The 63257-nt window shown below is 39.4% G+C and overlaps 2 protein-coding genes across 2 annotated transcripts in view; both read right to left on the bottom strand.

Moving 5' to 3' along the window:
* Window positions 1-7134: 7134 nt before the first annotated feature.
* CLCA4 (chloride channel accessory 4) lies at window positions 7135-34032 on the bottom strand. Its single transcript, XM_016220623.2, has 14 exons — window positions 33874-34032; window positions 28203-28343; window positions 27914-28061; window positions 24780-24888; window positions 23080-23257; window positions 22531-22749; window positions 20366-20593; window positions 16504-16681; window positions 15102-15208; window positions 12331-12546; window positions 11459-11726; window positions 9182-9352; window positions 7913-8146; window positions 7135-7547 (listed from the first exon to the last, which is right to left on the bottom strand). The coding sequence occupies exons 1-14, from the start codon at window positions 34030-34032 to the stop codon at window positions 7135-7137; spliced, it is 2769 nt and encodes a 922-aa protein (XP_016076109.2).
* Window positions 34033-54005: 19973 nt separating this feature from the next.
* The window catches only part of CLCA1 (chloride channel accessory 1), a 29540-nt gene continuing 20288 nt past the window's right edge, over window positions 54006-63257 (bottom strand). The window contains exons 9-14 of the mRNA XM_087820014.1: window positions 62914-63020; window positions 60815-61030; window positions 59981-60245; window positions 58774-58944; window positions 55315-55554; window positions 54006-54394 (exon numbers count right to left, since the gene is read on the bottom strand). Of these exons, the coding sequence (XP_087676140.1) occupies window positions 54006-54394; window positions 55315-55554; window positions 58774-58944; window positions 59981-60245; window positions 60815-61030; window positions 62914-63020 (1388 nt within the window). The remainder of the gene's footprint in view (window positions 54395-55314; window positions 55555-58773; window positions 58945-59980; window positions 60246-60814; window positions 61031-62913; window positions 63021-63257) is intronic.

Here is a 63257-nt window from a genome sequence, read left to right as displayed (position 1 = left end):
ATAGCAGGCACTAAATACTTATTTTGAACAAATAAATGAGTGAGAAGGTATGTGGAAGCATTTAGTACATGCCTGATATAAACAATACTTAAGTTGATTTTGCTTTTTATTTTAAACATTTACATAAGATACTGCTCTTTCATTTAATGGAATATTAGTTTTTTAAAAATGTATTTTAAATCTTTTGAATTGCTACAGTCATTCCACTAGATGTCAGGCTAACCTAAAAAATTAATTGCTATGAAATTAAAGTACTCTATGATTCCAGTGTTCAGTTAAGCTGCTAGGTGATTTCCTTATTTTTAATTTAATGGAGAAAGATAATGTTTTTAGATACCTTTGAAATTAAGATTGTGGGCGCTCCATGATTGTATATTGAGTACTGAAGATATAATTCTCTTGTGCTGTAGGAGATAATAGAGATTTTGGGTTCTTGGTCAAAGAACTGGACTCTATCAGTAATAAAATATTTATGAAATATAATAAGATAATAGCTGCTAATAATTTATTTAGCACTAACTACATGCTAGACATTTTGTTAAATGCTTAAAGGTTTTATTTGATTTAATCTCAATTGATTAATATGTTAGGGCAGTAACTAAAAGTATCTCAATTAATAAAATAATCCTGTGAGATCAACAGTGTTATTAACCTCATTTCAAAAAGTGGAGTTTAAAGAGGTTAAATAGCTTGTATTAAAAACTCTAAAAGAAATAGCATAATGTATCATAATTATTTATACAAATATATAAAAAATATTTTATTAATGAGGGACTTGTCAACATTCACTGCCACTTGGAACTCAGGATTTTGTTTATGTGTCAGCTAAGTCAGTGATGTTTAGTAGAAGAGATTAGGATGATGGTGGAAAGAGCATAGATTTGGAATTAGGCAGACCTTAGTTTGCATCTCAGTATCACCATTTACTAGCTTTAGTCTGATTAGGGGCAAGTGAGCCTCAGTTCCCTTATTAAGTAGAGATGTAATAAAATTCCTGCCTTACAGTGCTGAAGTAAAGGTTAAATGGGAAAACATATGGAAAGTGCCTACTACAGTGACATGTATGTAATAAGTTATAGTTCAATAAATCATAGTTTTTATTATTTTTGATATAAATGTCTCAATCTAAGAAAAACATATTAACTTTGTGGATACTATGGATAAAAAAAACAAATATGCTTTTCTCTAAGGGATCTACCTATAAGTACATGCATATTTTTTTATTTTACTAAATACAACCAAATTGCTTTCAGCAGAAAGTCACTTTTTTTTCTTCCATTTTCATCAAAATTTGATATTATTGGGTGGAAATAGTATCTTTTAAATATATATATATATATATATATATATATATATATATATATATATATTTTATTTTAGAGGGAGAGGAAAGGAGAGGGGGAGAGAGAGAGAGAGAGAGAGAGAAACATCAGTGTGAGAAACACCAATCAGCTGCCTCCTGCAGGCCCCCTCCTGGGGACTGAGCCTGCAACCTTGGTACATGCCCTGGCCTGGAATCGAACAGGCGACCTTTTGGTGCATGGGGTGATGCTCAACCAACTGCGCCACACCTGCCAGGACTAGTATCTTCTTTTTTAAAAATCTGCTTTTCTCAGGCTACTTTCAAGATTAAAAATCTTCTGTTAATGTGATTAGCTTTTTAATATTTCTTTTCTGTACATTGGCTGTTCGTGTTCTTTGCCCATTTTTTTGTTGAGTCGTTGATGTTCCCCCCCCTCACTTTTATTGAGTCTGAAAATATCTGCTTCCTATTTGTCATAAGTTTATAATGTCCTTAATTTCCCCCCCATTAAGCTATCTTGAATTCATATGTAATCAAAATTCAAAGAATTGAAATCATAATATTGAGTATTTAAATGCATGAATGTGATGACTTTCTTCATTTAGTTCAATCTTTTAAAATGTTCTTTAGTAATATTTATAGTTTTCTGCATTTTTGGTTAGATTTTTTTCTTAAGTATTTTATAGTTTTATTCCTGTTGTGAATGAGTATTTTCAAAATTACTATTTCTAATTTATGTGCTTATAAATAGGTACATTATTGAATTGCGTACATTGAATTTCATGTTGATGTTGTTTTGCTTACATCTCTCAGGATTTTCTATGAAGATGATGATTGTGTTCAAGTAATGACAGTTTTATCACTTTATATCACTCATATTTATTCATTGTTGAGTCTTTTTCTATTGGTTAGGGCCTCCTGCGTAGTATTGGCTAGTATCAGTGCTAGCAGGTGTCTTGGTGCATTCCTGACTTTAATGGAAAGACTTCTAATTTTTCCTATATATTATGACACTTGGTATAGAATTGTCTAGGTACTCCTTAAAGTCCTGTTTAAATCCCAGTTCTCCACGTGTTTCTTTAAAAAAAACAACAACCATGACTAAGTACTTGAATACATCAAATGACTTTCCTGCATCTGCTGAGATACTCATTTTTCTCCTTTAATACGGTGAATTGCATTAATAGAGTTTCTTTTTTGTTATTATTATTATTAGTTCTAGGTTTTTATTATTATTAATTTGTTTATTTCATTTGAAACTCAGGTGTAGAATTCAATTAATAATTCTCCTTAGTTGATGGTACACTATCATCACTGGTCCAGGGCTTCTCTGTTGTACCATTTTACTTATTTTTAATTTCACTATCCACAACCTGTTTCCATTTCTCATACCCTCAAAGGCTTTTACTTTAATGTATTTGTTATGTATCTTGGTAAAATAAAATGTTATTTTTTGTATGTATCTATGTTTTAATTTATATAAATGATGTCTTACATATCTTACTTTGTTTCAATCTTTTTTACTCAGCACTACATGTTTAAGGTCTGTTTTAAAGTTCGAGAAGACTGAAATCATATCAAACATTTTTTTCAGACATTCACACCACGGAATACTATGCGGCTGTGAAAAAGAAGGATCCCTTACCCTATGAGACAGCATGGTGGGATGTGTAGAGTATTATGCTGAGTGAAATAAGTCAGTCAGAGAAAGACAAGTATCACATGATCTTACTTATATGTGGAATCTAATGAACAAAATAGATTCAAGGACATAGAAGCATGGAACAGACTGACGAATCTCCAAGGGAAGGCAGGGATGGGTGGGTGGGTGGGTGGGTGGGGAGAGATTAACCTAAGAACTTATATGCATATACGCATAACCCATGGGCACAGACAATAGTGTGGGGAAGGCCTGGGGGGAGGAGTGCAAGGTGGAGGGGATCAATCGGGGGGGAGAGGGGGACATTTTTAATACTTTCAACAATAAAGACAAATTTTTTAAAGAGATATTAGGTAGTTTTAAAAGCTATAAGAGAATTTTGTAAAGAAACATATTACGGTGACTGAGTTGCAGCTTAAGACTCTGTTGACAGAGATAGGTGAAGCAATATTGAAACAGATCTGAAAATGAATCAGCCATGAAAAATCAGGTAGAGGAAACAGAAATTTCAAAGGAAAAATGACTTCTGGCCTTGAATGCAGGCAGGCTGGGCGGATCAGTATTCCTCTCTATGTAGGAATGCAGGAAGAGTGGCAGGCTGCTACAGCAGGGTAGGGAGGGACTGCACTTCTCAAGCATGAAATAAGTTTTTACCTGCATTTGAATGACTCTGGCCTTGATTATCCTGGAAACTAATTTGAAGGACAAAAGTAAATCCTGGGCAGGTGTAAACACATCATCGAAGGAGATGGGATTGGAGGAATACATTAGGCGGGAGTAAATTCATATAAAATTTGAATTGACCTAAATAGAGGCTGAAGGCTAGCTGGGAGTTTAATAAAGAGGAAATGCTAATTCAAAGTTTGTTATTGCAGTAGCAGTGAGAATATAGTTCAAAATACTTTTTTTTCTCATTAGATGGGATGACTCAGCATTCCTGTCTAGAGGCATGTATTATCTTCCTATGGCTTAAACCTATGAAGTAAGGTTGTTACTGGTGCTTTTTTGTGGTCCTTTTGTCAGCTCTAAGATTGATTCATTACAGCTGATACTCTGGAGAAGACAGATTTCATGCTTTCATTTAACAAATATTTATTGGGCAATGTGATAGGCATTGGTGATACGATGATAGGAGATTGTCTCCTGCCCTCAAGAGGGAGGTAAATAGAAGTAAATGGTCAATGAAAATACGGAGAGTTGTGTTACCCCAGTGGTAAGAATGAGGTGATGTTGCTAGTGTAGGTTAGATATTAATAAAGGAAGGGAACAAAGGTAATCAGATTATTAAGCATAATAAACTTGGAGGGGAATCAGATAATACGCTTGGTTCACTAGGAAATTACAGCTTCACACACTCCCCAGGACATCCTCCCCATTTAGGACCTAATTCCCCAAAGTGGGCAGGAAAGATCATTACTGGGGGAGGAATAAAAACAGCAGGGGGAATGCCTCTGCTGGGCCCATGCCCAGTAGAAGCCAAGATGGCACAGGGGGAGGTGCTTTCGCTTTGAGGCATGCACAGTAGGAATTAAGATGGCAACATAGAGGCCTGCCAGTCTAGCCTGGGAAAAGGATCGGATAGGATATGGGACACAGAACCCCAGAAGATCTAGATTGGTTAGGGGTGGACCCATCAGAGGCTGGGAAAGGTTGGGAAGTTGATTGGTTAGTTTGAAAGGGCACCTGGTCCTTCCAAGCCCCAGATAATATAACCCAAGCTTAACAAAGTGTTTTCTCTCTCTCTCTCTCTGTCAGTAACACTGTGCTCGCCCTGTTCCCTCAGGCATTTTTTTCTCCATAGCAGTCATATCACCCTAGCAGCTACCTGGGGCCCACGGCAGACCACCACACAGCCAGCCAGGCTGCAGCCAGGAACACATACTAAGCTAGCCAGTTGAGGACAGAGAAATGGACTGAATCCATGGCACAAAATGTCTGGACACTGGCCCTATTTCTGGGCCTGATGAAGACAAAGCTGAACTTTTTCCATGGTGAGACAGATGGAGATGGGACACTGGGAACCCAGGGGAAGTCCTTTTATTTTGCTTCTACAATGAATCTTACCATAAAACCTCAACTTCCCATGCATGAGTCCCCCAAAATACTTTTCTAATGACCCCATGAAAGGACTCCATTTCCACTGGCAACTTTGTGGAAGGAGTTTAACCCTGTCAGAGGGGGACTGGAGGAGTTAAGGACTGTTTCCCAGAGAAGTTCTGTTCTAAGAACTGAAGGATGACCATGAATCATCCACGTGACTATAGGACTTGGAAGTGGAGGGGCAAGGGGCTCTCCAGGAAATGAAATGCACCTCACAGCCTAGGAATGAGGGATCCTGTGATATAGTGAGAGAGGGTGGCTTAGTGGGCATGATCTGTGCATTTGTACAAAATCCTGTGCTTAGAAGTTCCCTGTACTTCATGTAATACTTTGCTGTTGCTATCTTGAAAATCTTATTAATTTTTGAATATGGAGTCTCAGTTGAACAGGGGATACACAATTATAATCATTCTTTTATTTTTCTGAATCTTACTAATTCACAATTAGCTACTGGATGCAGTTCTGGAAGTAGATCTAAACCAACGCTAGACCTGGAAGGGGAGAGCTCACTGCTGAGATCCACCTGAGCATAACTATTGCACTAGGGCATCTGGGAGGGTCATCATAACCAGGCTGGTAGGCTTTGCTAGAGCTGTGGGGTGGGTGGGTGGGAAGGACACAGGGAAAGTCCAGCTGTTGTGTATTATTTCTGTTGCCAACAGAGAATTTCATGCTTTGATTCCCCTTTCAGTAAAAGTCCAGGTGTCCTACACTGACCCCTTTCCTATGTTTTCTTCGCACTCACCTGTACATTCATAGCCATTAGCACTGGCTGAGTAGGTGCCAAACCACTTAAAGGCACTAAAGTGCTCACAGACCTTCTGCTTCAACAGCACTATGTCCAAATGCCCTTCTTTCCCAAAGAGCAATCAGAGTGACTCAGACCCACCCAGTAACTAGGGGCCTCTGCTTATTTACTCTTTCCTTGCTTCTGTACTGCTTCCAATTTAAACCAAAGACCTTTTTTGTCAAACCTGCTAATTATACCAAGTTCATTTTGGCAGGTCAAACAGTCTGTTCTATTTTTAAAGACTGTTAAAATTGACCCCAGGTCTTGGTTGATATGGCTTTGGTTTTGGTTTACTTCCAGACCTGGAAATAATTCCCAACAAGGCTACAATGGAAGGATGCCCCTGGTGGATGCTGGTCTTCATGCCTTCCGGTCCCTCAAGGAACTCAACCATGGTGGTAAAACTCTGTGCAAAGTGGGAAAACCACCAGTTGGAAAAACAAGGTAACCATATGCTTGTAAACTTGGACTCATAAGTCCACCTACTCCATGAATGAAAATTCTTTCGGCACCATAGTAGGCCCATGGTTACATGCTCTGTGTTTCATTTTGTTTGCATCTTTAGGGTCTCTGGCAGGCCTGGCCATGGCCCACTGTGTGAACCTGCTCTTCCCAATCTACTTTCTCTCTTTAATTGATTTCATTTATTACTATGGTTGTGACTCTCAGACTATGACTCAGTGATAATTAAAAATTTTTTAAATTTTAGTTTCCTTTATTTGAAATATATATGATTATATTGAACTGAAATAAGGGAAACTATGGTTTGACAGATGGTAACTGATTTTTTTGCTAGTATCCTCTGTGTTGGTGTATTGGGGTAAACATGACCATATTTATATTGTATATAGTAGTATATAATTGGAAACTTTGGGTGAATGCAATAACATCAATCTACACTTAAAACATCCAAGACCAAATTCATTTTTACTCTAATGTAGTTTATTTGCTCTCTTATACTGGTATTTGACTATTCACGTAGACAATTTTAACTCTTTCATGAAATTTGAAGTATTTTTCTAGACAGTTTTTGTATCAAATAATAAACAACCTGGTATCAATATAAAAAAAGGGTTTTATTCATCACTTTTTCTGATAAACAAAACAATGAGTAAATAAACTTATTAAACTTTAGCTTGATTTACAAATTTTCAAATATCACTGGGTGTTTATACTTAAATTATCCATTCTAGAACTCCTAAAATGATTTTTATGAATTCATGATCACATAGATTGGTTTTCAAATTCAGAAATATCTTTCACTCTTGTTGTGGATGTGTTTTAGAACCCTGTACTGGGTCTGCTTGAATGTTTTTTCTTGTTTAAGATACAAATGGTGGCACTTAAAATAATACTAACAATGACCACAGATCCAACTACTATCAACACCAAAGAAGAAATGCTAATTCCAGAATTAGGATTTGGATGACTTTCATCAGGATCTTGAGGAACAAACAAAGCTACTTGTGCAATGTTGGATACTTTTGATGTCAAACTGCTGTTATCCACACTTTGAATGGCAATGAATATGTGGGTTGCGTTTCCTTCTGAGATATTTCCTGGTTTAAATGCAAAGGTTTCCCTGGAGTTGGCCTCATTTGGTAACAGATGAGTAGTGTTTACTTGCAGAGCATCATCAAACTTGTCTCTTAGATCCAGTATATTTTCACTTATTCTTATGATATACTGTTTAACTAAGAAAAAAAAAAAGTTACATGTAGTTTAGAAACTAGAGCATGACATGTTAAATTTCTTTTTATTCATTCTCCTCACAATATTTAGTTGTACCAAGCTTATACTCATATCCAAGGCCTTACTAATATTTCAATATAAGCTGAATTTTTATTTTTAAACTTTGCTGTTGCTACTACCATTTTTGATTGAAAGTAGGACCAGTTAAAATGTGTTATATTTGATTGATTAAAAAATATCAGATTATAAAATTAATACTTTACTGAGTTATCAATTAAAAGTTGTTCTCCTCCCACCCACCCTTTTACCCTTGCTTTTACATGAGCATCTTTCACCTCATCAAAGCCGCATGACCCTTCATCCTCACCTTTTCCAACATCAAAATTGTCTCCTGGTGCTGTCCATGTTAGATGGATCAGATCCCCGTCTGGTGTGGCCTCAAGATCTGTGATTTGACTTGGTGGGTACAGGTCAAGCAAGGGTAAATTTGAAACATTTGAAACCACAAATGCACCTCCAGATGCTGTCCTGGTGAAACTCTCCAAGGATGTCCCAATATCTTCATTAATTTCAGGTCTTGGTGGGTTCCCTTCAATTTTCCCTGCATTAAAATTTTTCTTGTTTACAACGAGCGCAACACTACTAGTATTTTCAATTGGATCCCCATCCTACTTGTCCTCTCCTTATATAAAAGAGCAGGGCAAAAGTAGGGTTACAGTTGTGAGTATATGAAACAGAGTTTATTCTTGTATTATTTATTAATTATCGTATTATTTTTCCACATGAACAACTGTAAACCTACTTTTGCCCAACACACACACACACACACACACACAGAGTGACATTTTACTAAGTTTGAGTCAAAAACATCCAATTGGTGGGAAAACTTGTTTTCTTTAGCATTCTGACCAGGATATTGTAGGATATAATTGGATAATGAACTGTTAAGGCATTAAGGCTGCCCTGAATGGGAATAATGTTACATAATTCAACATATGGAATTTCTTTGTTTCTCAAATTATCTTCAAGCTGGGAATAAACCTGGGGACATTGCTTCTGGTTTCCTTCTAACCACTGTGCCAGGTTCTTCCCTTCCTCCCTTTTGCAAGTGCTAAGGAATAATAAATACTTCAGTTTATATTCCAATTGTCAACAGAAAACCCCTGAAAGAGGTAAGAGACAAGACAAAGGGAAATTAATAAGGAATGAATTCTTAATCTTTATCATCATTTTGCTCAATATATTTTTTTGACTTAATAAAAATATTCAAAATAAATGTTTACTCATTTATGTATCTTTTACAATATATGTAATCTGAAGGTTAAATTCTGCTTATGCTTAGGTACATAACATATCAGCCTGTTTCCTTCAACCTTCATTGAAAATCTGGCATATTATTGTTGCCATAGGTAAGGTTCTCCAAAGTCATTTCATGGCTGATGTTAAATGCTTACTGGATGGCAGGCATTGTACCAAAGCACAGGCTAATTTGAAGGCAAACCCAAGTATGACTGAGAACTTCATTCTGGAAATGGGGACAAGCTATACTCTGAGTTGTAAAATGTTTGAAGCCTTAATCCTATCAACTAACAGTTATTCCAGCCAGCACGGGTTTCAGATATCACGGGCTACTCACCGCCCACCACCCAGCCTGGAATGTATGCAGCTCTATTCGGTGGGTGCCTCAAGTTTCTTGTGGCAACGTTCGCTCCTCCATGAGCCCGCACTTTTAAGCTGTATCTGCCATTTTCTGAATAAGCTGTAAAATATCTGGAGTAGACACCATCATCCTTGAAAGTATCAGCACCTTGTTATAGAAATTAAGGAATAAATTATTATTGCAAAGAAAAAGGAATATATGCATTTTCTAAATCAAGCATATGGCCCTTAGAAGAGTATCCCTTAGATTGGGCTCCCTATTTTGTGATTGACCCCTTGGGTAGTATTTCTGTTATGCTCTATCGACCAGTATCTTGTTAAACTGATATCCTTGAGTTATGGTCTATATATTTATATATACAATACATGTATAATATTATGTAATTTTATTCTATATTTATTATTACACACATATACACACACTGATACCTATGTGTATAATAAATACCTTCACCTTATCAACTTACATGCAGATTATTATAATACTCTTCTTACCATTTTTTTTTAAATATATTTTTTTAAAATATGTCTTTATTGATTTCAGAGAGAGGACAGGAGAGGGAGAGAGAGATAGGAACATCAATGATGAGAGAGTCACTGATTAAGCCTGCAACCCAGGCATGTGCCCTGACCGGGAATTGAACCCCAATTGCCTGGATCCCAGGTCGATGCTCAACCGCTGAGCTACGCCCGGCCGGGCTCTTCTTACCATTTCTCAGCCAAATGGTTTGTTTGAAGCTCTTACTTTATCTAAACACATAATTAAGACATCTCTCTGTTCAAATCAAAAGTATCTCCACTAAAGAAAAAGTACATTAGCATAGGATTTAATTGTCACCATAGTCACCTACAAGTTATTTCAATGTAACCTTCAACCACTTTTTTTTTAATTTTCACCTCTTGCTCTATGATCCATTAACTTCCTGGTCTGATAGTGGAAACACCCATCTGTTATTAGGATAAACACCTGGGGGAGCTCAGGAATACCGTATCATAAGTATATTTCTTGATAACATGGGTTCTGAAGCTAAACTGCACACGCATCTCCCAGGGTGTTTAACATTCTAAGACAGAGGTTCTTAAAATGAGGTCCTTGGACCAGCAGCATCTGCATCTCTCTGGGTTATATTAGGAGTGCAAATTTCTTAGTCTCTTAAAGAAAGGCTCAGCATTCTGTGTCACAACAAGCCTTCCAGGCGATTCCTTCGCTGGCTAGAGTTTAAGAACTCTTTCTCCAAGTCATTGATAATCAGCAATTTATTCTTAGGAAAAGGCATTCCAAATTAGCTAAGTAGCCACCTGGTAAAACCTTGAGAAATGACAAGATGCAGGTAAGTTTTAATGTAGCATGGAAGGGGTTGGGGGAACGGAAGTTAGACGATAGCTGAGGAAAATACTGTCGTATCAGGTGAAGTCGCTGAAGTGCACCGAAGAATAATTTTACCTACTAAATTTTTCCCAGGGCTAACCCTTGTTGATGATAGGATTATTAATGGACTGAATTAATTACATTGCATAAGATACTGATAGAAATCTGGGGTGAGTCAGATGTCCATCGGATTGTTTTTTTCCCTTGCTCACTGACCTCTCAAAAGAAGATTCCGTTCTCAGAATAACCCAAAAGACCTGTGGAAAAGGTCCTTAAGCACCACTCACCCATGCAGGCCAGGGAGTCAGCACGGCCAACACTGTGTCTTATTTCCTGCCAGTCAGGCCTGGTATCTGATGCCTTTGTGATGCCCCCTCCTCTCTTGTGGCAGTTCTGCTTGCCCTTGGGCCTCAGTTCCCAGGACTATATTTGCAGTTTGGGAATTACTCTTGCCTGTCGCCCCTTCCCTGCTGGGAGCCCCGGTTCTACCACTCAACCCCTTATGGCTGCTGTGCTCCACTCTCTCTGGCCAGACTTTCTTGATGATGTGCCCCTAAGAAACCCTTGTTTGGAATTCCTGATGCTGTCCTCAGTCTCCTGAATGAGACCTTTTGATCTGGTGACAGACATCGGTTGTCTAAATGACAAACAGTAATGACAGCAAATAACATTTATTGAGTATTACTATGTGTGCAAAACTCTTAAAATCACTTTGTAGGCTTTACCTGGATAGAATTTTCTGCTGGCCCTGCTCTTCATTCATAATCTGCATGGATTCTCTTGGTGTCTCTCACTCCCCCACACTGCCACAGGACCCATTACATATCCTGACTTTTGAAATTATAGGCTTATTCTTTTTTTTAAAAAAAACACCCTGTAAATTACCTGCACCATTATCCAAAAGTTCCAAAACTTCTGTTTTTCCACTATTTGATTCAATGAACGCAGTCACGTTGGCTCCAAGAATGGGTATAAACCCTTGTAGAATTTCTGCGTAAACAATCATTGGGCTGGGGAAGCTGTTGGTTTCTTTGTTCATTTTAGCATTCACTGTGATCGGAGGCACAGAAGAATTTGCTGCCCGAGAATTAACCGTTACAGTTAAGATTTCTGCGTCTGCTTTGGCTTGAAGACTGTAAGTCCAATCACCCACCTAAGAATTCAAAGGTAACAGAGTAAGTATCCAAGATAAAGCTATTTTCTATGTTTCCATTATCCAGCTCTAAAACAAATCTTAGAAATGTGTTGCAGAATCAACATGGTTTTGAAATTTTTGAGGGTTTTTTTTTTTAAGGATGAGAGTCGAGGCAATTTGGACAGAGCATCCTGGCTATTGTCATGCACAGGGTCCAAACTTTGTGAAATCTCAATGGGGAAAAATAAGTTTTGGAAAGTTTACCTCGGTCTTGTCTTTACTCTGACCTCAGAGTTCATAGATTTTTTTTTTTTTTATTCTTTACTCTATGATCTGGAAATACTAATAAGGAATGACTATCTACACACCAAGTTGCACAGACTCCCTACATTGCCTCCTCAAATTTATTCTTAGCCTAATTTTTTCCCTTCTCTTCCTTCCTCCTAATGCCTAAGTTCTTTTCTCTTTTTCTTGCCACCATAATTTTCAGGACCATCTAGGCATAGAATGTACTTTGCATTTTATCTTAATTTTGAAGATGATACAAGTATTGGTACTCATATTTATGGTATTAAACAATGTTGCACAGCTTTGTGTGGAAATCAGAAAGCTGATTGCTTACCTTTGCAGTTCCTGGAATGCTGACATAGGCCATTTTGGAAACAGAGTCCTGTACCAAATTTTGTACTGATGCTCCACTGGGATCCCAGAGAAAAATCACGGGGTTCTGTTTTTCCCACGTGATGAGGAAGAATGTGTCCTTTCCCACAGTGCTATCGATTGTTACAGTTCCATTCATCCAGAGACTATTACTGAGCTGTGATCCCTTACTTTCAAGCTGTATAAATATATTTTTTAAAATTAGTGACTGGAGAAAAGAATAATTTTATTCTTTATTCTTTTTTATTTTATTTTAACATAGTCCTTAGTTTTTGGCCTGAGAACAAGCTTACATAGGGCATACCCCCTTAGGCTTGTGATCTCTCTGAAAGTTGATTGGGATGTGAGAGTCGTTAGTCAGAAAGTGTGGAAATGTAGAGTCTGAGGAAAGGACAGAGTATAATAAAAGCATTAGAGCAAGAGAATGGGTTTTTATGGTTGGAGACATGGCTGTGTTATTTATTCCAAGTTGTTTTTGTAAACATCCAACTGAAACTTTAGCATTAAAGGGTGCTATGTCAAAGAGGAATTAGCTGTACAGTGTGTGTGTGTATGTTGTGTGTGTGTGTGTCTGTGTGTGTGTGAGTTACCCTCAGTTTACCCATCTTCATGATGACCTAAAAGAAAATACTTATTGGTGGTGGCTACAGTATTTGAGTGGAGACACAGTAAGGTCAGGACTAGCAAGTAATGAGAAAATCATTCATGGATATTTTTCTGATGTGAAATCTTCAAGTAATTTTTCAAACATCCTAGAGTTAGTAGCCCTGGACAATAAACACGTCCAACAAGGGTGTAAATAGGGCAAAAGGATGTTGATGAAGGTGGGAATCTTGAGAAGTGAAGGTCTTTCTTTGAGAGGAGCCTCAAGGGAAGTTTTTCAAGCCTTTGCAGATGGCTCTTAGTCGAGTACAGTGCACTTTACTGACGGAGAGAGTGCTTTCTACAGATGTGTAATTTCAGGAAACGATGGGAAATTCCACTTCTACTCTAACCCAGCCCGAAACCAAAAATACCTCCAGGTCAGCACTGAGAGAAGAGAGTGAATTCTACCATCGAAACACCATTGCAATGACAAAAATCTCAATCCTATGTTAAGTGGACATGTCTTTGAGTGGACAAAGTATTATTATCAAGTTAATCTGAATGTGAGTGACTTTTTTAGACTCCCCATCAGGAATGTGTAAGAACGTTAGAAAGCTCTGGCTCCACAGTAGCACCAGGGTACAATGAATGGGAAGCAACCTTTCCCCTGCATTCTGGCTGCCGTTTTAAGTGAGCAGAACAAAACCTTTTTGCCCCTTCAGGTGGGGAGAGATAAACCAAAGAATTTATATGCATAAGTGCATAACCCACAGACACAGACAATAGCTTGGGGAAGGCCTGGGGGTGGTGGATTCGGGGTGAAGGGGAGTAATGGGGAGAAAGAGGGCCATCTGTAATGCTTAAAACAATAAAGATAAATTAAAATAAATAAATGAATAAATAAATACATATAAAAACTTTGAGCATTTCCTGTAGGCAAATATCTCTTTTCTGGCTGATTTTCCACATCCTGCTCTTATATTTAGAATTGTTTTGGACTATTCCATTTTAATGTCCCACCATCCACGAAACATTACTAAGGTTTAAACAGAACATAAAATCATATCTTCAAAATCAGCTCCCCCCCTTGTCAATTTCAGATGGCAGTAGCATCATTTTCTAGGTCAACCCGATTGACACCCTCAGAAGGTCTATGCTCCTTCTGTTTACTCTCCACACACTGCCAAGCTGACCCCGGGCCAATCCTGAATCCGTCTGCAAGGTGAAGTTACAAGCCAGATCTGTGCGTCAGTGTGCACATACAGTCCTAATCCTGCGTCCTGTAACCTGTGTGCTCTTCACTGCTGGAGAGCAGAGCACAGCAGGCTTGTCGGGGGGACCACGCTGGGTTTCCACGTAGGCAGAGGCCTAACGAGCTGGAAGACGGCAGGTAAGTCTTCACACAAGGTGACACGCGATAGGCTTGGTGGCAATGCCCAAGGATCAAAACAGAGTTTTGTAAACAGTGCTTTCAGGGAAATAGTTTATGTTAACATTTTACATTGGACATGAATGAAGAACCAAGTTTAGTCAAAGTTGTTGAATCTAAGTAACAGAAAATGAGAGTGTTATTTAGGCACGAATGAAAAAAAGAGTTGAATTCAGCAGAGAGGTGAGTAACATCGAAAGCCAGCAAAAAGAGCGGTTGCAGACATAAAGGAAAGCCCGAAGCCTTCGATCTGTAATGATTATTCATTTTCTTTGTAAATTTCTTCCCAAGACGCTTAACTTCCCTTTATAAGCCAGGTTCTTGGGTTCATTCACCTAATCTAAATTTATTGCACAGCAGTGCAGGTGAGAGGAATCTTGGAAGCGGGAGATACTTTTTATGCAGTTATAGACAAATAGATGCTGCATGATGGGACAGAGTCTATTTTTTATGGAAAATTTAGCATTTTGCTGTTACCTGTTAACCAAACTCTAGGTGAAATGAAAAAGAATATGTCTGCTATTTCACGACTCACTTCACTGCTTGAGTGCTTAAGTTGGCCATAGGTAAAGAATAATTCCTATTTCATACTTAAGTTTGGATTTTAGTTAACAGTTCACTTTGAGAAAAATATAGAACTAAAAACTTATAACAACAAATTATTTTTCTTGGTTATGGCTAAAGGCAAACACAAAAACCCGAGGAAGGGGAGCTCAGACCTGAAGAGACTGCTGGGAGATATCGGCATTTCCTGATGCAAGGGCCCCAAACGCGTCAATGAGGCCGTTGTTCTGGGCTTTATCCGAGGCAAAAAAATGTTTTCCTCCTAAAATGTAATTACATTTACTAGATTACTTTCTAGAAAAGAAGTATTTATGACAATTTAGTGGTTTTAAGATTAAACCAGGGTAAACAAAATAATAGTTTCAGTATATATTATTAAAATAGACCCAAACCAGATAGGTGTAAACATTAACTCTGAAATGTTAACTTAAAAATGTGATAACCGGAAAGTGTAAGCTCCCTTTATGCTTCACTTGTAGAAAGCTCAGCTGGTTGAAATGCATCAAATAATCATAGAATAAAATTTTTAAAAAGATGTTAAAATTCCATGTATTAAAGCTCACAGACTTCACACAACCCTTTAGGGGAATTATTTGTTTTTATTTATGATACAGTTCTTAACAATGTTTTCCCAGCCACAGTGGATCAGAATCAGAAAGTGCTTCTATATTGAGGTATCCTGACAATAGCTGGCAATGAGGAGATCGAAAAATAGTAAGCAATGGAGACAAGTCCAAAATAGCACTACTTTTGGGGGCCACTTGGGACAGAAATAAATTTTACAATGGCCACGAAAGCACTTAGAAAGGATGTGAGTTTGTGCAACTACGCATTTGAAAGGCAACAATATATTTGGTAACATCAGAAGCCGGCTCAATATATATAATAATTGATATTCATAAAGTTTTGAATTTCGTACTCTCTACTATATATTTAAGAAGGCACTTAAAACATGTAGTCCATTTTCATCACACGTCTCTGTATCTAAGATAACAGCTACTGGCATAAATGTTTATCTAGATAGACACTTTCTTGTTATTTGCTTCTATTCAGCCTGAGCCTCTGCGAATCCCCCCCCCCCCCCCCCCCCCCACACACACACACACAGCCTGAGCAAGCTCTGTCTCCTGGATTTCTTCCTCTCCCTCTGTGGGCCCTGCATCATCATCCCAGCATGATTTTTTTCCTCATAGCCCGATCATCTTTCCTACCCCTTGTCCTCTAGAGAAATTCAACTTTGTTCAAGGCCCAGCTCAGAAGTTGCCTTGTCTCTCATGCCTTCTTTCCCTGGCTCGCGACAACCCCGGGAGAATGAACGGCTTCCTCTGCCTGCGTCGTGCTTGACCCCTGTTAGGGAGGGATGTTATCCGACTGTGCTCTCTGATGACGACTTTTACTTGTTTCTCCGGCCAGCTGGACTCTGAGCAGCTTGAAAACAGAGCTCAGGTCTGGTTTACCTCTGGGCACAGGGCCCTCAGAGCTCAAAGAAGTCGAGCTGTCAGTCTCTGGACCTACTCATTGCTGTTAAAGGACTGGAATATACAGGTCATATTTTACCTGTTATATTGCTCATCTGTATGACTGCTTGATCAGCCGATGGTCCCAAAGCAATAAAATGAACGATGGCCCCACTTTCTTTCACTTTATCAACACATACTTTTGCAGTACCATCCTCCCCATCGGTCAGCAGCACTATTTCAGATCCACTTATCTGGCCATTTGCATCTTTCATTACCTGTAAACATCATCAGAGCACGATTACCAAAGGTTCCTAGGTCAAGTAGGTTTATAGGAGATTAGAAAAAGTGGACAGAGAAAATAAACAAAAGTTTGCGTCGAAGAAGAGAGAGCTTCTGTTTTAAGGTTATAGACTCTGCAATCAGCAACCCCTAAGGGAACTTAAACATGTCTGTATTTTCTGTCCATCTGCTCTAAGGAATATTTGCTTAAATGGAGTTATGTGGGGCAGGACTTTAGAACATCCTACTTGGGTTAAGTAACAGTGACATCTCAGTCTGGGGAAGTCAGGTTAATCAGACACCAAAAATGTAATTGCAGAGTGTGGCATTAAATATTTCTCTTCTTTTTTTGACTGACAAGCCTTCAGTGTATAAAATATGTTGCATAGACAGCTAAATGCATTTAGAAACCACTTCAACATTAAAAAAAGAATTATTTCAAATTACAGAACCCTCAGTCTGCTTATAGAGAAAGGTTATAGAAAGTTCTAAGCAGGTCAAAGTGAGTGATCTTGCTATATAACTTTTATTTTACATCTAAAAGTAACAAGGCCCGGACGGCGTGGCTCAGTGGTTGAGCATTGACTTATGATCCAGGAGATCTCGGTTCGATTCCCGGTCAGGGCACATGCCCGGGTTGCGGGCTTGATCCCCAGTGGGTGGTGTGCAGGAGGCAGCTGATCAATGACTCTCTCATCATTGATGTTTCTATCTCTCTCTCTCCCTCTCTCTTCCTCTCTCTGAAATCAATAAAAATATATAAAAATAAATAAATAAAAGTAACAAGCACAAAACCAAGTATATTGGTGGTACTCAGAGAATCCATGAACTATGTTTATTGAGGTGGAATTCTATTTGTGGCTGGAACCCTTTTCCTATAAAAACAATAAGTTTACACTCAGATTTCTGAATCTAGGCCCCTGTAAAACAGGATAAAGAGAATTTGTCAGAGGATAGCAACTATATTTCACCTTCTCTGACAAGTTTATTAAGTAGTGGCTTCTTGGCATACCATTTTGAGAAACTGAGCACAAGGCAAGAGGAAAATGTGATAGATTTATCAGTGGCTTTCATGGACCTGGAGGGAAGGTATGTGTAGATTTGCAGAAAAGGGTTTGGAATGTAGAAATCCCTGATAAACTGGGGCCAGGGAACAAGAACAGCCTCATTTAAATTTTTGCATGTTTTAAGGCAAATAATGACTATTATATATATTGCAGTTTATATATATGCTTTGACATGCACTAAAACCAAACTGAGAAACAGGAAATGCTTTTCTACATTTACAGCATTTATACAGCATCCCCATCGCATTCCCCCTACACATTTTGTTGCAAAATGAAGATCCAAAGATGAAGTAGGTTTCTCTTTTCTACACCGCTCCCTTTCTTGTACTAGTTATCCGCTGAGCACTTACTATGTATTAATCACTGTCCTGGCTGCCCAAGATTCAACAGGAACTACATGGTTTCTGTATTCTTGGAAAGAATTTAATTAAATTGTAAAATGTTTATTGAGGTAGAGATGAGAGACTGAGGAGATAAGAGAGATGAGTGACAAAGACACAGTTAATATATTCTACAGTGCAAGAGAAACAACACAGAATTATAGTGCTACATTTTCTGGAACGTTTGCTAAGTGTTAAATGTATTTTATACAATGTGTCATTTGTATAAAATACAAATGTCATCCAAGTCCAAGCTCCCAATCTGTCCCTGGACCACTACCCTACCACTGCTCTTACTCCCTACAGTTTATTTTGTACAGGGCAGCCAGGGTCATCTTCCAAAAACATGATTTGATGATCAATTTCTGATACTTAAAATCCTTCAGTAGCTTTCTGTTGTGCTTAAAATAAAATAAAAACCTCTTATTTTTTTAAGCTTGGAAAGATCTAGCCATTATTTACCTGCCAACTGCCCTGCATGCTCCCTCATTTGTCACACTCTTGTGCCCCCAGCTCTATCAATTCTTAGAATAATCCTCTCCTTTCCCACCTCTTTCTTAAGGGACTTTGCATTTTCCTTTCTGCCTGAACCAGTGGCTCTTTCTCACCCTTCAAACCATAGCTTAAATGTTACCCTTTAGAGAGGGCCTCAGTGGCCTCTTCACCTAAAGCAGGCCTCCCCCTTTCCCAGTTCCCCTATCCCATCACGTTGTTTGGTTTCTTCACAACACTATCTGCACAATCTACAATGATTGTTTTTGTTCATTGATCAATCCCTGTATTATCTGTTCCCCACAGAAACTGCATGCACCACAGAGAAGCTTTGCTTAGCACATAAATATTTGTTGAATAAATGAATCTATGTTTGCCCCCTACTTCCTACAATAAATATATCTTGAATAAACTCAAACATGAACAACCCTATGTGCTAGCTTTCATTACCCCATTTTACTGATGAGGTAACCGGTTACTACAGAGAGGAAGGGTTGTGCTTACTGTCACAAGCTAGTAAATGATCATTGGAGTTTTAATCTAGGACTTCATGTTTGAAAGCTACACTAAAATGCCATACAATTCATAAACGAGAGAGATCGAATAGTGTTGGGAATAGCAGGAAATGCTCCACGAAGAAAAAAGGATTTTGAAGAATTGGTAGAAACTTAACATGCAAACATGGAAAGAAGGAAACAGTTTAGGCAGAAGAATTGCCTGGGCAAAGGTAAGAAGGCTGTTGGTACAAGGTGGGCTTGGAGAGCGAGCGCTGGGTATTAGCACACAGAGAATCCGAGAGGAGAACTGAGAGCAAAAGACTAGAAAGAGATGAGGGCAGTTTTATGGAGGGGGTGACAGACTTTTTGAATATCCGATTGAGGAATCCAAATATAATTTTATGGACCGTGAGGGGAGAGTGAAGATTTCTAAGCAGGAAAATGACACATTTGATATTAATTATAAACTCAAGATGACAACTTGGGGGGGAATAAAGGTTTATAATAATAGTTGTGAATTATATATTTACTATGTAATATAATAAATATCCTTCTAAGTATGTAAACATATCATTTCATTTAATTCTTATAATAATCCTATGAGGTAGACACTCTGATTTGCCTATATTTTATAGATAAGGCATTGAGAGTCCAAAGGTACTGAAAATGTTGCATAAGATCAAATAGCTCGTAAATAGCAGCCAGGACTCTGGTGTCACAGGTATTCCTTACCCCGTGACTGACAGTCCCTGCTACAGCTGCTTAATAGACTGCTCAGTTAGGATTGTCACAGAAACTGAAATGAGAATCGGCCCAAAGTGGAATCATACCATCCAACTGGTTTCATCACCTTCAAAGTTAATGACTTTTGCGACCTGATCACACTTACTTATTTAACTAAAATTTATTGAGCACCGACTATTGCAAGTTAAAAACAACAACAATGACCATAAGAACAACAACACAAAGTCCCTGACTTTGTTGGACTTATAATCCAGTGGCATTTTTATAGTCATATATTTATCCATCAGTTTATTCATTGATTCACTCACCCATTTAGAAAATCAAGTGAATTTTTTATGTTCTTAGTTCTGTATTTCTTAGAATTGGTTACGTCAAAATTAGTGAGCAAGTATGTACAGCAGCACTAATAGAAAAATGTCCTAATAATAAAAACAAACAAACAAACAAACAAACAAACAAACAAACAAACAAACAAACTATAAGTGCAGTATGATTTTCACCTGAAATGCTGCATCAATTCCACTGCAGATGGACGTTCCCCCGCCTGCTGCCGTAGGCAAGCTGTTCAAGAGTGTGTTTCTTTCGTTGGTGCTTACTATTTGGATTAGCTTATTTTTAACGCTGGCAGAAGAATCAAAGTGCACCATCCCCACCCAGGATCCGTTTTCAATAGTCTGCAGCAGGAAGTGTTTTGCTGCTTGGTTCATTCGACTTAGGCGATTAAGGCTCTGAATGAAAAAAGGCAAGAAAAACAACCAATTGGTTTTGACTGGAAAATAATAGCAGACTACATAAAGTGAGTAAACAGGATTTGTTAAGAGCTTTCTATTATTAGTAATCGGTGTTATTAGAAACAGCAACATTTTAATTGATAAAATTTAAAAACCGTAGTTCCATGTCCCGTGGAACACATAGAGTGTAGTAAGGAACACAGGCTTTGAACTCGAAGTGATTCTTGGCTGCTTAGCACCCAAATTACAGGTGAAGGTTCAGGGGGTGGGTTGGAATTGAGGGGTGATGCCTCACATCTTAGAGAATCCTTAATTACGTCTGGGCTATGGAGATGAAACCACTCCCTATGTCCTACAATATCAATCCAGACCGTCATGGACTCCAGCTAGAGACTGAAACCTTCCCTTCCACTGGAGACTAGATAACCCAAAAGTTAAAACTTTCTTGAGCTGCGGCTAAATTCTGAGACACTCTGTTCCTACTTCTGCTCCTAACCTCTCCCCACCCTTTCTTCACCAGTGGATTAGTTGGCCTTGGTTCTTTGGTAACCCATTAAGACTCACATCCCTTTACCTGGGTGAATATCCAGGATGTAAGTCTCTTCAGACATTTGTCTTTCCCAGTCCCTCAACACCAATTTATCTGTAGTACTTCTCCTCAACACATGCCCAAATTTCTTTCTGAAATCCCTAGATCCAAGGCATAGCAAGAGACTTCTATATCCCCATCTTTGAAGCTTCTCTGCCACTTTGCTTTGCCTTTAAACTAAGCTCTTTCATCTCTTTCTAATGACACTTCCTAAAACACTTTTATGTGCTGGTGTCTGGCACTGATGCTCTTACTGAAGCCCTGTGCTATTGTGGATTATTCTCTGCCCTTTTCTGGAACCACACATCCCCCACCTGTTGAATACATTCTTTCTGATCTTCAGCATGCTCAGTTCTGTCTCAAATGTGCCGTTCTCCTGGGTGCTTTATCACATTACGTCTACTCTTTTGTAAATCCATTTATTTCAATAATTATTTATTGAGCGCTTATATGTGGTAAACACTGTTCTAGGCAAAAGGGAGACAAAGATGGATAAGACATGGTTTCAAGTACTAGAGGACATGGTTTCTAGAGGATATGGTTCCAAGAACTAGAGGAGCTCCAAGTCTAGTGGGAGAGAAATATGAAATTTCAATATAATATACAGTAATAGAGGTTTGCACAATTTATCGTGGGAGACCAGCAGAAGAGCCTTAGCCCAGCCTGGAAGACCAGCCCATTCCCTGGAGGAGGTGGGTGCCTATACCAAATTTTGAAGGAGTAGGAGTTAACTCGGTAATGGGGAAGGAAAAGTCTTCTCTGTGCAACTGTGAACCCTTCAAGGACATGGGTCTCTAGTCCTAGGGCCTCGCACAATGCCTACCGATGACTAAATGATAGTAGAAGGAATGAGTGGCTGAATCTGACCATAGCTTCCTTATGGTGATGCTTTCTTGTTTATATCTTTGGTCACAAAGAGTCATTTATATAGATGATAAATAAGACTGACTCCAAGTGGAGTTCAGCGATCCTCTCTATCTTCATGTCTATCAAGTATTTCCAGTAGATAAAGGGGGCAGGTAAGAAAATATTTTCATGTTTCAATCTCTCATTCTAATCTTCTAACTAAATCTTTACTAAGGGCCCTAAAAGTTCTCCTCAGTAAGCCCTCTATTTTCTGAAACAAAGAAAAAGACTTTTAGGTTAAATCTTTTAAACTCTACCGTCATCCTGCTTTCATTACATTACCCACTGCCCTTCCTGAGGTCATGATCATAGGGCATGATGGGACTTATGCCACCATGCAATTTAGAACAATCCAAGTGAAGGTAGTGTTCAGAGAGTTCTTAGGCATTCAGTCATTCACTAGTCACCATATCTAGGAAAAATGGGCCCATGAACTTACCCCCATGCTTCCAGACTTATCAAGAACTAAGCACACAATTCTTTCTCTGATCCTCAGCAATGAGAAGACAGGTGAAGGAGGTGATTCCACCATAGGTGTGGTGTTCTTTAAATCCTCAGATTTGCTGATCACCTCCCACGTGCTTCTGGAATGGCACATTTTGTTCTGTAGGCTTGGAGCTTCTCGGTTATGGTTGTTTTCATTACAGAATCCAACAACCTAAAAGGTTAATAAGATGGGGGAAAAGAAACTTGATATATGATGCATTTAAAAATTCAACTAAATATTTGATAAAAATAAAAAATCCACTCTGCAAATAGGCTATTTAATGAAATTTGATTCATTGAGGAATCATATAATACTAAGGTGGATTTTCAGTAGTAGTAATAACAAGTAACACTAATTGAGTGCTTCCTGTGTGCCAGTGTTCAAAGAACTCTATATTAATACATTTAATCCCTCAGTTCACCTGTATGGATATTTTATAAACATGATAACACGTCCTTTGATTATAAATACACTGTATGAAGTAATAACTGGCATACTTACAGAAGTAATACCTTGCATAAACATTATGGATGTCTTTTCAATTTGATCTTTATCAGGGAAGAACTGGCAACCTTTTTCGTACAGCTTTGTTGTAGAATTAATTTTGCATCTATTATATACACAGCTGTTTCCTTGACACTTATAAACTCTATTCATACCAGTAATACCTGTGGAACACCTGAAAATAAGTGACAGTTAGTCTTTGATGCAACCTGACCATTAACATTTTTTTAAAAAATCTTAAGTGTTTCTATTCACAATGATCTTTATATCAAGGTTTTTATTCTTATCTGACAGCAAAGTTTAAGGATTTCTACCAGAGCAGTTCTCCAAGGAATTTCAGAGGGAAGTTTTAAATGGTATCCCTAGTATATGCAATGGCTGAGTTATCTGCTGAGATTAAAAAGTTGTTGCTGACCTGTTTACACTAATGACTGTAGGCTCCCCTTTCCCAAACATCTCTTCTGGTAGCCTTGTGGAAGTAAATGTATTGCAGGCATCTGGGAAAGGCAACTTATGAAACTATTCTTGGTACCACCTTAGCTTAAAGTTCTTCACTGATTCTCTCCCCCCGCCCCCCAAAAAAACATATCTCCAAGGAATGGGATGTGGCATAACTACAGGTGTTTTGATTATTCAAGGAGCATTTTTATCCAAAGTGAAATGAGGCCTGAAGGAAAGACTGAGGTACAGCCTAGGACAGCCAAGAATGGTGGAGGCATTTTAGACATATGTTTCAGTGCATGGAATTGGCCACAGGTGGCAGTGATTACAACAAATACGGTGGCATGTGAATATATCCCATCTTTTTGATGTGTTTCCAGGTCATATTTAAGGGGAAATGACTAGCTTTCTTCAGTCATTTAAAGAGTCTCCTACATATAGGTATGCTTCTATTGCCCTGAAACTCAGTGAATATAATGTTATCTACATTAACAATCGCGATGAATTTTCTGCAGTATAAACTAGATATTTAGGGGAAATATGATGTAAATAAATGTAATGTCTAAAATGTGTGTCCTGAAGCTGGTGCTATGGGCTGATAAAAAGCCTTCATTGTAATCATATCTTAGAGTTTGTACATTTTTGATAAGTCTCCAGCCCCAGCACAGCCTCTAAGATTGATTAAACTGATGGCACACAATATTAGATAAATTTCCTCCAACCATTCTTCTCTCTTGACCTCAAACCAAGAGGATTGTCTGTTACTGACTGTGATGTTAGATTAGTATTTTTACAATGAATTTTATAAATCCCAGGAAATCCCTGTCTTGGCTCCTTGAAGCTGGTTGATTTTCCCCCCTCAGCCTGCAGTTACCACTATTTATTAACCTTTGTTTCATTCTTGTGTAATGTAAATAATTTTCACCTCCCAGCATATAGTACAACCCTTTACTCAGAGCACAACTTTCGTGTAAATGAGATCTGGTAGCCGTGGTGGAGAGGTATAAACATATGTCAGTTTGGCTTCCAAATGTTCTTGAAGTTATGTGTATTTTAAATGGGCAACCAGCTACTTTGAGAAACATTGTCTAAAACAAAAACAAAAACAAAACAGAAAAGCACTGTTTTGTGATATAACATCTATTATCTGCATGGGGACAAAATGAACGATTGGCATTTCAAATAAATATAAATCAAACTAAGGAAAATAGAAAGTTACAGCCTGGAGTGACTGAAGAAAATAGAAATGGCCATGCCTTGTTGCTTCAATTCTTTTGGACGCAGCACTGTAGAAAGGCTCGTTGTCATTGTATTCATCAAACACTCCCCAGCGGAGATGGGCCCACTCGTGGACAAGCAGTCTGCCTGTGGGAAAGTATTTCAAATATATGATCAAGTGACAAAATTTTCTCTTCAAATGTTTTAAGAAATGCTTTTTTTAAAAGTAAAAATAATTCTATTTAGGTTTAAATAATTGCCAATATTTATGTTTTTGTTGGGGGGGAAAAAGTATATAGCATATTGAACCATAATATGGTATATAATATATTTTTTTATTCTACAACATGTTAAATCAATGAAACATTTATTGTGTATGTATGTATATGCTATGGACAGAATAGACTGGATTTTACGTTTTGGTTCTTGGGGGTGGGGAACAAAAGTCTTCGATATTACAATGGTTTTTGGTTCTAAGAAGTTCACTCCTACTAATGATATAAACAGATATGTAAAATTTGTGGTACTAAAATTTCATGAGGGCACAATTAAATGTTAAAAGTGTCTATAAATGTTCCTTAGGGGATTGATAATGAAAAAAAGATTGAAAACACTGCTATAGATCAGATATAATGATGGGGATATCTAAATGAAGTGATTATATGAAAATAATTATTATTAATTCTGTGTTCAACACTATAGTAGGTATTCGGAAATAAAAAGAGTAGGATATATGCCTTTCTAGGATAGACTTAGAGAAAGGAAGTCAGAATAAAATTTTTTTTCTAAGAATTTCAGGGTAAATGGAAGAATAAAGCTACATCCACAGCTTCAAATGCAGAAAGAAAAAAGTAGAAACTGTTTTATCGATATTAGGAAAAACTTCAAAGGAAATAGAAATGGAGAAGGGGAAGGTGGAAATATAGTCTGTTCTGCTACCATGTGTTTATCTAACTCAAACTCATGAGATCTGAAAATCAGAGGACAATGTCAGTATTATGCAAAAGTTGTGTTTCTGCTTTAAGTCCTTGCTACTCGAAATGTGTTCCTTGACCCAGCACTGTCAGCATCACCTGGGAGCCAACAAGAAAGGCAGAATCTTGGGTCTACTCTAGACCTACTGAATCAGACTCTGATCCCTAAGTTATTCCTCTACACATTAAACTTAAAAAACACTGATTTAAGATTTCCTAGGCAAATGGAGTCAGACTAGTGATTGTGAAATTATATATAACCTTCTGTACAGAAGGTAAAAAACCTTCACATCAGTTAAATTCCTCATATCAGAAATTTGGTGAATTTTAAGAAAATTTAAAACTTCCTACACCTGTGGTCCACTCTCTTTTAAAAAAAATCTTCACTCAAGAATATATTCATTGATTTTAGAGAGAGAGGAAGGGAGAGAGAGAGGGAAACATCTACATGAAGGAGAAACATCCGTCGGTTGCCTCCCGTAGGGGCCCCAATTGGGGACTGAACCCACAACCTAGGTATGTGCCCTGACCGGAAATCAAACACACAAACCGTTTGGTGAACAGTACACACTCCAGCCAACTGAGCCACCTGGCCAGGGCTACGTGTGTGTACTTTTAATGTCTACTATGATGGCAGTTCCAGCCAAAAGGAGCTACAGCCAGGTTGGGTCAAATGATCACTCCAGGTATGTATTATTGTTATTACAAGTTGCATATATTTTGAGGACTCTCTTCATCTGATTTTTCAAGAGCTGTGTTGCTTTAAAACATCGTTTTTCAGAATGTGAGTTTTCCCCAAATGCATGTATGGCATTCTAGGAGAAACTCCCATCTAGGAGCGTGGGGAGACGCCTGTGAGAAAGAGCAGGGCCTCAGCTGGGGTATTAACTCCAAACACTGGAGAAAATCCTCCTCGCCTAAGACAGGTGCAGGTGGGCATAAGTTTGGAAGCAGAGAAGAAAGTAGGGGTTCTAGTTTCTCAAGCAAGTCATCTGTTGATTGATGGGATTGAAAAAAGTGGCTAGAGAAAAATGGTACAGCTTCCTAGAAATGAGAAAGAGTGTGGGGAAGATGCAAGCACAGCATTGTGGATGAGTAGCGCTGAGGGCTTCACCAAGTTTGAAAAGCGTGTTTCTGAAGTGATACCAATTAGTTTTGTAATTTTCTTTCGCAATCTTGGAAACATTAATAGGAGCAAAAGGAAGCCACCTGGAAATTAAATAGAGAGGATTTGGCAAGTTGAATGAAACATAAGGATAAGAGTGGTGAGGGAATTGAGCTATTTACATTTTGCTGGACATGCCAGGCAGGGAAAGAATTATAGCTGGAAGGGAGCAAAGATTAGAGGCGCCAAGGAGAATACACATGGTGGGACAAAAGTGTGGGGGAGAGTTACGATTGAGATGGGGTGAGATGATGGAGCTTTCAGGACTGGGGTGGGAAACAGGCTCAGGTAATGATGAGAGCCAGGGCTAACTGAGTGACAGAAATAAGAGACATTAATGAATGTTCATTGAAGGGACAATGGAAGAAGGGGAGGTGATCTTGGGGTATGTGGATTCAGGAATGTTTTCCTGTGTAATGACATGTGAAATAATGTGCTTTAAGTTCATTTGAACAGTGATCGTAACTTTTAGACTGAACTAGATGAAATTGCCATTTCTTTTTATAGGTAAAAATGTTCGCCAACAGACAAGCACATTTAGTTCAACCAAATAGGTCGAATGATAATATCAGCAACTACAGCTCATGAGTGTTTTCTCTTGGCCAGGAACTGTCATCTTGGCTCTTTTCAGCTTTTCACATATGTGCCTTCCATCAAGGTGGCATGTGATTGATTAATATCCAGCTGTGGAGAACTGGAAAATTAAGATTTGAAAAGTATGTTTTGTAAGAAAAAGATTTATTATTGTTGCCCTTTGTTCAAATTTCTGTAGACGCTCTATTGAGAACAGTTCCATGGATTACCTAATTTAATATTCACAACTATTCTATACGGAAGGAACTCCTCTGGTCACCATTTTATAGGAAATAGGCACAGAGAATCTAGCTCACTTGTCCAAGGTCACACAGAGCTGATAAGTAGTGGAGTCAGGATTTGAACCTATAGGCTTTGGCTCTCGTGTTTGTACAAGTCACCTGGGTACACAGCTGCTTGTTGGAATCGTTGCAAAATATATGTTAACCTAAATTCTTACCTGCTGGCCCATATTCATTTTGTTTTTTCCCAAGTACAAAGTCAGGGGTGAAATGAATGTATTCTCCTTTCTCTTCACAGGCTGTGAACTGCTTGGTGTATGGTTCATCTCTCCCTGGTAGGGTGGGTGGTGCAACTAAAATATCAGCCTGAGAATGGTTAAAAAGATTATTAAAACATCAGGAATAGAAACGATAACATTTAGTCAGAAAACTGAAACAATCAATTTGCAGTTCAATGTAGGAGCACCAGAAAATATAATATTTTGAGAGAAGCTTTTTGACTCTTACATGTTTGTAGCTTTCATGTTTTGGTCTCTTGTATTGAGGGTTTTCCTTCCAAGTCTCAGGAATTAATATTGATACAGTTTTGAAAAAAAATCTTCTTTCTGTGGCTTCAAACAGGTAAGTAGAAGCTGCAGTCACCATGTCCTATTATAAAAGGAAAAAATGTGTGAGAATGGCCAAGTGACAGCGAACTGAGTGGGCAGAGGTTCATCCCACACCAAGAGTGGATAGAAAAAGCATCTAAGTAGTGAGCACAACCTCTGCCTCAGAATTCCAACTCTGCCACCTCTCAGTCCAAAATTATAGCTTAACCTTGCTCATTTAAAGGTTTTGAGTATAATTCTTCATCAAAAGGTAAATGCTTCTATTTGGTGTTAAGAGAAATTATGTAATACAATAAGAAGCATAGACTTTGGAGTCATCTACTTGCTTCCAGTGCTGGCATTAGCACTTTCTAGCTGATAGATTTTGGCCCATTATATAATGCTCTGAAGCTTGGTTTCCTCATCTCTTAAATGGACTATTGCTACCTGTCTTTAAGGTTGGCATAAACACGAAATGAAGTATAAAGTGCTCTACACATAGTGATAAAACTGGGTGATATCATTGCTGTTCATAAATCCAGTAGACAACAGCCTCCTATAAATGGAAAAATTTATAGTAGAGATACAGCTTTTTTATCACAAGTAGAACTTGTTGCTTTGTTCTCAAGGTGAAAATAATGTCATCCCATAGTGTTCAGTATCCTGAACCCCAAAATACAATGGTTAATAAGAGAAATAGCCCTGCCCTAGAGCTTGCTATCTAGTGGGGAAAATAGATGGATAAAATTCAACACCCATTTGTGATAAAATATACCTCAGTACAATAAAGGCCAAATACAACAAACCCACAGCTAAAATCATACTCAATGGTGGAAAAATGAAAGCTTTCCCTCTGAGATCAGGAACAAGACAAGGATTCCCACTCTTGTCACTTTTAGTCAACACAGTATTGGAAGCACTAGCCAGAGCAATTAGGCCAAAAAGGAAATAAAGAGATCAGAATCAGAAAAGCAGATGTAACACCGTCACTATTGGAGATGGTATAATATTATATATGAAAACTCTAAAAAAACCACACACACACAAAAAACTGTTGGAACTCACAAATGAATTCAGTAAAGTTGCAGAATACAAAATCAATATAAAATATATATGTTGCATTCCTATACACTAATAAGGACCTATCAGAGAAATTAAAATAACAATCCCATTTACAATTGCACCTAAAAGAATAAAATGCCTAGGAATAATTTTAACCAATGAGGTGAAATTTCTGTACACTTAAAACTCTAAGACATTCATGAAAGAAACTGAAGAAGACAGAAATAAATGGAAAGATAGTCCACGCTCATGGATTAGAAGAACCAATCGTGTTAAAATGTACGTACTAGCCAAGGCAATCTACAGATTCGGTGCAATCCCTATCAAAATGCCACTTGTATTTTGCACAGAAATAGAACCACCAATCCTAAATGTGTATGAAACCACAAAAGATCCTGAGTAGCCAAAGCAATTTTGAGAAAGAACAAAGCTGGAGGCATCACAGTCCCTGATTTCAAACCATACTACACAGTAGTAGTAATCAAAAGAGTATGATATTGACATAAAAGCAGGCACACGGTTCAATGGGACAGAATCAGAAGTCCAGAAATAAACCTACACATATATTATCAATTAATTTATGACCAAGGAGCCAAGAATATACAGTTGAGTAAGGACGGTCTCTTCAATAAATGGTGTTGGGAAAACTAGACAGACCCATGCAAAAGAATGGTGGACCACTATCTTAACTATATACAAAAACCATAAAACTCCTAGAAGAAAACATAAGCTCCCTGACATTGGTCCTGGCAATGATTTTTTAAAAATTTGACGCCAAAAGCAAAGGCAATAGCCAAAAACAAACAAACAAACAACAACAACAACAAGAACAAAAACCAATCTGATTAAAAAATGAGCAGAGGATCTGAAAAGACATTTGTCCAAAGAATACATACGAATGGCCAACAGGCACATAAAAAGTTACTAAACAACACTAATCAACAGGAAAATGCAAAGCAGGACCAGGAAGAGATATTACCTCACACTTGTTAAGATGACTATTATAAAAAAAGATAAGAAATAGTAAGTGTTGGCAAAGATGTGAAAAAAAGGGGACCCTTGTGCACTGTTGGTGGGAATGTAAGTTGGTGCAGCTACTATGAAAAGCAGTATGGAGGTTTCTGAAAAAACTGAAAAATAGAACTAACATTTGATACAGCAATTCCACTGCTGAGTATTTATTCAAAGGAAATGAAAACATTAATTCAGAAGGACATGTGTACCCCATGTTCATTGCAGCATTATTTACAGTGGCCAAGACATAAAAGCAACCTAAGTGTCTATAGATGGATGAATAGGTAAAGAAGCTGTGGTATATATAAACACTGGAATATTATTAAGCCACAAAAAAAGGAAATCCTGCCATTTCCAACAACATGGATGGACCTAGAAGGCATTATACCAAGTAAAGTAAGTCAGACAGAAAAGGACAGATACTGTACAATATCACTTATATATGGAATCAAAAAAGAAAGAAAACAACAACAACAAAAACTGAGCTCGTAGATACAGAGAACAAGTTGGTGGCTGCCAGAGGCTTTAGGGTTGGGGGAATTGGCTAAATGGGTGAAAGGGGTCAAAAGTTACAAACTTCTAGTTATAAGATAAATAAGTCATGGTGATGTAACGTACAACAAAGTGACTATAGTTAATAATACTGTATCGTATGTTAGAAAGTTGCTAAAACTTTCTATACTAGGGTGGCTAATAATTTGTTCCTGCAGGCTTTTCAAGCAGAATTCCTATAATAATCATTCTGAATTGTTTAGCTGAATTCCTATAATATTCTAGTTGGATCAAAGAAGATTAAGATATCAGTATTTCCAAAAATTAGTACTCTCAAACTAAAAAGATGTGAATACAGGAATAAGGAAAGTTGACACTTGACATCTCAGGTCATAAATTATGAATTGGTTCATCATAAATTTTGTTGTGATCAGATATTATCCCATGAGTAAGGCTATGTCCATTTATTGGTTTACCAGTTACAAAAAAGAGTGATTTTTGTCATCTTACACAAGCCAGAACTCAAACTCGGGTCTGTAAGTAAATCTTCAAAGCCCATGTACTGGATCTCCACTCTGATTGTGCTACTTAGGAAACCCTTGAAAAATCATTTAATTTCTCCAAATACCAGTTTTCTGTTCTGTATAATGTGGATGATAGTGTTTTACATGGTTGTCTGCTATTCTACGTGCAAGGACTTTGTAGTGGGTTGAGAGAATGTCATAAAACATGGTGTAATCTAGGAATGTCTACTAACAATTGAATTTTTAGTAACACTTTCAGTAGAGAACTATTTTAGCATATTTTTTACCCTTACAAATAATTCTAAATACTGATTTCTGAGGTTCCAAAGTATTAGAAACTGATTGACTGTCCCTGGACACTAAGAAGTAATCATTCAGAATCAGCTAGATTAGCTGCTATTCAAGCCTGTGCTCTTTAGTTCAGGAATCTTTATCTCCCACGGGCATTCAAAAGGCGTTAGTAAGTGAACATCACTAGGCCGCAAGAGTTTATACAGAATGAGTGATAAATGGCAGCCACAGAATCCCCTGCTTACAATTCAGGTCATGCTTATCAGCATCTGCTGGATAACAGCACCCATGAAGGCTGAAACAGTGAGTGTAAGGACACAGTAGTGGAAGACTTGAATATAAGGAATTAGTAGTTGTTGATGTAGGGGCAGTGGAAACACATTTACATGGCTGTAACGCCTGTCCCCCCCCCCTTTTTTTTATTTATTTAAATATATCTTTATTGATTTCAGAGAGAGGACTGGAGAGGGAGAGAGAGAGAGAAACATTAATGATGAGAGAGTCATTGATCGGCTGCCTCCTGCACGCCCCCTACTGGGGACAGAGCCCGCAACTCTGACTGGGACTCAAACTGTGATCTCCTGGATCCTAGGTCCATGCTCAGCCGCTGAGCCACACCCAGCAGGGCAACCAGTCCCATTATTACAAGGACTGTTGCAGTTGAAAGAACTTTTAGGAATACAGTTCTTGGTTCGGTTCTGGAGTCTTTCCCTTTATTGTGCCCACTACCCAATGAACTTATTTGTTTTCCTGTCTTTAAATTTCATCTACACACTGATGACTCCCCTATTTTTATCTACACCCAGGTTTTCCTTCTGAACTCTGATTCCTATCCCATCTACGGGGGTATCTAATAAGCATGTCAAATTCAAAAAGTCCCCAACTAACTCCTGATAGCTCAGCTGATAATCACTGAAATCTGCCCCTTTCCTGTTGATAATTCCATCTTTCCAAAGTGTATAGGCCAAAGCCCTTGAAGTTGTCTTTGACTCCTTCCTTTCCCTTCTACTTTCCCCGACTCCACATACATCTAAACCATCAACAAATTTGTCTACTATACCTTCAGAATATGCTCAGAATCACACTACATCAAAGATCTCTACCAGAATATCCCTGTTCCTAGTCACTATCACTTCTCACTTACAACAGCTTCCTACCTGGTGTCCCTCTACACCTCTGTGCTGTGCAGAGCTTATACAGGACTAGTGACAAGGGGAAGCCCTCTACCGAGTTTCCTCACCACTAGTAAGTGTGATTCTAGAACACACACAAGAGAGCACACCTCTCCTCTGCTCAGAATCCTTCCAGATTCCTGCCTAAATCTCTCCACAGGTCTGGGCCCTGCTACCTCTCCAACTTCAGCTCTCCTACCCTTCTTCCTCCTTATTTATAGTTGTTTCCTTGGTCCCAACAAGCATGCAGTCACCTCCATGCTGCTTCTCCCTCTATTCCCTACCTCAGATTTTCAATGGGCTTTTCCCTCACTCATCTCAGGTTCCTGCTTAGAGGTCACATCAATGGTGAGGCTTTCCCTGACCACCCTACATGAAAAAGTAACCCACATTCTCCCCTATCCCAGCCCCACCAACACTGCTTACCCCTCTTTGCTGATTTGTTTGACTCCATAGCAACTTACTACCTGCTATACATTTACTTATTTTAATTATCTGTGTCTGAAAAGAATGTACATTGCTTTAGGGAAGGGGCTCTCTCATTCACTATTGTCCTGCTATAAGCATTCAATAATTGTTTAAAGAACAGACAAGTTTAAGCCCTTGCTGGGTAGCTTAGTTGGTCAGAGCATCATCCAGATATGCCAAGGTTGTGGGTTCGATCCTCAGTCAGGGCACATACAAGAATCAAACAGTGCATGCATAAATAAGTGGAACAACAGATCAATGTTTCTCTCCCTCTCTAATCAATAAATTAAAAAACAGCAACAACAGAACAGACAAGTCCAACTGCTCATTTACAGATGAAGAAACTGAGGATCAAGGAGGCCCTCTGCCTTGTCTTTGGTCTTATGTTGACACAGGGGAGTACCCCGTCTACAGACTTCAGGCCCCACTGTCTATTCCAGCATTGTCCTCACCGCACCATGTTTTTAAACTTCCTGGAGCATTCAGAAGTTTCCATCATAATTACTAACTATTCACTTTTCCCCCTTCTCTATTATTTAAACAGAAGAAAATCTCATTTCTTTCTTACCTTGATTTGTTCAATCAGTGTTTCATGTTCTGGCACCCCAGGGTCGATAGCAATGATAATGCCTTCATAGCCATTGTTATTCAGCCGAACAAAGGAAGTATTGGACCCCTGCAGCAGGTATAGGACTAGGAGGAAGGCAAGGCTTCTGAATAATACCATTGTTCCTCTGGTCCAGAGGCTTTGCTATCACCTCTCTCTCCACATATGTATATACTCCTAGTCCTTACAGGTGTGGCTGCTTTAGTGCTGTAGACTGTGTAAAGGTCAGTGTTACATATGTGATAAAATATCTGAGCTTACACAATCTTTTTATTGTATGTTACTGTAAAAGTCATCAGAAAAATAGAAGTAATCATATCTTTTTATAAAATACATTCCACATTTTTAACTAGGAAAGCTTTTTCTATATTTTTCTAATTTTGCTTAAATTTCTAAATATGGACATATACTTTGTATTTCCTGTGGAGTGCAATGTGAAAATTGATAAAATTTCATAATGAAGCAATAATGCTAATGCTGTTTTTCAGTTTTACAAAGCAATTTAATTATCATTTAGATTATTTACCAAGGGTATAAATAATGGAAGAGAATGTAAGATTATTAAATGTAAATAACACCAAATTAGGTAAGGCTCCTTTGAAATATAAATTTAAAACTTTAAATGCTTTGATAAATTAAGGAAGATTTGACAAAGTTTTAGAGTAAAGTTTTAAAAACCCCTGCCCAGTAAAGAATGAACAGAATTCGCTTGCATACAGGCATATCAAAAAAGTCTGGTAGAATGTTAACTATAATTTTTAAAAAAAGAGTCTAGTAGTGTGCTGGTTTCTATTTTAGCAGAGAGAACAATATTAATAGTTAATATTTATTTGGTGTTGACCGGGGCAGAGATTCTCTCACTTAGCCCTCACCACAACTCTCTAAGGTTAAGCCTGGATATTATCTTCATTAAGTATGGGGAACCGAGGCACACAGAGTTCAGTAACTTGCCAAGATCATATAGCTCGTAAATGGCAGAGTCGGGGTATGTACGCAACATTCCTACCCCAGAGTCGATGGATTTACTTACTTTACAATAAGGCAATGTTGTTTTATAAGGCAGATAATATAATAAGTTTTTGGGTTTTTTTTAAAAAAGAGGAGGCAGGGGGTCAGTTTAGGAGTTGTGATGGTGAATTAAGAATGTCTAGTCCTAAAGCAAAAGTAGCCAGGACTCATCAGAAACCCAAAAGAGAACTGAAAATAGAATAGCAGAGAAATGTATTTAAATTAAAAATTCAGGTAGGAGGAGACTTGTGTTGCATTCTGAAGAAGCAACATCCCCAAGATAGAGGCTTACTCATATATGCCCAAACTTTGTCCTTTTAGACAGCATCCCACACCCTCCTTCCATTCCCTCAGGGATATTATGGGATAATTGTACATTCATAGAATTACTATATTGTACAAGATATAGGATGGAGCTGTTGGCACTGGCAACCCCAGGGAGGATTTGGATTAGTATTATTGAGTCAGGAATATGGTCTATGATTTCATTGAAGGAATGATATCTGGAATATTTTCATTTAAAAAAAAGAAAAGAGCTTCATTTTGAATTGCAAAGCAGAGCTACTCATCCTTATATAATTTTATGAAGGCAACACTGAATTTCTGTTACAAGTTATTTACTATTAATGCAAAACCTGTTCTAGATTCCTTGTGTTAAGCACACATCTGTAAGGTTACTCCTATCCTGCCTGGAGAGGTAGATCTGGAAACCAGTTTCTCTTTCCCTACCTCTAGTGACTAGTGTCCAATTTATGTGAGGTTGTGATTCCCTCTGTACCTACTCAGGTAAGTATCTGCTTTGCAGACCATGTTTTGGGTGTGGTAGAGGGATTATCTTTCCGAGTTCTAGACTTCTCAATTGTGGCATCAGGTCTAGTCATCTTTATTAGCCCAACTTCACCATTGACATAGACAATATTTTGATGATCTGTTGGACTCCTCTATTTCCAAATTAGTTCCAAACACTGAAAGGGAAATGGTTTTTCGTTTATTTGTTTGTTTTGTCACTTTAAAGCTCAATACATTAAGTAGGAAACAATGTAAAAATCACATATTTTTGTATGTTCTTGGGACATCCCACTATTACGGGGTTCTTATTGGCACTCTTTCTTACTTAGTGTCCCTTCCTTCCCTCATTCTCTGTTTCCCACCCTTTGCTTCCAGGATTGTTAAATTCCTGGAACTCCAAACACTCTCTTTATTCTACAAAGTAGTACTTCAGCTCTCTCCTGCTTCTCCCAAACTTGCACATTTAAACCCATTAAGGAGAGGGATTTATGATTAGAAAGAGCTATATAGTATTACATAAACAAAAGGAAATCTACCTTTTTATAGGTTTTCCACATGGGGATGGGCAGTTGGAGATGATTTGATTTTCTCTCAGTTAGAGGAACTGTGCCCTGCTCAAACTCTATTCAGTATTAACCCGATGGTATTAAAGCCTCAATTTTCAAGGATTTTTCATCTCGTAGCGAAGCAATTTGACAGTCTTCTTACAGATTTCTTAGCCAACAGTTCTTGCGGCTCCGATTCATCTTGCACGTCACCAAATTATCTTATGTACAAAATCACCTTTTCTTTCCCTTCAAGAGATTTAGGTTGGCACAATCTTTACTTGCTATTCAGAATATATCGCGATCTGGTCAGCTTATAGTTTCCAGTTTTATCTCCCGGCACTACCTGTCATAAATCTTCCCCTCTAATCAATGTGGTCTACTAATATTTTGTGAAAAAATTTTTTTTCCTTCTACTATTATGCCCTTGACCTTACTCATTTTTCGAATCCCTGCATATTCTTCAATATCTAGCTTAAATTCTACTTCCTTATGAAGGTTTCCCTGATCAATCCAGCCTGTCCTTTCTTTTGAGAAAGAAGGACAGAGCTGGAAGTATCATGCTCCCTGCTTTCAAACCATATGAAAGCTATGGTAATCAAAACAGTACTGTACTGGCACAAAAACAGACACCTAGACCACTGGGACAGAGTTGTGAGCCCAGAAATAAACCCACACATACAGGAGCTATTAACTTACAACAAAGCAGTCAAGAACAAACCGTGGGACAGGACAATTTCTTCAGTTAACTGTTGGGTAAAAGGGACAGCCATGTGCAACGGAATGAAACTGGACCTGTGCCCGTTTCCTGCAGTGCCTTCATAATGCATCAGCTGTCCCCTCTCTTTTCTGAGTCTCCCTCTCTATTGTCATCTTTCTCCAATCCTTTTTCATCTTAAAAAAGAGAATATAGTAACTTGGATATAGTGTTTTGTTGCGGAACCTGGAGACATTCACCTTACAGAAAGACCAAGCGGCACTCGGAGGCTGGGGGTTCAGCAGGTTTATTTTACTCCTGCGGGCCCAGAGGAGTCCAGCTCCAAAGTCTGAGCCCCTTCTACAGGGAAGCTGACAGTTTTTAAAGGGTCAGAGTTTAAAATAGAACAAAGAGGCTTTCTAAACTCGGTCATAACAGACTAGTCTTATCTCTACTCGGACACTCCTAGTGGAACAGGCCTGGCGACAGGGGGTGGGGGTCGGTGCACAGGGAGCCACAGGACGAGGGCGGGCAGGAGGCCAGAGGGATTCAAAGCTTAAATCACCCTGGCGCCAGCTAAAGGGCGGCGGGAGGGAGGAGGGGAGGGAGGATGGGCCTGCACTCTCCCGCGCTTTAAACCGAGGCCAGCAGCCAGGCGCTTCTCAGAAACAAAGCGAAGGGAGGGCTGTGGTTTTGTTCAGCATCAGCTTCGCGCAGCGGGAGGCGTGAGCGCTTAAACTTACTTGGCCTCTTTGTGATATTTGATGTTAATCATTCCCCCTTTTTTGAAACCGCCTCTTCTTTTGGTTTACACGACACAGTCCGGATTACCGTAGTGGATCCCTGGCTGCTCCTTCGCAGTCTAGTCCACCGTTCCTCTTTCCTTACCTGCCAGTTGGGGGCTGCCTTTTCTCCAGGGCTCACTTTCGGGCCCCCTCTCCCCATCTGTGCTCCAGTGGGCGCGCCCACTCCCAGAGGCTTCAGCTGCACTCTGCACCCACGAGGACCAGGTTCGCACCCAGCCCGGCTCCTCAGCAGCAGCCCTCTGGGCAAGAAGAAGGGGAATAATATTTTCAAAGTGTTGAAAAGAAAAAGTTTAATTTAATGTTTCTAATTATCATTTAAATAGTAGAGTGAAGTAAAAATTTCAGAAATTCTAGGCCTCGGATCACCCAATATACTCTCTAAAAGCACTCCTGGAGGAAATTCTCTAGTAAGAAGCTAATAAAAAAATCAAAAAATCAGTAAGATAGGAGAAATAAACAATTTAGTAAAATTTCTTGTCTAAATAAGCAATGAATAAATACAACAAAAATTTATTAATTCACAACTTAAGCTCTAGGAAATACCAATACCAACCTAAGGGAGGTTGGCGTTAGAATCCAGTTAGAGACAAGAGCTTGCTAAGGCGTTTCTGTTGGAAGTGAAGGGGATCAGGGGAATATGGATATTGATAAGTGTTTGAATTCTGTTACTATAGGAAATAAATAAGTAAATAATATATATAAGAATTGGTCTTAATAAGTTGAGATAATGACTAGAAGACAAAAATCATAATGTGTAATTTTCAAATCAGCATAAAATTTAACCTATTCAATGGAAGTCAGGAAAAGAGGGAAACATAGAAACAAAAGGACATATGTGAAATGGAAAAAGATGGCAATTGATTTCTAACAAATCATTCAGCCTGTGTGAGTTGGTTAAACTCTTTTGTAAGACAGATACTCTCAGTTTAGATTTTGAAAAGATGCAATAATATGCTGCTCATAGAGGCACATTAAAATGGTAATGTTATAACAATTCCTAAATTATATATGTGTAAGAGAGAATATAAGAAAGGCAGGGTACTTGTAACAGTAATAAAAAAGTAAAAATCAGTTGGCCCTGAAAGATTTTATTTTACCTCATTATAACTTTACACAATAACTCACTAGCTCAAGTCTGCAATTTCTGTGTTTACAGAACTCCTTGTCTCCATCCTGATTTCTCTCAATATATTCTATAGCACAAAATTGTCCTGCTGAAGCTTTTGTACTATCATGCCCCGACTGCCTACAGGATAAAGTCTCCACTCCCTCCCTGCTCTAGGCATATAGAAAGGTTCACGATTTTCCAAATGGAACATTTTGTCTCTCATTTTTCTTCTTTTGTCTTTTTGGCTCTTTCTGTCTGGAATTTCCTTCTTTCTTTTCTACTTGTCCTTCAAGACTTAGATGAGGTGTCATCTCTTCCCTGATGCTTCTCCCTTATTCTCTTGTAATTACGTGATGTCATATCTCATTAAATTACTTTGTCTATTTCCCTGACTAAACTGTATGACACTGGAAGAGCAAGAACTATGTGGTCTCAGCCTCTATCTGGGACCATAAAACACATTTGTCATACAATACAAATTGTTCTCAATGACTAAATGGATCCATGTCAACAAATATTATGTTCTAGGTGCTAGACGGTACTAGACGCAGACCAATGAGTAAGAAACAAAAATTTAGGAAATAGGTTCTGTGTATAAAGGTTACAATGAATGTGTGTTTAGTTCAAAAAAATGAATTAAATAAAACAAGTTATTTTTTTAAATATTAATTTTATTGTATGAGTGTTTTAGGCAGCACTCTGGTGGCATGTGACAGAAAACCAACTCAAATAAGTTATTTATTTACTTATTTATTGGAACAATATTGGGCAAATCTCACATAGTACTGCAAAGGTGAGGTTGGCTCTAGAGCTCAGGTTCAATGGGAACTGCGGATACTAGAGATGTGAATATAGCCAGGTTTTTGCTCATTTCTTGGCCTGTTGGCCTTATCATCTCATACCAGCTTCCCTCTTTCAACAGGAAAAAATAGACAGAGACTAGTCCTGAGCCTCACCACAGATAGCTTTGTTGCCAGAGAGACATTAATCATCTTCCAAAAGTCTGGTTCAAAAGTCCTGGAGAAGAGCTCTGATGAGCTTGTTCTGAGTCAAGTGATCATCCTGAGAAGTAATCCGCAGACAGGAGAACACCCTGCTCTGCCTGAGTCAGGTGCCTATCCTGGGTGAATCAATGACAGCAAGGAGGGCAGGGTCAAATAGCAAAGATATGGGAAGTGGGGGCAGTGTCAATCCTTGCCACGCAAGGTGAGGTCCTCCAGGTCATCTGGAGATGGTTAGAAATTAAGATTCTTGGACCCCTGGACCTACTGAACCGGAATCTGCATTTTAACTAGTTCCCCAAGTGATTTATGTACACACGCACATTTGAGGAGCGCAGGACACACTCACCAGGAACAATTGTTCTCTGTTTCTTCAGAGGTTGGGAGAATTAGCACTGGTTTTAAAGTTGTAGCGGAAAGTATTTCAAGGAAATGTTCGCAAGATCATCCTAAGTGTTTAAAACATAAAATACAATGTTTTGAAAAGTTTTGGAGATTTTTTTTTTTGAGCAAATATTGCAGAAAAATATCATTCATTATTTTTCTCTGAGATAGTGTGTCACGTATCCAAAGAAATAAAAATTTCAACTTCTTTTACTGTTCCATCATTTTTATAACAAATTCATCTACTCTTATTTCACATTACTGGCTCCTGAAATCCCCATTTTCCTACTGTTTCCTCCTTGGGCCCCAGTCTCTTTATATTTTCCCCAGATAGCCTCTATTAAACTGCTGGACATTGAACATAACTCCTAAGACATGGTCTTGTGGTGATATCAAAACACTTTCTGGGATTGTTATTATTATTATAGGACCTGCAACTTAATTGACTGCATTATTCTAGTGGTACAGTAATTTTAAGGCATATGGCTTCTCTAACTATGATGAAGCATTTTCCTTTCATTTTCTGAACTTGTGGCTGTACTGTTTTCAAAGTAGGAACTATCCATTTGAATTGTAATGAAACTAGAATAGTCAAAGGCTCTCTCCATTTGGTCCAAAGATTTACTGGAGGCAGCTGAATTGTTCCTCCTTCAGGAAGTAGGTCTCTGAGAGAACTAGGAACCGGTCCTACTGCAGGTTATCTGGGAACCACTATAGATTAGTTTTGCTGGCAACTTTTTCCATCAAGATCAGATTCTGAAACTATCTGGAGGATGATTTCCTAAACCCTGAGATGGTCCCACGTGAAAACACCCTGGTTGGCAGATGCATTAGGCTTCTATATAGGTTGTTCTTGGAAAACCAGGCTCAGCCGCTCTGGTATTTCTTGTTATTATTTGTATGAGTTTATGGTAGCCTTGATTCTCTGGCATCAATTAAGAATAAATAATATTCCAGGATATTCCAGATAACTGAAGCCTAACTCATTTAGTTTGAAAACTTAATTTTAACTATTTTCATGCCTATATTTCTGAAAGAGAAAATATGGAGTGGGATATTTTGAAGATAACTTGGGTAACATAATGGGACTTAAGAGTCAGTGCGGGTGGCAAGAGTCTTCATGAATGCCATCCAGTAGGCACCAGGATCATATATTCCATATCTTTATCTAAAAAGATGAATTTTTATTAATGCACACAAGTATTTTCACAGAATGGAAGTGCTAGATTTAAATTTTTTTTTTAGTAATCAATTCCAAGTAAATTCATAGGGTAATCAGTTATGGGGAAAGGGGATGGAAAAAGCTCATTTACTTTACATTTCTGGGAGTTTCTTAAGTTTGCCCCTCTGTGGCACCTTCTCTATAATGTTAGAATTAGTTTAGCTGCAAACTCAGAACCATCATTTCTGAGTTTGCAGCAGTAAATCAACATTTGGGGTTTCCTCTGGTGACCAATACGATATTCTTGAAACTTAGTTCATCTTAGAGGTGTGTGGTATCCCATGTGTCTTTGGCATGACACACTGGCCCCTGAACTCACCACTGAGGTGTTGTCCTTACGCTGCAGACCTGAATACTCTCCATTTTCTTTATTTCTTGCTCTTTTCTGTCTTCCCAGTGCCCTTTTTCTGTTGCCATTTTGAATTTCTGTCATTACCCTTCTGTTTTTTAACATGTTTTGGTTTTTGTACTATGTAGATTGTTTCTTTTTTATATATAAAAATCTTTGTATTGCTTGTAAATAGTGCATGCTTATTGTAAAAAAACTGGAAGACATTACAATGTTTAAAGAAGAAAATTTTAATTACCTATTATATATATATTTTTTCTTGTATCATTAAGACTATACTGTGCATTTATTTATTTATTTTGAAATAATTTTGATTTTTCAATTACAGTTGATGTGCAATATTATATTAGTTTCAGGTGTCCAATCCAGTGATTAGACATTTATATAACTTACAAAGTGTTCCCCCTGATAAATCTGCAGCCATTTGACACCATACATGGTTATTACAATATTATTGACTATATTCACTATGCTATGCTTTACATCTCCATGACTATTTAGTAACTACCAATTTATAATTCTTAATCTCTTCACCTTTTTCACCCCTCCCCCCATACCCCTCCCATTTGACAACTGTCAAAATGTTCTCAGTATCTATGTGGCATACTTGTTCATTTATTTTTTTTTTTAGATTCCACATATAAGTAAAATCATATGGTATTTGTCTTTCTCTGTCTGACTTATTTCACTCAGCACAATACCCTCTAAGTTCACCGATGGTGCAGATGGCAACATTTTATTTTTTTTATAGCTTCCATGTCTTGGCTATTGTAAATAATGCGGCAATGAACATATGGATGCATATGTCTTTTTAATTTATTATTTTAGGGTTCTTTGGATAAATACTCAGAAATGGAATTGCTGGGTCTTCTTTTATCTCTTGTTATAGCCTTTGTTTTAAAGTCTATTTTGTCTGGTATAAATATTGCTACCCCAGAATTGTTTGTTTGTTTGTTTTCATTCTTGTGAAATACCTTTTTTCATCCCTTTATTTTCAGACTGTGTGTGTCTTTCGATCTGAAGTGAGTCTCTAATAGACAGCCTATGTAAGAGTCTTATTTTATTATCCATTTAAACCATCCTATGTCTTTTGATTGAGCATTTAATCCATTTGCATGTGTGGTAGGCTGGGGTAGAGGTGGGGGGTGGAGGGAGTCAATGGGGATATCTGTAATACTTTCAACAATAAATTTTAAAAAATTAGAAAGAATTGTTGATATATATATTTATTGCCATTTTATTACATATGTTTTTAATCTTTTTTTTTTCTTTCTTCTTCTTCTTAAAGAAGACTCATTAACATTTCTTGTAATATTGGTTTGGTGGTCTTGAACTCCTTTAGCTTTTTCTTGTCTGGGAAGCTTTTTATCCTTTGATTCTAAATGATAGTTTTGCTGGGTAGAGTAATCTTGGTTGTAGATTCTTGCTTTTCATCACTTTGAAAATTTTGCACCAATGCCTCCTGGTCTGAAATGTTTCTGTTGAGAAATAAGCTGACAGTCTCATGGGAGCTCCCTTGTAGATAACTAACTGCTATTTTCTTGCTTCTTTTAAGATTCTCTCTTTGTCTTTAAGATTTTGTATTTTAATTATGATGTGTCTTGGTGTGGGCCTCTTTGGGTTCATTTTGTTTGAAACTCTCTGCACTTCCTAGGTTTGTACGTTTATTTTCTTAACCATGTTAGAGAAGTTTTCTGTCATTGTTTTTTCAAATAGGTTTTCAATTTCTTGCTCTCTTTCTTCTCTTTTCAGCACCCTCATGATGTAAATGTTGGTATGCTTGGAGTTGTCCCAGAGGCTCCTTAAGCTGTCCTCATAGTTTTGGATTCTTTTTTCTTTTTGCTGTTCCTGTTGGGTGTTTTCTGCTGCCTCTTCTTCCATATTGATGAATTGATCCTCTGCTTCAGGGGCCTGCTGTTGAGTCCCTGTTACATAGTCTTCGTTTCAGTAATTGTGTTCTTCATTGCTGACCGGCTCTTTTTCATATGTTCTCCGTTTTTGTTTCCTATCTCTCTGTTGAAATTCTCACTAAGTTTATCCACTATTCTCCTAAGTTCACTGAGTATCCATATAACCAGTGTTTTGATCAACTGCGTCCTTGTCTCCATTTTATTTAGGTTTTTTTTTTTGGAGGTTTGTTCTGTTTTTCCATTTGGGGCATGTTTATTTGTCTCCTCATTTTGCCCGCCTCTCTGTGTTTGTTTCTAAGCATTAGGTAGAGCTGCTACATCTCCCAATCTGGGTAGAATGGTCTCATGTAGTAGACGTCCTTTAGGGCCCAGTGGTGCACCCCTGGTCATTCCCACAGGGAGCTCCAGGTATGCCCCCTGTGTGAGCTGTGTGCACCTTCCTGTTTTAGTTGAGTCTTGATTGCTGTTGGCACATCAGTGAGAGGGAATTGCCATACCTATAGGTTATGAGGACTGGCTGCAACTACAGGGGCGGAACTGCTGGGCTGCAGTCAACCCCACAGAGCAGGACTGCTTCAGTGGGCTCTGGTACTCGATGAGCCTGTCCCTTGAATGTGTCTCTTGTGGAGGTAGTTGGGTGGTTGTCCAACTTGGTCTGCAGCTGACCACTGGCTCTGGGGCCTCCTGGGAGGTGCAGGCTAAGATCATCTGCCGCCTGTGTCCTGCCCAGGGCCACCCAGCATGAGCTACAGAGCCATCTGTATTTGGCTGCTACTTGTGCTGGGCTTGGAGGTGCCCAGACAAGGCTGAACTGTGAACCGAGGCAGGTTGCTGCTAGTGCTGGGCCTGGCACCACTTAGCAAGGGGCACACTGAGGCCAAATGCTGCTTGTTTGGGGTTTATGAATATTTGAGAGATTTTAGGAAAGTCCACAGCATGAGCTAAGATGGGCCATTTGTATGGGAAAGCCACTGGAAAAGGCTCTGTTGGCTCTGTAAGTTGGATGGAGTAAGGTCTCAGGTAATCACCAGGGTGGGGGAACATTGTTAGCCAGGTTGATGGAGACTCAGATTAGGTGCCCACCTTTCAACTCTGTGTGGAGCAATGGCCTCTGCCAGAAGTTCTGTCTGGGAAAAAGCTTCACCTGCAACTCTTCACCTAAAGCCCGATCATTCACTTCCTCCCTGTGTGTCCCTGGTGCCTTTTGAGCTGCTGTCCCAGAGCTGGAGCTGAGCGACTGAGTTTACGTTCGTGTGTGGACTCTTTAAGAGGAATTCCTGGGACTCCAGCAGCCCTTTATCTCACTCAGACATAATCCCCGCTGTTTTTACAGCCAGAAGTTATGGGGACTTCTTTCTCTTTTTTTTTTTTTTTTTCAGTCCTCACCTGGAGATATTTTTATTGATTTTAGAGAAAGAGAAAAGGAAAGAGAAAGAGACAAGACATTGATGTGTGAGAGAAACATTGATCGGTTGCCTTCCATATGTGCCCCAACCAGGGATCCAACCTGCAGCCTAAGTATGTGCCCTGACCCAGAATTGAACCCACAACACTTTTGGTGTATGGGACGACACTAAACCAACTGACCCCTGCCCGGATATGGGGACTTCTCTTCCTGGGACTGGAACCCTGGGCTGGGATCCAGGAGTGGAGCTGGGACCCCTCACTCCTCAGGGGGGACCTCTGCAGCTGAGATATCCCTCCCAACTTTTAACTGCCACACGTGGGTGTGGGAACAGCCTGTTCCATGTCCCCACCCTCCTACCAGTCTCCATGTGGCTGCTCCTTTATATTCTTAGTTGTAGGACTTCTGTTTAGCTAGATTTCAGGTGATTCTGAACGATGGTTTTTCTGTAGTTTCGTTGTGATTTTGATGGGGTTGTGGGAAGGTGTGAGCACTGCATTTCCCTACGTCACCATCTTGACCAAAAGCCCCTGTGTATTTGTTTTTGCAAACATTTAAAAACTGGAAACATATAAGCATTCTACTGAAAGACTTTTTTGGAGTGAGGATGAAGATGATGGAGGTGATGAGATAACTAATATTGACTTAGTGATTCATCCGTGCCAGGCTCTATTCTAACCATTATGTTTATATTTTTTCAATTAATTTTCATATCAATCCTATGATGCCTTTATCCTCTGTGACAGGTAAGGAAGTCAGAGTACAGCCAGATAACTAACTTGCCCCCTATGCCATAACTCGTGAGTGGATATATATTTTTAAAGCATTTTCTTATTATAATAAATATGTTGTAAATCCCATTTTAAGTGTTTTAAATGACTGAGTAGAATTTTGTCACATGAATATATCATCATTTATTGTTAGATGCTGAGATTGTTTCCAATTTGGGTATCTTTCAGATAATGCTGTTATGAATATCTTTGTTGACAATTTTAGTTATTTCCTCATGATAGATATTTGGACAGAAACTGAATGTGCCAAGGGGGTGAAGATATTTATGGGCCTTGACATTGCCAGTTACTTTCTAGGAAGACAGTTTCCACTTATAGTTCATAAGATAGTATATGAGAATATGTATCTTTTTGCCCTTTACAAGTATTAACATTTAATGATATCTTTATTAGTTAGAAAAGTAAAAATGTGTCCTATATATTTTTTAAATTTAGTAACATGGATTTTATTGTTGCCATTCTTACCAGTCAGTGGGATTGCTCACAGTACACAGAGAATTAGGGATGGAAGATACCCCCTTCTCGGATGAGGGAATTTAATGAACAAATCAATTCTAGCACCCAGGATCTTCTGGTTGTGATTCTCGGTAACCTCTGCCCCTGTTTGTTATCCACAACCACTGATTCACTACGGGTATGCATATCTGACACATGAGATCCTACGTAGATTCAATCCTATCCTGCAGTAAAATAGAGCAATGAAACAATCTAACTAGACAATTAGGTCACATTACAGCAAATTTGATCGGCACATTATCCAACGTTAAAACAGGAAAACCAAACAAGCAAACAAGGTAGGCAATAAACTCTGTACTTTGTTATCGAATTTGACTGACACCCAATCTCACAGTCCACTGTAACAATTCTGTGAGTCAGCAGGGTTTCCCCCTTATTTCCCGGTTCCTGGCTGTACTGTAAGTGTAGATAAGGAAGGTACACAGAAAATTGAATTAAATATAAAATGTTTCTTGCATATAGAATGTTGGCTACATCATAGGTCTATGATGGCAATATTTGAAAATTTTTTTCTGAAAACTGAAACCCAAGAAAAGCTGGTTAATGTGAGGTTTTAGTTAGTTATGCCAGATAAACTAAAACACTATTAAAGTCCCTGTGCTATTATTCTAGAAATATTTGCTAATCATCTTGTCTGGGTCAATTGTTTTAGTTTCAACTGCCTTCAAGTAGATGTAGCTAATATAGGGATGGATTTATGTTTGGAGAGAGAAATGGTTCAAAGTAGTAGAACTACCTGTGTTAAAAATGCTGACTCTGTCACTGATTAGCTGTGTGACCTTACTCAATTTGTTGGACCACTCTTTGCCTCAGCTTCCTCATTTGTAAAATGTAGGTAATACCATTATCAAACTCATGGAGTTTCTGTGAGAAAAAATGAGATAATATAGCAGAAGCTCTTAGAGCAGTACCTGGCACATAGTAAGTGCTAAGTAAATATTGTCTATCATTATAATTACTACTAAGTAATACATATTCTTGATATTATTATCCTATGTATTCTAATTATTACTACTAAGGAAAGTTGTTTGCCTCCTCCCTCTTCACCACGCTAAGGTTTTATAAATAGTATTAGCATACTGCAACTGTGTTACTGGAGTCAGCCTGCCAATAAGTCATCCTGGGCGTGCTTCTTGCTTATGGCGAAAAGAACACCTGAAAAATCTGGGGCTTGTACAGTGTTGGCTTAGTTGATGCAACTGGGTTTCTATTTCAAGAGGGCGTATGGTAACTCATTAAAGAGGTGGTCTCAAGATTTTGAGCAACTCTGTTTTAAATACTAATATCAGATTGAAGGCAAATTACCTCACTCTCAGCTTTAGTTGCCCATCTATACAGCCTTTTGGTATGACATGGCTTCCTTTTAGATGCCTCCGGTTTGGCGCCTTGTTGGCTGTGCCTCTCCCAGGCCTGGCTTCATGGGTGTGAGACCTGTGCTACATATGGCCTTGTACTCAGGAAAGTCTTGTGCTTGGCTGAATGCTCTGCTGTAGTTGTCTCAAAATTCTTAAGGATTTTGTCTTTGGGGTAATGTTTGTAAGTGAAGCCTGAGGGGGTAATGCATCATGCATTCAAGCAGAGGGGATACATGCAATATGTGTGTCTACCATTTCTTGCCACCCCATTTGCATATAATAACATTCACGTTGTCCCACATGACTACAGAATTTGGTCGGACCTACAATGTATTGGAGTTCAGTGAGACTCAAAGTGAGTGCAAAGTGAACCCGTTACATTTATGACTGGGTAAGCAGTCTCCTGTCGCCCCAGAGAGGCTGTGATTTCAGTTTGATCAAGATCTTTGTTTGAATGAAGAAAAAAGGCAGTGACGTTCTAAGAAACACAAATGACCTAGACACTATATTGTATCCTTTATTATTTACGTCATTTCCCTTTGTATCCAACTACTTATGTTGAAAATGATGACCTGGAAGGAAAGAGAAAAATAGGGCAACCCATAGCTTCTTTTTCTTTCAGTCCTTCCTTACTTATCAGTGAGCCTAAGGTAGGTAACATATAGCAAGACATGAAATAAACACACTGGAGTCAGTTTTGTGCAGTGTTTTCACTGTTTTGGCAAGAACGAAATACACATGCATGAATGAGCTACAGAAATACAAATTGTGTATTTCATGTACAAGTTAAATGCCATATATTCACATTTACAACTGGCATGTACAATATAAAGATGAATGATAAAAGTTCCTATGGATACTTTAAAATAGTAATTTTTCTTGATTTAGAACAATTTTAAATAACAAAAGAATTCCATGACAAGCAGAGAAAAACTATGGAAGAAAGGAAAAATCTTTATATTTTAGTAGCTTTGATAACAGTATTTTTAGTGCTGCTTGAACAAGGTTGTCCTGCATTGTTGTTTTGCACTGGGTCCCCCAAATTAATGAGCTGGCCTCTCCTCTTTCTATGGGGTGAGCAGTCCACAGGGCCAGGGATTGCTCCCATCTAGTGAGTGAGCTCTGGAACCCCTTCGAGAACACACTGCAAATACCTGAAACCTGACCTTCCCTGGTAAGCCACTGACCCTTTTGTGACCTGCATGGGCTAGAGTGGACTTGGATGCCGGAGTCGGTCCTTCCTAGGGCTGATTGCTCAATGATGTATAAACTTCCAGGCAGGAGACATGGACAAAGGGCAACTGTTGATGTAATATGTGGGCTGAAGGGGCCACGCCCGTGTACATGAACTACCTGAGGGTGCGTGAGGGTGAAGGCTGGAGTCGGGGAGCATTGGAAGAAGAGGGTGCTCCGTGGTTCCTCAGCCACTGCGCTCCAGCGTGATATGAGAGGGGTCCAAGAATTTTAAATTTCAACCTGGCCTTCCAAGTCTTATGAAGGTATATTGTCAAAATAGGAGAGAACACATTTTAACAGCTTGTTACCCTGATTTATAATATTTGCATGTTTACACACATGGTATGTGGATCTCCATTTGTACTTTTGCCGCCCAGGGCTCTTTAATTATTAGGGGAGGGCCTGGCTGTGTGTGTGTAGAGCACTTAGTGAAAACCCAGGAGAGGTTGGCTACTGTCAATGTCAGATAATACAGCAAATAACGATGGTGATAATGTAACACCATCTCTTCTTGGCCAAGGCCCTGAAATGCTGCTCACCTCTCTCCCCCTGTACCTCTTCCTCTCTTCTAGTCAGCGGGGTTTTAGTGGTCCTGGTAGAGCTGCATTCTGCTTTCCAATCCCCAGATGCTGCTCTGGACTGGTTGCCTGGATCCTTAAAGTGCTGCCCGGGTCCCACAGCCACGCCCTATGAGTAGGGTTAGCTGGGGTCCACGACTGCTCCAGTCATGCATGAGCCTGGTATGCCCTCTGCAGTTGGAACTATGCTGTCCACTCCGCAGCTCATCGCATGCTTTTTGCTTTTTTCTCTTAGTGGATTTGGAATTACTTTTGAAGTTTAGGGAAAAATTTCTCAGGCAGTCAAAATAAGCTAAGAATAATAATCGATCATGTTTTACTTTTTCCATTATGTGCCAGGAACTGAGTAAACAGATTTTTCTCAGTTATAATAACTGTGCATTGTTTAGGTTTTGTAATTCAATGAATTTCCTGTCCTCATTGTTTAGTGCTTACCTAGGTTGTCATCGTTGACAGTTTAATGTGAACCCCCTCGAACCCTGTTTTGTTGATTTGTCTTCTTTGTTTTAATGAATCCCTCCAACACACATGCTTGGAAAGTATGCTCTTTGGAAAGATTTTGACATTTCTTTAAAAGTCTGAAGCCATGCAGAATTATTTGGGGGTAGGTGGTATCCATGGAGGCCGTATGTCAGGTAGTTTTTTAAAGCATAATTTTAAAAACACAGTGCTTATATCCCCCCCGCCCCTCGTTCTTTTGCTGGTGTTGATATCACCAGATTATCATCGAGTGAATGAAAAGAATTAGATTCCTAGGATCACTCCAGGGTGCATCTGGCAGTAGACTGCCCAACACATAAGATGTAGGAATATTTGGAGAGGTGAAGTTTTGATTAGGGTCATTTGTTTCTTTTCTTCCACTTGGCGTCCCTCTTTGTTTTATACTTATAGCCAAACATCATGAACGTGAAAGCATCGCTTTCTCTGGCAGACACCACGTGTAAAGTAGCCTCCCAAACCATGGGCTCTTGAAACAGATGCCTCCCACCTCCCATTGTGCGTTAATTGCCTGCTTTCTTGTTCATAGGTCAACTGGCTATAAACTCCTTGGGAGCAAAAACCATGCCTGGCTTGTCTACCCATTTTGTCCTTGGCATCTAACACAGCACTTGCAATATAATGTGGATGCTTAAACATTTGCTGAATGGATAAATAAATGCCTCAAGTACGCAGACAATATGCTTAATGCAAAACTAGGGTTTTTTTGGACAGGTGTAATAAGACGACACGTTTATGAGAGAGTTGAAGGGACTTGAAATGACGCACCAAGATATGTAGGGGCTCTAGAGAGGAGGAGATAAGGCGCTGGGTAAAAAGAGGCCATCAAATCCTGAGAGGTCATCATGAAATTACAAAGCCAGTTCAGCGGGTTAGTAAGTGAACAATTCAGAGGAGGTTGTGGCCGGATAAGATATTGGACTTTAAGGTTTCAGTGGTGGAGCTACTTTAGGTCATTACTATGTCTAGATCGTGACCTTGGAAGTATTAGCAGAGTTGCTAATATTCTCCCATTTTTACTTATAAAAGGCTCTTTCATGATTCCGTCGAATAGTTTGCTGAAGTTTAGTGCGGATGGGGTGAAATGTCATGAATCTTGAGGCTAAGGTATTGATAAACTTATTCATAGTTTCGGACACCAGGTAGAATGATTTTAGGAGGTTAAGTGGGGAGGAGTGTTGTGACTCAGGCTCTTGCCTTGACTGAGATTGGTAGGTGACAGTGAAGAGAGGGGCGAACGGTAACATAGATCAGTGGCATAGTATGGGAGCTTTAAAACAACACCAACAAAGCCATGAGACCATAGGAGTATGGCCTAGCTTGGAAGTTGCAATGGGAGGCTTGGGGAATACTTCTCCCCACCCCTGGTAGTGGGTATTGGGAGAAGCAGTAGCTTCTTCTAGAAGAAAGGGAGTCTTCCAATAAAAACTTCAGGCTCAGTTAAGTAAAGTAGGCAGAGAAAGGAGGGTAAAGTTGTGTTCCCAGAAGAGAAAGCCTAGGTAGGAGAGAGGCTTTTATTTGAAAAATTTAAGTTACTGATGCGTAGGATCTGTTGACAAGATTTACCCACTTACTCAATTGATCTATCAGAAACTAAAAAAACTAAGGTCATCGTTAGGTAATCATGGCTTAGAGCAAAATCTTGGTTTATTTTATCACATAGGACACTCCATTTCCATTTTGCAACAAGCTGGCCTATAAGCCGGAGTACACGAGAATGTTTCCTTTGCTGTTATCTACTTTCTGTCTTATCTGTATGCTGACATTTACCTCATTTCTCTGAAGTAACATTTTGCATCCCTGTGCAGTTCCTCACTATATCCCAAGGGGCATTCCATTAATTTACCCAAATGGGAAATTAAAAATCTCAATTAGTGACTTAGAAACTTTCAAGGCAAACCCATGGCAGCCATACTCCATGGGGCTGAGTTTGGGACCTCAGATTCATCCATCCACACGGGGCAGGTGAATGGCTCTCTGGTCAGGCATGTGCCCTAGTCTGGTTTCACAACTTTCAGAAGAAGGTTTTAATATGGCCCTCTGTCCGTTTGGTTGGCAAAGCACCTGGATGTATCCTCAATGAACAACACTAAATTTTAGGATATCGGCTGTCTTCCTAGCCTTAGAACTCTCTGCTGTTCGATTATTAGAGTAAATCTGTACCTAAGAAAAATCCGTCACAGAAAACAGCCTGAAGGACATGTAATCTGTTCAATACAAATTTTATCTTTGGAGCAAACTCAAGAGCTACTTGATAGACTTGCATTGTTTGCCCCCCCTCCGAATAATTTTCTTTCCTGAACAATGCTGGGGTGCCACTCCATTGTAACACTGCAGTGAAGTGTGGGTACAGGGAAGGGTGTTGCCATCAGTGCTTTATATTGAACTTGTGAGTATTGTATGGATGTTGCTCAGACTACAGTCTTTAACATCACAGTACCTTAATTTACTGAGGACCTATAGATGCAACTTCACATGGGTCTCAACTAGAAAAAGCCGTTCTCCTCCTGAGCCTCTGGTTGTGTTCCATTGTAGCTAATCTTTTTTTTTTTTTTTAATATATCTTTATTGGTTTCAGAGAGAGGAAAGGAGGGGAGAGAGAGAGATAGAAACGTCAATGATGAGTCATTGATCAAGCCTGCAACTGGGCATGTGCCCTGACCGGGAATCGAACCCCGATCGCCTGGATCCTAGGTCGACGCTCAACCCCTGAGCCAAGCCCGGCCCAGGCCACTGTAGCTAATCTTGCTCCCCATTGTCTCCTTTGTGATGCCACCTGGGAAGCTCAGCTCAACTGTGCGACAAAGTTGTAGCAATCACACCCAACATTATATTAGGCATTGGATGCACTGAACCTTCCTTCAGTTTTCATTATATATTTACTTCACGCCACTTCTTTTTTTCTTAATTTTTTTTTATGTTTATGGCATGTATCTGTAAGGTGCCTCAAATCCTGTTTTGAATTAAGGAAGATCTCTAGGTAAAGAAATAAATTTGGGGTCTATGTAGAAACAATCTCCTACTTTGTTTCCAATCAGAGAGCCGCCCACAGCTTGAACTCATGATGCTAATGAAATGGAGAATTTAAACCATCTTTCATCTGAACACTTTCTATTGGAGGCACTAGTGTCTGTGATAGGCTCTTGATGGGGACTCTGTACAAGGCCAGATTTTACTCTTTTTGTGCTCGAGACCTAGCATAGGCCTGGAATATAATAGGCAGCTCATGAATGTTTATTGAATGAACTGAGTTGCATTATATCACATAATGCGCGTAAGGCATTAGTAGAGCACTTGGCACAATAAAGGTTTATTTCTCAATCACTTTTCCTTCACACCTGGCATGAACCTATCTTTCCCACCTCATCTCCCACCACTGTGACTTTAATAGTCACCAACTCATAATTTTATGCACGTAACATACATTTCTATGCCCGTGGAGCCTTCATCATGCTGTTCTTTCTACAATGTAATCTCTTCCTTAAATGCATCATCCCTGCCTTAATCTAGAGAAAATAATACATATTCCTGGTGATGTTGGTTCAAATCTTCTCTACAACAAGCTATGCCATTTATATTTAAATAGTTTGATCTGATTGGGCATTTCTGGCATCTTTCATATGCAATGCATGTTTTTTTAAACCGGCAAAACTCCTTAAAGTGAATTAAAACTTACTTTCATTTATCGATTCAAGCACCCCTTATTTCTAGTATTCAGAAACATTAATAAATAAGTTATGATTCAACTTTTGGATTTGAATGGATAGTTCTTATACATACGTATCCAGTTGTTTAGCATTTTATTTCATTAACTCACCCCCTGCAGGAAGTCTAAAATACATTTTAGAAAATTTTATGAGCCAAAGGATGGATGATTTATTTATCTCATGAAATCTCAACCCAAGGCTACTGACAGCTGCAACTCTCCTAGCCACTTCCACATAATTTTTAAAATGTGAATGCCAGGAATAGTGCTGTTGACATTAATATCAGGACAAGGGAGAGAAGGGCCAGGTGTCTCGGGAGGAGTCTGTGGGGGAATAAACAAAGATGCCCGTGCAATGTTGGAGATTTCCGACGTCAGGTTGACCTTATCAACAGCCCGAACAGCTATGAAGAGATCCGTGCCATTTTCAAAAGTGATGCTTTCTGGTTTAAACACAAAGACTTCCTGAGAGTTGGCCTCCTTTGGAATGAGATCAGTAGTGTTCACTAGAACCGATTCATTGAACTTGTCTCTGAGATCAAGAATATTTGTGCTTATTCCGATAATATACCTGTAAGCTGGAGAAAAAAAAACACACCTTGCAATTATCAAGTTTTAAAAGCTGTTAGAAACTATATATCACCATCCCATAAAATTCCAATGAATAAATATAACCGATGCTTCATTTTTACAAGTATTAGTATCTATTTACATTCTTGTTTGTATGTCTTGACAGAGTGATACATGTAAAAGTGGATCAGGCTTGGCCAATGCTTCTGGCCATAGTACCTGGCTAAGAGAGGAGGTTGTTTAATTATTATTTTATTATTTCTAGAAGAGTTTTTGGTACCAGTGCTTCTCAAACTTTAAATGTGCATACAAATCACCCAGAGATCTTAAAACACAGACTCGGGTTCAGTAGGCGGGGTGGGGCCTGAAGGTGTACAGCCTCTAACGAGCACTCACGCTGCAAGCCCGCAGACCATGCCTCCACAGGTTTCTTCCAAAGGACAGCCCTGCTCCATTGATATCTATGTTTTATTCTCAATCCTCTCCAGGCCTCGTTACTAAACATGGAGTTGATGAAAGGGCACTATGGCAAGATTTCAGGCAAAAACTGAGGGTTGCCTTTTCCTGGTTGGAACCTCTTACACCTAAAGTAGGCCAGGTTTTCAGATTCTCAATCTCTCATTTTTCAGTCTTTGTTCAAATAACTTTTAAAAATCGAGGTAACATTGATTAATAACACTATATAAATTCCAGGTGTTCAGCATTATAATTCTCTGCATACTCTTTTGCATGCTCACCACCAAAAGTCTAATTTCCATTCACGATCGTATGTTTGATCCCCTTTCCCCATTTTGTCCCTGCCTCACCCCCCTCCTCTCAGAGGACAGTCAGGACCCCCCTGCCCCCTGCCTTCCCCGTGCATCGCACAGGCCTGCCTGCGGCCGCGGCTGCCTCCCCCTTCACCGGGTCCGCAGCGCGCTCAGCTCACCTCTTCCGTGATCATAGTCGTCCCCAGGCGCCGTCCACGTCAGATTAATAAGACTGTCCCCCTGGATTTTCGCCTTCAGGTCAGTGATTTGACAAGGTGGAAAGAGGTCAGGTATGGGAGCCTTTGGGACATTGGAGGCTACAAATGACCCTCCCAAGGATGTCCTGCTGAAACACACTTGCTTGCCTTGCAGGTGATCCTCGCTAATGTCAGGCCTCGGCGGGTTCCATTTCACTTCCCCTGCAATGAAAGATTCCTCAGGACGTGGTCCGCTGCACGAAGTGGCTACACGCCCCTCTGTTTTGTGATCGGGTGACCCTCTTCTCACATTTCCCTTCCCCTTCTTTCCCCCTCCCACGCAAAATATAATTTAACTATTTGGTATAAAGATCCCTGCCGCGTCCTCCCCCAACCGTGTCGTCTGACAAAATCCGGACGTGGAGAGGAAGCTTCAGGGAAGCCGTCTTCTGGGGAGAGGACATGGCATGTGGGTGGGAGTGACTGGCTTAATGGGAATATCCCTTCTCCTCCTTGGAGGGGGATCTTGGGCCATAAATCAATAACTAACCTGGGAATGGTAAACAATGTTCTCACTTCTGAAGAAATACCGATTTCCCCAAGTCCAGTCACTACCACATGTGCCGGATGCTTTAACCAATTGTTATTAGAAGAAGCTAGGAAAACTCCCCCGGCGCCCCCAGTGAGGAATTTACGGAGGAACTAGAGAAAGCCGAGCTCACGCAGACGCCTAGCCTCAAGTGCCTCCGCCTATGACTGCAAGATTAGTCGAGGACAGGAAAAAGGCCGTCGCCCCTTGCCTACTGCACAAGGACCACCCTGGGTAGCACATAGAATAAATGGCAGATTGTGGCATCCCCCTAAAAGGGGCTAACAGTATGGAAAGGCTACCAGACCCTCCTCAGCCTTACACAGGTGCTTCCAATGAGAACGGTATCAGAATAGTTAATGTAAACGGAAGGCATGGTCAGTATGAGAACCTGCCCTTCATGACACGCTCGGCAAGGCAGCGGCCACGCTGGTGCTCGCTCCCAAAGGAACAAAAGAAAAGCATTCTTAGCAGTTAATCCATAGCTATGGCAAAAGGCACTCTGTTCTTAGAAGAAAATGGCAAGAAGAATATAATAGCTTAAGAATAGGTCCATAGTTAAAATATAACCAGAAGAAGTAGTAACCACAGGCCAACATTATATAAAGTTTCTGTCTCACAAACTAATATATTCCTGCTGCAAACAAAGCCGCATCTATCACTCCATAGGTCACTGATTTTTCCTTTCTCCTCTATTCTAAAAAATAAAAGTCAAAATTGTTCCCGTTCTGATGAAATCGAAACTTGTATCGTTTAACCTGTGAATAATATTTCTTGCTTGCTAACCGATAAAAGGTAATCGTAGCCAAAAAAGAAAGTATAAAAGATTATGTTGATTCTCAATAAAGTGGAACAGTGTCACACCACCCCCGAGCCGTGTAGTCCGCTGTCTCCCAGCGCCGACGCCTTGCCCACCTTCGGCCCCCTGACTCCCGCTGCGGCTGGGCCGCGGCAGATCCCCAATCAGTTTGCATCAGAGCGAAAAAAGCAAAGAGGGAATCACAGTTCTTACATTTAGTGGGATAACTTTCGTCATGTGTTTTCATGACATTTGTCCTGGAATTGTTTCTTCTGCCATCTTTGAGCCCATCCTGGCTGCACCCTTCCACAAGGACGGTATAGATACCACTTCTGTTTTAACCTTCTCAGACTGACCCAAGGGATCTCTTCCACCTGAGCAATACTGTGTGGTTCCACTATCTTTTCTATTTATTTTGTAAGTAATCACCTGGACCTTTCAGAATTGCCCTGATTCTTTATTCTGTGCATTTTCCTCTCTCTCCATGTTTGTGTTTTATCTTTTCTCACGGAGTGGTCTCTGTTAGGGGTTCTAAAATGTTACGCTTTTGAAAGACTTCTGATTTTCTCAGTGAATGCGTGGAAACCTAGTTCTTGTAGGAAATTTACTTTCTCATAAACTCTACTTCATTAGCCCTTAATATTTTTGCCTGTAAAGACAGATGGATCTTCATACCCATTAATCTGGTCTTGGGCAAACATGAAGTAGGCATATCAGCAGATTAATGGTTAGTATTAAATTTTCTCTTGGTATTAAGGCTCATCAAGGTATGGAAGCAAGAACATAGCTTCCAAAGCCAAGCCAGGTGCTATTACTATTAGTTATGTGAACCAATAACTTCTCTAGCCTCTGTTTCTCTATCTGTAAAATGGGATAATTAGGGGAATGAAATGTAATAACATAATTAAAACACTGAGCATAGGCCAGATACAGCCCCTAAACCAGTCCGCTTCTGCCTTCTTCCCCTGACTCAAAAAGAAAGGACAAATGGGAATAAAATAAGCTAAAATTTTCTACAGAACTTTTTAAAAAATGGTGTCAGGGCATTTTTTCCTATGATCGCATTTGCATGAGGAGACACCACATATCTCAGAATTGTCTCTTTACGAAGCATACACCCAAGTGAACCAGAGAGTGGGAAGCTTCTTGGAGCAGTGCTAGGAAAAGACCTGCCCAGGACAGAGGGGTTTGATGAAAAACAAGTCCCGAATCCATCGGGACTCAGTCTTGGTTCCAATTCCAGCTCTAGTCTGGGGCAAGTGTTCATAATCAAGAGTGGTGTGGGACGCCCTATTTCTTGGAGCAAACTTCCTTTCCCACTGTCTCACGTGTGGGTGGGCTCAGTGTGCTGGCTGGTATTAGATCCATCTGCTCTCCCTGGTGTGAGCAGGAGAAGAGAGGAAGGGAGACAGTGGGCTTATGTGATACTGATGTAGATAGCAAGCCCTAAATTATTATTTTTTGATTCTATGGAAATGCTTATGTTAGTGGAAAGAACTTTATTATAAAATTGTAAAAAAATTATTAAAGATAATAACAAACATTTATTAAATACTTACTGTTTACTGGCAAGAGCTTCTTAGGTATAATTCTTTGCTTATTCCTCATAACCGTTCTATGAGGTAGTAACCATTGTTACCCCTATTTTACAACTGAGGAAAGTGAAGAACAAAGAGATTTTCTAAAATAATGTATTTGATAGAGGGCTGGAATTTGAACCGAGGCAGTCAAAAGAGACATTCAATCCAGTGTCTTCAACTGGGGGCTGTTTTGCTCCCAGGGGACAGTGGATGATGTCTGCAGACATTTTTGATTGTTATGACTGCGTGGGCTGTTTCTGCTTTCTAGTGAGCAGAGGCCAGGGATGCCGCTAAACATCCTACAAAGCACAAGGCAGCCTCCACAACAAATAATTATGTGGCCCCAAAGGCCAGTAGCGCCAAGGCTGAGAAGCCCTGACTTAATCCTGCTCCATTCTCCTCATAGGCCTAATGGTTTCCTCGGGGTCCCGAGCCTTTCACTCAGGCCAGGCGCGCTGTGACGGGTTACCTACCGTTCTCAGTCCAGCCAGGTGTGTACAGGGCTGCATTCTGCGGGGGCGCAGCTCTCCGCCGGGCTGCGTTCACTCCACCCAGAGCCCGCACTTTTAGGCTGTATCTGCCATTTGTGTCGTAAGCTGTAAAATACCTCGAATAGATACCGTCGTCCTTAGCAGCATCAGCACCTGGACAGGGAAATGAAAGCATGAATGAATATCCCTAAAGGACATTCGTATATTTCCAAACCATATGCTGGTTAAAAATTTTCAAAGCAAAGAGAATCCAGCATTATCTCCAAGAGAGTTTAGGATTTGACTATGTAAAGGACGTGGCTTACTTCTTTTACCAGTGTGTACGTATGTGTCTGTACGTGTGTGTGTGTTGGGTGTATGTGTGTACAGTCCCAAATGTGCTCAGCTTATCTTCCTGAATTGTTGTCTTCCTGTTTGAAATCAGAGATTGTGTCATGTGTCTCTGTTACATCCAACGTAGTGCAGGTCGGTTAACTACTCGATAAGTATCTGTTGTACTGAATTTAATTGTTGTATGTTACTGAGGAGAAAAAAAAAAGTTATAATCTTATTTTTTTAAAATTCATTACTTCTCCCCAGGGTAGATTCAGGAAGGAAATTCAGCTACAGGATTTGTTCTAATAAGATTACTTGCATCACAGCTTGCAATGGAGTTCCTCCTAAAAGAAAATGTAGAATTTGTGTCTCTTTCTCCCTGCTAGATTTCTTAAAAACAAAAATAACGGGTGGGATTTTCCCTTTGGAACAAGGTAATATGGAGTTTGCATAGATATGGAAGTCACATATAACTGTACTTGAATCTGTCTCTGGTGCTTTCTAAGTGTGAAAGCCCCAACAGTGGGTGGTGAAGATAAAAATGAATATATGTATATATATTCACACAAAGCCCCTAATGCAAGACAGCTCTTAATTTTCTGGAGAGTGTGGAGGACCCTCTGACAACTCCCTAGAATCTCTGAGCTGTAGAGCTTGAGCCACCACTGTGTTTGGGCTTTGCAGAAGCTAAAGGTAGGCCCCTTTTCATGTTTTCCAACATTGAGAAATAAAGGAATTGTGGGGGAAGCAGAGAGCTCTCCCCAGTGCTGGACTCCCTGCTTCCAAGTGTCCTCGCCACGCCATGCCCTCCTGCTGTTCCCTGTTTGCTTCTTAAAAAAGAAAGTTGTGTTTTGCAATTTCTGGGGTGGTTTACCTGCTCCATTGTCCAAAAGTTCCAAGGTGACTGTTTTTCCATCCGCTGATTCTATCAGGGCTGTGACACTGGCCCTGAGAATCGGCAAGGCCCCTTGGTGAACTTTTGCGTAAACTGCCATAGGGCTAGGGAATTTGCCTGTGTCTTTGTTCATTTTAGAGGTCACTGTAACTGGAGGCAAGGTAGCATGTGAGGCGCGGGTGGTGACAGTCAACGTCAGGGTCTGCGCTGAGTTTGCTTGCAGACTGTAATTCCAAATGCCAACCTGACCAAAACAGATGGACACATTTCCAGTCAGTATCTACGTGACACAGACCTGACTTCACGGCCACTTCCAGGAGGAGCCTGTCTGGTGCAAGCATGTTGCAAGCCTGTCTAAGATGGTCTTTCATACTCTCAGCCAAGGGAAACTTTGGTGTTTTGAACTAACTCCACGGTTCTTACTGTCAAGAAAATTCTAGTTGGGGAAAATGAAGTCTGAAAACCTTGTTCTTATCATTGCCTTGGTTTCTCAAGGATAAGATCCAATGGATGGGTTCCCGAGGTAGAGGAAATAGTGCTCATGACCCTCACTCTTGGAGGACATTGCTGCACCCTGACTGCTACGTAGTTCAAAGGTTCTCCTTTTAATACCCGGAGAAAATAACACAAAATCCGTTCTCTCGATTTGCCTTCATACCGAGTGATTTCCTTTGGATGGAGATTTTTTTCTTGTTCTCGCTTTTATTCATTCAACACTGACTTTCCTTTTAACAACTACCCATAATTAAAAAGCTATGATTATTCTATAAAAACTTTGTCCAGTTGTGAGAAGGAGAAAGGCTGAGTCCGTACCTTGGCAGTGCCTGGGACTGGGAGGTAGGCCATCTTGGTGTCTGTGTCCACGAGAAAGCCGTCTTGCTTCTTTCCGCTGGGATCCCAGAGAAGGATCTGGGGGGGCTGCACGGTCCAGGTGATGAGAAACAGAGTGTCGTTTCCCACAGTGCTGTCCACGATCACCGTGCCGTTCATCCACTCACTGGTCTGGAGAGTTAATCCTGTACTCTCCAGCTGTTAAGAAAAACAACTCTTCACTTTCTGGAGAATACAGCTTCTGTCACAGAGTCTCTTCCATTCTGTCCCCCCCCCCAACGCTCAGTTGCCCCATTAAACAGGTATTTAGTACCTATCATGATCTAATTCTGAATTACCTTTCCAACTTTAGCTTCCACGCTGTTGATTCCTGCACCCAAACCAGACCACTTTCCCAAGTGACTTTATCACACTCTCGCTTCTCTTGGAAGTCTGCATGCTCATCTCCATTTGTCTAAGTCTTACCTGTCCTTCAGAATTCATTTCAAAAGTCACTTTCCCTATGAAGCTTTCTCTGATGTCCATCTCACTTATCAGCTGAGAGCTCCCATAGAATCTTGTTTCTATCAGTCCTTTGACATTTTCACATTGTGTTTTGCTTTATACCTACTGGCATACAGAGCTCATCTTATTTACTACACTATAAACCCTAAAGGGGACTGACTGGGACTCATGTTCACCCATATATAGATTGTTCAAGTTGCAAATAACTAATTGTTTAGGTGGAGTAAGATTGCAGGAGGTAAATGAAATAAGTCAATGGCCAAGGTTGGTTTGTTGTTTATAATAAATGAAGGAGCTGAAGAGGAGGGATTGAGGGGGGGGAAGGGCTAGTAAGATTTTTGTGGAAAGTGTGATTTTGAGGATTAAGGCCTAGGTAATTATTTTTTGTCCTTACATTGAAATATATTAGAAGATGAGGCGGCCTGGTCATGGAGCCAGGCTTTCTAGTCCCATAGGGAGATTATGATCTTGGATCTGATTTTTATGACAGGTGGGTAAATGAATCACACTCATTTCTCCATCTCTCTTCCTGTTGGGTTTCTTAAATACAAAACAAATGGACAGAAGCTGCCTGATTATGAACTTGCCCTTTCATCAGTTTTATTATTTTTCTAAGACACATTCCTCCCATTTCCAAACCAGGCCCTTGAGTTTAATTTTCTAAATTTGAATTAGGACAAGCCAAATGAGTATAATTGCTTTCTTCTTTAACTGAATAATTGCTATATTGGTAGGCCAGAAAGCCTGTTGTTTTGAAATCTATCATTATTTGGCTTTGACATCATGTATCCCTTTACTTTTATCCAAACTTTCACAATAAAAGTTATAATTCACACAGGTATGAGTGCTGATTGTTTACTCTCTTTAGCTAAAAAAATCATGTAATTTTTGTAATTATTAGAGAAGAGCTTTTTAAAATATGCTTGTCCTGTTGTTGTTTTAATAGTGCCGTGACTTTTAAAAGAAACTTTGGCTTTCTTGAAATTTTGGAATCAGAAGAGCCTGATTTTTCAGAAAATTGGAAGTTTTCTGGTTCATATCTGACTGAGAAACTGAGGCCCAGAGGGGTGGAGTTCTTTGTCGGTGGTCATGGAGATAATGACAGATCCCGGACAAGGATCTAGGTGCTAGGACTGACAGCATGGGCTTTTCACAGTGCAGTGCACTTTCCATCCATTATATGAAAATCTTGGCCAGTAGCAGAGATTTGAGGTAATGGAAAAACAGAGCCAGTAATCCCTGAACACTTGTCCCAGAAAATTTGTATTGAGATGATCTACTCTGAAGAAAATTCGGAGCCAATTATATTGCTATGGGTGCTTGTTAACAGATGTTAATAAAGAGTTCTTGGACCCATTATATTTTATGTTGCTGGCTTTTATGAGGAACTCAGTACTATTTCCAGGCAAGTAAACACTATTGCCTTGTTTTAATGAGTAGTGTTGCATTTTAGGAACTTCTATTTTAATTTTAATTCACTACTAGAAGAATGTAGAACTTAAAACTTTTAACCATTAAACTACATCTTGGCTAGGGTTATTTACAAACATGAAAAATCACAGGGGAAGAAGTCTGACCTGGATGGAGCGCTGGGAGATGGCGCCATTTCCTGATGAAAGGGCCCCAAAAGCGTCAATGAGGCCGTTGTTCTGAGCCTTATCTGAAGCATATGTCTGTAAACCGCCTAAGAAGCAATGACACCGTCAAAAGTTATTTTGTAGAAAGCAAGTATTTGAAACATTTTTGCAATTCTTGAGGTGGCAGAATACACAAAATAAGTATTCTACTGTGCTATTAAAGTATTACTAGATCAACATCAAATAGGTATCCAGATTAACTCCGAAGGTGATACTAACTTTTTAATCTTACCAAATAATAGCTTCAGCAACATCTCGGTCATATGGCTGCTTCAACTATCTAC

Source organism: Miniopterus natalensis, chromosome 9 (assembly GCF_054644295.1).
Source record: "Miniopterus natalensis isolate mMinNat1 chromosome 9, mMinNat1.hap1, whole genome shotgun sequence".
Classification (NCBI taxonomy): Eukaryota; Metazoa; Chordata; class Mammalia; order Chiroptera; family Miniopteridae; genus Miniopterus; species Miniopterus natalensis.
The sequence above is the reverse complement of the archived record's forward strand: the minus strand, read 5'-3'. Positions and strand labels throughout refer to the sequence as shown.

What these genes read in the sequence shown, in the direction of transcription:
- CLCA4 (XM_016220623.2), bottom strand. Translation starts at nt 34,032, where the DNA reads ATGGTATTATTCAGAAGCCTTGCCTTCCTCCTAGTCCTATACCTGCTG. An exon ending in AAATGAATATGGGCCAGCAG is followed by an intron (nt 24,889 to 27,913) that starts GTAAGAATTTAG and finishes ACTTTCCCACAG; the next exon opens with GCAGACTGCTTGTCCACGAG. An exon ending in AAAAGAATTGAAGCAACAAG is followed by an intron (nt 23,258 to 24,779) that starts GCATGGCCATTT and finishes ACTTATTTTCAG; the next exon opens with GTGTTCCACAGGTATTACTG.